Source organism: Xiphophorus couchianus, chromosome 11 (assembly GCF_001444195.1).
Source record: "Xiphophorus couchianus chromosome 11, X_couchianus-1.0, whole genome shotgun sequence".
In the NCBI taxonomy this organism is placed as follows: Eukaryota; Metazoa; Chordata; class Actinopteri; order Cyprinodontiformes; family Poeciliidae; genus Xiphophorus; species Xiphophorus couchianus.
In genome coordinates, this window is record NC_040238.1 from 29,904,489 (window position 1) to 29,965,436 (window position 60,948).

Here is a 60,948-nt window from a genome sequence, read left to right on the forward strand (position 1 = left end):
TTAATTTTGTAGGTGAAAATTCTGTGAAACATAAAAACTTTTTTGTTGTTATTATCCCTGCTGGTTTAAATGTAGGCCTGACTTTGGATTTTATCTTATTCTTCAATAATCAATACGTAGCGCATCCAAAGGCTCATTTCATCAAAGCTGGACCATCTAAGTCAAATTCCTTTTAATGAAACTTGACATGAGAAAATTAATTCATGCTTGACTGCACAACTACTGTACATAGGATTAGTATAATGTTCTACAAAATAAAACTATTGATAAACTGATTAATAAAATAAACTTAAACCCTTTCCAATTGTTTCCTCTTAAATAATTGATTCCATCTGTTGGAGCATATGATAGAAATTCAAACTATTTATTATTAATAATTCCTGATTGTGTATGTATTTAGATAGATAGATAGATAGATAGATAGATAGATAGATAGATAGATAGATAGATAGATAGATAGATAGATAGATAGATAACATTGCTATTTAAAAAGAATTTTCAATGTTTTTCTTTAACAAACACATAAAACTTATTGACCTCAAATTTTCTGCTCCTGATGACATCTGCCCCTAACGACCATGGCTGTAGACTGTTACCATGGTGCTGTTGCTAGAGTAACAATCTAAAGCCACGGTCACCATGGAGACAGCCGGGTTGAGGTGGAGCTGGAGTTGGCATGGTAACTGGAAACTGCAACGTCTCATTGGTTTTAGTGTGAACGTTACGCACTTGCAGGGTGCAGGACTCCCCCAATGCAAGCCCACACAGGTTTCCTCTCTTAGCAGGAGGGAAAAAACAGACACAGCGGGAGAGAAGGAAAGAGAGAGAGAGAGAAAAAGAGAGACGGAGCGAGATCACTGACTCACACGTTGACACTCTGCTATCAGGTCGGCCATTTTAAAAGCACTGCGCACTGTCACTGGGCTGTTTTCCACATCTACACTCCCCTCGCAGAGGTGTCTGATGAATCGCCAGGCTTCAGTAGCCATGACTGTAGACTGTTACTGTACTGTGACACTGTATAAGCAGTAAGCAGTCTAAAGCCAAGGTGCTGATGCGCTGGCAGGATGAGGAAAAGAAGGGAGCAAAGTCCTCTTCCATGTGGAAATCTGCAGCAACAAGCAGAGAGAGAGAGAAAAAGAAAGATTTACTATCGGTAAAATAAAACTACTTACCAAGAAAGGAGACAGTTGAAATCTAATCAGACAGGGAGGGAAGTAGCGGATAAAAAAAATAAAAATATAATACTTTTTTTTGGAATCTTCTGTTTGCTTAAGGTTTAAGCACCAGTTGAAACATTATTATTTAAATGCAGTAAGTTAATTTAGAATTTAGCAAGTTCATTTTTAAGTTATGAAATAGTTTACAGAGATTGCTACAAAGTTATTCACTTAATGCAAGAGGGCAGATTTCCTGTTCAGATGAATGCATCTGAATGTAACTCTATCTATATGACTGAGCTGATATGATGTGTATTTTTGTAGATTAATATTTCTATATAAAATTATATCAATTTAAAACTGTGTTGTAAAATTCCTTGAGTTTACATTTGTTGTGAATTGGCAGTATTTAACTAGTACTGAATTCAGTTCTATTACATTTTGATATTCCTAAATGTTTTCTGTCACAGCTTTAGATGTTTGAGAATATATTTAATTATGTAAGTCAAGAGACCAAATTGCAATTTCAGTTTGCAATAAATATCTGTCTTGCTTCCTCTTTTTTCTGAAAAACTTTTTAAAATGTTCAAGTTTCCTTTTTTCAGACTAACTTTTGGCAAGGCTGCCCTGAGGCATCACCCACCCCCAGTTTTCCTGTCCCTGACCCAGTTAGTGCTTAAATGTGTCCATGTGATGGAGATATTCTGAGAAACAGAGAAGCATTCAATAATGACTGAACTAGGTTTGACCATCATGGTCTTATGAAGACCAATCGGCCCCCACTGCTACAGCTATGCTGTCTTATGAAGACCATGATGGTCCTGCCAAACCTGTTAACAGTTTTTAGCTAGCTGGGTAGAAAACCTTTGAATTAAAATTATAATTTAAGGGTTTTTATAACACATTGAAAAGGCCAGAAAAGAATGAAAACTATAAAATGTTGTTTAGGTATTGCTCACATCTTTCTAAACATGGAAATAATGGAGACAAATTGAGGAAAACGTATTTATCTAGACTACATTCCCTTTTTTATCCATCCTTCCCAATTTGCTTCCCCCCTTTCTCACATCATTCTTTTTTATTTTTCTTTCCTCCCTTCCTTTTGTGTCATCCTTTCATTCTGTCTTCTATAATATATCTCCATTTTTCTTTTTCACCTTTTTATCCACTTTCTTTCTTCCAGACTTCCATCATTACCTTCTTCCTCCAGTTTTTTGCAGGCTGTGTGTTCATGTTTAACTTAACTTGAATAATCTCCATAATTACATTGAAAACTACATTCAATTTTAGAAAAGTATAATTTTTCTCCCCATCCATTCTGCTTCAAAAATAATTTTGAAAACCATCAGCAGTCACATGGTTAAGCTAAACTCAAACTCACTCATCAGGCCTAATGTTTTATCCATTTCCTGCAAATTATCTACAGACTCTTCAAAGGTTCACAGTTGTTTTCGTTTCAGCACCAAAGCCTGGACAGCGACAAAGCCGAGCGTCACATCGGTGCTGTCCAAGGTGCTGAATTAGCCGCCCCAGCAACTGAAAGGGGGTAAATTTTAGTCCTGTTTGCCCTCACTGCTGCAGCTATGCTGTGACCTTTAACCTGAGATTACAATTAGTCTGAAGGCACTTTCACCTCATCGCATATGTAACCTCACATCTGTCACAACCACGTCTAATTCCCTAATAGACGGTGCTGAAGTAACGACTGCCGTCACGTGGTCGAAAGCCCCCGAGGGGTTCGCGCGTCGCGTGTGACGACACCTCACCGGCGCACCAATCGGCTCTCGCTTCATTCTGCCGCGTCTTATCAGAGCGCGTGGGCAGTGACTAGGTCTAGCTCGGTTTCCATGGCGCTGGGGAGAAACCGCGAGGAGATGCGCGTGCTTACATGAGGAAGGGCGCGAATGCTGGACTCCGAGTGCGTTGTTGGGCATCACCGGTCGTAAATCTACACGTCACCGGTTCGGTTCGGTTCGCTCTAGAAATGGCATGATAAATGTTAAAAACGCTGTTTATTCCTCAATATTGAACAACACGTGCCCTATTTCTTTTGTTATAATTTAATTTAAAAATGTTACGAAGCAGTTTTATGATTTTTCTTTCTCAACACTTTACTACCGCCACGACCAAAGTCAGAGCTACTGTATGCATTAACAAAGACTTGTGAATGAACAAGGGGGTTTCATTGACTCGTACCACCCACTCCCACCCTCGTGCTGTAAATGCACTGCCAGCCGCGCGCACATCTCCCAGAAGATCACACTGCGGTGCGCGCGTGCGTGCGTGAGCGGGCGGGCGAGCGAGCACAATGCCTTTAAAAGGGTTATAGTAGGTGACTGCGTATCATCTGCAAAGTGCGCAAGAATGACGCAGGAATGACTTCACCAGTTGACGACGTCACAAAATTAGATCTCAGAGAAAGAAAAAAAAAGATGAAGGAAACGCCGACCGGAAGTGCACAAGGGGGGGTTGGGGGAGAGAGTTGAGGAGAAAAGGGGATGAGAGAGAGAGAGAGAGAGCAGTTTAGCGCGCCACCGGAAGAAAGGGATGGAAATAATGTCATCACTATCACCGGAAACCTCCCGGTGCCTCAAGAGATTTTAAAGGAGTCGCTCATCCGCCCAACCCACCAACCCACCCCACTCACTTTCTGAGCACATCTCTGTACACTACACTGTGACATTTCCACATCTTTCCATCCTGATAAAGCTAAAGTAGTAATTAGACACATCAATTAACCAGCGTCCATATATATATATATATATATATATATATATATATATATATACATACATATATATATGTATATATGTATACCCAACTATATATATATATATATATATATATATATATAGTTGGGTGGTTTAAAGAAATAAAAGAGACAGCAGACATTTTTTGCCCCTAGTTTCCATTTCCATCAGAGATAATCTACTTCAGGTGTGGGAGAGAAAATGACTCACACTGCACCAACTTCCAACCAGCGGCTCTCCACGAGAAAACTAGTTTAAGCATCTTTTACTTTAAAAAAAGGAAAATCCTTAAACGCTTCATTTTTAGATGTATTAATTACACTAAGTTTTACGTACATTTTCCTCCCGAGTAAATAGGACTTGAACTTACCTCAGTTAAAGTTTCCTGACTGGCCGCGCTTTGCATAGAAACATCTCTCCCTCTCCGGTCTCTTCATCCCCGCCAAACTGCCGTCCGTCTTCTCCAAAGTCGCTCTCCCAATACAGACCGGGCTCTCCCATCAAACCGTAGGCTTTTTATAGAGATCCCGTAGTATCTAGTAGAGGAGGGGGGTGGGGGCGTAGGAGGGAGGAGGAGCGGAGGGAGGTGGAAGAGGAGGGAGGGAGGCTCATTCAAAGATTCACCTACACATGTACGTGCGTATCCCACGTCACTGAAACGGAGTGCAGCTATTTATAAAGCGGAGGAAAAGTATAGCTCGAATCACTGTGCAGGACTTAAAAAAGGATATTTAAAATAGTATGTTTTGTTGCGTTCTAGAGGGTGAAATTTTACACAATAAAGTTTTGTTGTTGTATTTTAAGGAAGGAGTATGAAATCCATCCCTGTCTGAAGGCAGGTCAGGGATAACGTCAGACCCAATCAGCTGATCAGAATAAGATCCCAGAAGCACTTGCAGCTTGTGAGTGTGTAGGTTTTGCAAAAGCTTGTAAAATATACATTTGCAATCTTGCGTTTCGGGGTCAAAACATCAGATTTAGGGGAAAACGATCATCCCTCTTCTCAATTATCATTTGAGAGACGATGAGTGTGAAAGATGTCAGCTGACACCTGTAGTCGGATTAAAACGTGGCCAGCAGTTTGAGCGATTAGTGGATCGTGATGTTCAGACGAGGTGATGCATCACTGCAGCTGCCTGCATTAAAACGGCAGAAATATTGAATGCAGCGCACGTTTTTCCCTCTCTTTTTTTGCACCGTATTGTGATTTTAAAGCTAAAACGCTACCAAATAGATCAAAGAACGATCGCATCTTAGTACGGAACCAAAAAAAAAGAGGTTTAAAAGGAGTCGTGCGTAACTGCGCCCCAGAACAAGGTTGTATTCAAGTCACATATTTGGGGGGAGATTTTTAGGGAGATCCTCGTGCGTAAAAGAAGTGTGTCAGACTTACGTAGGCGGGCGGATCTAGAGGCTCCTATAATTTACACGCACTTTGGATACAAATCTCAGGAGGACATAAAAGAAATGTTTCGTGGAGTTGAGAGAAAGAAAGAGAAAAAAGGAATCACGTCACGCAAGTAGTTGAGAGAAAAGTTAAGAGCCACACACGCCTCCAACCTGGAGCAGGTGTAGGTGATAACCTGTCCCCGTCCGGCGCCACTCACCTCCACCTCCGCCGCCGCCACCGCCACCGCACGCCTCCTTTAAAATAAAAGATTTATTAGCTTAAATTGGTTAGGAATTTTAAATTAAGAGGTTCTGAAGTGATCTTTTAGTTGTAAACTTCAGTTCAGGACAAAATTATGCAATTTTAAAATAATCAATTTGTCTACAGAAAACTTTGTATTCGCTAAGCGCTGCCTTATAAAGTTTTGATAAATCTTTAACTGCTCATCAGGCGCAACCAAGGACAGGCCTGGAAATGTGCAAGTTGTGCACACACTACGAAAACCTTTCATAACTTTGAAATTACATAAAAGTATTCATGCTGCTTGAACTTAAACACATTTTGTCGCATTGCAGCCAAATATGTCAATGTATTTTTACTGGGATTTTCTGTTATAGCCCATACAATGTATCCTTTATAAATGGAATATGGACAGGTTTGTCAGCGAGAGCTTCACTCAGAAAGCATCCAACAGGCTCATTACGCTGGAGGAGCTGCAGAGAGCCACAGCTCAGGTGGAAGATTATGCTGGCAGTACAGCTCCTAGTTGCGCAATTATGTGTTTAAGAATGAAGGTCAATAGGAAACCCATTGTTTCTACTACAATATTCATTAAAGGTTTACAACAAAGACTGTAGGAGATAAGCACATCCCAAAGAAGGTGTTGTGACGTAATGTAATCTAATTTATGCTTTGAAGCAAAATAAAAATGTCTACTGAACAAAAAAATATATATTACTGCACATCACCCTGAATCCACCATCATCATAATGACACATGATGGTACCAGGATCATGCTGAGGGATGTTATCTTTAAGAAAGTCACAGCCAAAGTCTAAACCTGAATCCTACTGAGAACTGGTGGCAAGATTCGAAAAATTGTGATATTTGTCCAATTTTTCTTCATGTTGTGCAAAGTCAGTAGGAAGTATTAAACCTTAAAACATAATTTTAATGACTGATTTGAGAAGGAGACCATCATATTCAATTTAGGTAATCTTTGGCTCATTAGTTAACTGTTAGCTGAAAAACATAAATGTGGAATACCAGCACCGTGACTTTGATGAATATTCAGTCTATTGTCCACACAGTTAGTGTTGTATCTTTTACAAGATATGAAAATCACCAAAGATTCAAATACTACTTATTTGAGCCCAAACCTTCATCCAGCTAGAGACATTTATGTTTCTAAAGGCAAATAATTCACAGCTTCCTATGTAAGTGATTAACATGTAATCTTCTGTGTTTTCCAATGCTTTGAAATAAAGGTCATGTTTCCTGCATGAAGACGTTATCCTGCTCTTGAGCTACAAGAAGATCAGTTTACCTGATTTTCTGTCCGAGTCATTCTTGTGTCAGATGTTTCTTTTCCTAGCCGCTTCTGTTATATTCAATATGAGAATCATCTATCTCCCCCTTTTTCGGTTTCACAAATATAGTAAAAGTGTTAACAATCACAAAAAGAAGACTTTAAAGAACATGTAATAAGTGTAATACATTTCAGTTCAGATCAAATTAGTTCACTTACTGTGGTTTTCATGCTTGACTCATTCCAATGAACCTACAAGGCAAAAGAAATCATAAAGCTTTGTGTGTCTTGTTCATATCCCAGTTTCTTCATTTTTGTGTTGAGTAGCCAATTTATGTCCCGTCACGGCTGCATGCATCTCTGCTGACTGGTCTCACCTGGTCCTTGTCTTCATAATCACCTGCCAAGCAGTTATGAGCCTTTCAGTTTTATTATCTCCCTGTCAGATTTGTCCATTGACCACCACTGCCTGTTTACCTGTTGTCCTGTGCTCTACCTTTTCGCCAGGTTGTTTTGCTGTTTGTTGTTCTCATCAAATGCTTTCTGCCGCCTCTTGAAGTTGCTCCTCATTTTTCTTCAATTAAATTTCCCCCTTTAACACGACACTCCATCTCTCCTGCCTACGTGGTCCAACTCCACCGCAACACACAATAAACACTAATTATTAGAAGAAAAGTAATTGGTACTCGATCTTTTTACCCGTTTGATAAATATCATCCAAATGTTTTGTCCTTCTGCATCAGTCCCTTATTATTTTCTTGTTCATTTTAACTTGCTTCAACATTAATTGCAGAAGAAGTGATAAAGGTCTTGCATCAAAATTGTAGAAGCTGAATTTACATTATGAATTTGGTGATGCCTGAAGACAATAACACAGTTTCTTGGGTTATTCATATGCAGACCATAGACGGTAGTCAGTAGGTGAATGATTGGAACACCTTTCCTATTTCTGACCCACAGTGTCATCTTATCCGAGTTTTATTTCAGCTTAATGATTCAGAATCTTGCTTTGAATGATATCTCTAGTTTCTCATTGTTGATCCATCAGTTCATTTTCTGAGACCAAGCAATCAGTCCACAGGCGGTCCAGCTTTTAACTTTCTTTCTGTCATGAGGCCTGATTCATAAACTGGGATGCATGTGATTTTCTGTTCAGATCTCCTAAGCGTTTGTCATGCCCAGCCGTTGGCTCTGTCTCTGTGTCCTCATCTGTATTCCAAACAGAAAATGCAGTCAAATAAGTGAGGAGGGAAAAAAAATCCCTCCCATACGCTCTTCTCTCCTCACAGCCGCCTACCTTACCTTCCCACCTCCCCTTCTCCCGTTCTGACTCATGCTGAAATCCCAGCGAGCATCTTCTCTGTAAACCCCCAACCCATCCCACCCCTCCTTCTCCGTTCTCATTTGTGTTTTCTCTCCCTTTGATTGCCGAGTTGGCTCGAACGCAATGAGCAAGCCAGGAGAGAATGAGCAAATGAAAAAGAGAAACGGGCGGAGGGACGGGGAGAGGAGAGGAGAGGAAAGGAGAAGAGGAGGAGAAGGAAGAGTTTGTGCTGCCAAACATGCCCGTAATGAGGAATGTGTCAAAGGAGAGCTGGAGAAGAGCAGAAAGAGAGAGAGTGTGTGTGTGTGTGGGTGTGTGTGTGTGTGGGTGTGTAGGGAAGGGGGGGTGGGGGGCATGGGTGTGTGTGTGTGTGTGGCAGAAAGTCAGGGCCCCATGAGAAGAAGTTCTGTTTTTGGGGTTAGGTTTAGGACTAAGGTGTGACCTGATTTCAGGTTAGGTTTAAGGTGAGACATGTACTAATACTAGTTAGATTTAGAGAAGCTACCAGGGTTAGGTTATAGAAATTAATGAAAAATGAGTAGAAGTCAATGCAAAGTCCTTGAGAAAATAGAAAGATTATGTCTGTGTGTGAGAGAGAGAAAGAGCAGGAGAGAGAGAGCAAGAGAGGGAGATTTGGAAGGAGTGGGTGTTTCTTAGTGAAACCCCTCTCACCCTCATATCCTTCACTCTGCTGCGTCTGTGCTTTTCTTGCCTACATTTTCACACACAGCGGCATCTCCACTTCCACCCACTTACACACATTCACCTGAGCAGACATACTTATTACAAAACCAGACTTACAAACTTTCAGAGCCTTAGTGTGACAAAAGCAGAGGAAGAGCTGTGTGAGGACACATTTTAATTGGGATGCAAAGTTGTAAAATTAAAATAATCGGAAGTAAAAATAGAAGTTTTATAGAGTAAAGGGAGCTGAATACATCCAGATCCACACTTTTCAGTGTGTCTGTTTCCAGCAGTCATTTGGCAAGAGGTACACTCTGAACAGGTCGCAAATCCATTATAATACATTTTTTAAATCATGTATCTTTTTTTGATCCACTTCACACACACATAAATATATTGAAGACTAATAAAATAAAAAAACTTCATTCCTGCATCATCTGACCTTTCTAGAATTTATTATGAAATAGTTTAGTGTTTGAAACAGAATATTTTAATGGTTTCTTCTTTTAAAAAAAAAAAAAAAAAAAACACGTCTTTCTTCAAATACTACAAAGGATTTGTTTAATTTGACGAAAATCTCTTTGGCTACGTACAAATTAACAACCCTGATTTTTTTGGGTTGCAATTCCAAAAGTTTCAAATGCTTTATTCTCTCCCTATTTTCGTGGAATTTAAAAAAAATAAAAACATATTTTAGACATAAAATCCTGTCTATTGATCTGATCTAAGTTATTTTGTTCATTATAATTTGATAAAGATGGGATGATTAAAACAATTTTTTTTCCTGCCTGGAGTCACATGACAGGATCAATCTCATGATCTGATAACACATAGAGAGACTTGAAGTGATCAGTCTATAAAATCCTGTACCAACACTTCTGTTATATCTGTATTTGTATCTGTTGTAACTGCAATGGTGACTCAGTCAAAACTTCACAACATTATGCCAAGACATATGGTGAATGTAATTAACATGCAATGCCAGTTCTGTGTGTAGAAGCGTGGGAGACAGTTGGTGAATGTACATGTGTGTTTGGGGTTGTCACTCAGATTTAGTGTGTCTGCTTGCTTGTTTTCAGCAGGAGGTTCATTGAGATTGTTTTGTTCAGATTTCTATGAGGCATAGACCAATTTGTAGAACTGCATAAACCAGACTGCTCTGTTGTTTGCTGTTTATTTATTTTTGCTTAAATGTTATTTTATTTGTTCATTGTGCAACTGGCGGAAGGATGTGATATAAATAGTTTTGGTCCTGTATTTCAATATTGTGCCTTGTAGAATCATTTATATTCTTCAGGAAGCCATTGTGGAAGGAAAAACTAAAAGATGTTTCTTGTTCAGTTTTTCACAAGTAATTTGGCAGATGGTGCTCTGATGAAATGAAACCAAACTTCTAATGTTCCTAATCTAAAACATGGTGGTGGCAGCATAGTGGTTTGGGAAAGACTGTCTTGAGCTGGCTTGGGAAGAAAAGTGAGGTAATTTACTGGGCAACAGCAGAAAACCAGTTTCAAACTAGGTGAAGAACAATGGGTGCTGTTCAGAAAAGCCCAAAACTATTCAAACTAAAACTACACCACGTTCCAAATTATTATGCAAGTGATATTTTCTCAGATTTTCTTAAATGGTCAATGCAAATGATGGTCAGTATAATTTTCAAGTCATGAACAGTTTAAATCAAATTTTACTGAACAAAACTCCCCATGAGTTTGAGGTCAGAGGTCAGAGGAGGATGGTGACCACACCATGAGTTTCTCCCCTTTTATGCCCATAGCAGCCAATGACACAGTGGTATTTCTTGCAGCATTCATTGTCATGCATGAAGATGATTTTGCTACTGAAGGTACGACTCTTCTTTTTGAACCATGAAAGAAAGTGATCAGTCAGAAAGTCCATATACTTTGCTGAGGTCATTTTCACACCTTCAGGGACTCTGAAGGGGCCAACCAGCTCTCTCTCTCCCCATGATTTCGGCCCACAGCATGACTCCACCACCTCCTTACTGACGTCACAGCCGTGTTGGGATGTGGTGACCATCCACCACCAATCCACTACTGCGTCCATCTGGATCATCCAGGGTTGCACACCAGTCATCAGTGAACAAGTCTGTTTGAAAATTAATCTTCATGTCCGGCTGGGCCCACTGGGACCATTTCTGCTTGTGAGCTCTGGTTAGGGGCCCAATAGTAGCTTCATGCACCGCAAGCCTCTGGAGGATCCTCCACCTTGAGGTTCCAGAGGCACCAGCAGCTTCAAATAACTGTTTGCTGCTTTGTAAGGGCATTTTAACAACTGCTCGATGAATTTGTCTAACAGAAACCTTCCTCATTATGTCTTTATCTGTACAAACCCATTTTTGTTCTGAATCAGCCACAAATCTCTTCACAGTACAATAACGCTTCAGTTTCGTTAAATATCTAATGTTTTCATACCTTGTCATACGGCACTACATTATCTGATAATTTTCGTCAGCAGAGATCCTTTCTCTTTCCCATATTGCTTGAAACCTGTGGCCTGCTTAACAATGTGGAACATCCTTCTTAAGTAGATTTCCTTTAATTGAGCTCACCAGACAAACTAATCAACCCAGCTCTCTGAAATTAATTATAGTCATTCAAAGAGCCCTGACACACAATACCATCTATAAATCTAATAGCACAACAAAAAATTTAATCTTTATGACAATTTAATCCAATTTGCATAATAATTTGTAACACGGTGTATTCAATCCCCTGGCAGATTTAAATGTAAAATTATTTTTCATTCAATCAAGAAGTTTCAGCTATAAGAACAGCAAAAGAGGATACAAGTACACACCACATTTTTTTCATCTCATAGAAGCCCAATAAAATACTGCAAAGTTTTTGGTTGTGACGAAATATAAAGAAGTACTTTTTTATATGCTGCTCCATGTTTTTGTGCCTCTAAGTTACTGTTTCCCAATAGCAACACCATAACACAGGATGATGCGCTGCTACAAAAAAGCCTGTTCTAAATAACTAGCAGAAATTTACAGCAAACCTACAAAAAAAACCTGACCTACAATTTGTTTAATGTACGTCATTAATACAGTGTGAAGTTTAGGAGTAGAAAGAATAAGGTAGTGTCTGGTAAAATTAGACTGATAACATTATTGAAACTTTGGATAAGAGAAATCATTGGACTCAGCCTCTGAAACTTAAACTTCCCCAATCTCTGTTACATTCTGCCTCGGATCTTTGTTTAAAATTCTCTGTTTTCTGTTCCGCCGCACTATTGACTCATCACTCCATGTGGTCCATGTCATATTGTCTCAAGATTCATTCCTCCACTGTTGCTCCCTCTCCATCTTTTTCTGTGAATTATACATACTCCAACCGTCTTGTGCCAGAGTTTATGCGTCACACCAGCCTCTGGCCCCTGCCTGTCTTCCTCTTTGGTTTTTCTTTCTGTTCTGTCTTTCACAAAACATGAGATGCTGAATCGATAGCAGTCCTCTCACCTCCCTGCCATTTCTTTACACTTTTAATTGTAACTCGGTAGCAGCATTTTCATTCAGCTCCAGCCTTTACTCCCACTGGTTGTATCCCCCCATCTGTCCTTCTCCTTCCTCCTCTGCTCCAATCATCTCTGAAAAGTCATCTCCTCCCACCTGCCGGTGTCCCACATGGGGGGAGACAAGGAGAGAGAGGGACAGAAAAGAGTGAAGTGAGATGGGGGCAGGAGAAATGGAGACATGATTGGACTGGAGATCCCCCCCACCCTCCAAAATGTCTGAGATTCACCTGCACAAACTCCCTTCTTCTTCTTCCCCCGCTTTTCTCATCTGTATTCATGGTCTTCCCTCCTCCTACTCCTCCTCATCCTTCTCCTCTCGCATCATGTCTTCTCACCTCTCTCCCCCCACCAGCTCCCTGCCTCCTCTTCTCTGTCCTTCCGTCGCTTTTCATCCTGCATTGCTCCACCTGCACTGTGGTGCAGCGCTGACAATTCCTACCCTCCACACACACACCCTCATACACACACATGCACAGAGGGAGACACACGCCCACCACTTCCGGCACCCCTCTCTTTTATCCCCCTCCTTTTCAAATCTCTCCACTGCAGACACGAAACATTCTACAACCCCTGGCGTGCCAGGCTTCATCAGGACCCACTGCTTGCAGTATCGGAGCAGTTATGCATTCACACACAATGTGACTTCTTGTTCTATGCAGAAATAATTCATTTATAGTGTGCGGTAAAACCAAAAATGGTAAGGAAGTGTGGTAATAATATCAGTAATTAAACATTGTAAGAATCCTGAGCATATTATTTTAATCATAATTTCTGTTAGTTATCCTTTGTGTGGCTTAAATCAGAGTGACTTACAGTACCTGAATATTAATACTGAGCCAAAGTACATCCTGTGCACTTAAAATAAACCTTTTAAAGAAATAGCTCAGAGGTTTTGAAGTGAGGTTATAAGCAGTTATCTCACCTGCAGTGGGTAACTGTATTGGCATCTTCATTTACCATAAATCCAGATTAGTTTCTGGATTTATGACTGAAACTATAGGCCGGTCTGAGAAGAGGTTGAAACTGAAATGTACCTCTGCCATACTTCATTACCTCCATCTCAAAAACATTGAAGAAGGTCACACAAGTGCTATTTCTTTGAACCGCTCAATATTGTTACATGTCAATTTGGTGGGTGAATTAGTATTTCCATGGAAAAGCAGGAATAAGAGGCAATATGGCACTAAAAATGCTCCTTATTCCTGGCAGTATTTCTGGAGGATTGATTGTGGGTCCAACTTCCAGGAAGATTTTGCAATAAAGCCAATATTTCTTTTCCTATTAGTGTTTTAATTTTCACCCACACACTATATGTCCTTTGAGATGTTTTTGCTAGGGTCATATATTTATTCTGTTAATATAATATTTTAGGAATGGGGTCATATTGAAACCAGAACATGTAAAATATTCCTGTTATATAAAGTACCTAATAGAAAAGATTTCAATTTATAATGATTACAGATGATGGCTGAAAGGTTCATTGGCTTCTTTGGACATAAATGAATTTAAAAGTGGTAGCAGTCTGAATGTTTATGACATTGCTTTTTTATAAACTAGTATCATCATTTTTGAAAATAAAAGTTTTTGACAAATTTTCTCTGGTCCTAGTTTCTTTCTTGGATTGGTCATCTTCCTCTAGGTCCAACTAATTTAGATTTATATTAAATTAACAGAACAACAGAGTTATATATTCTGCAGGTTTTAATATAACCATAAAATCTTGAAATATCCCTTGAATAAAAGTTTGCATGTGATAACTGAATCAGTTGTTGTATAGGGCAATTATGTTTTTAACTAAGAGGGACTATTATAGCATCAGGATAATTTGGTTACCACACAAAATAAGTGAGCCAAATACTGTAAATTTATCGTGATGGAGTAACATTTAAGAAGAATGAAACATTCGGTGTGGTAGACTAAAGTAAGGACGGGATGGGAGAGTCTGACTCCTTTAATGTGGTGTTGCTAGGGAAATAAAGCTGGAGAAATAAAGAGAGCATCAGTCACAGAGTTGATTCCTGAATAAACTCTACTTTCTGGGTAGAACATTAAAATATACTCTCTCAAACAGATGCAGAGCTTCTGTGTTGCAGGTATGTTTAAATCGAAGTGATGGGAATAAAACAAGACAGAGAAAGTGTGGTAGGAAACCCTGAGAGTAGAGGGGAGAAAGTTTGTTGCTGGGCTGATCTTCAGGGTACAGGAAAAGAACAGATTGGGAAAATATCACACCATGTAATCAATCCTGACATCTAGTGGACAGTGTGTGGAATACAGTACAAAGTGAAGACTTTGTACTGTATTCCACAAGTATATTAACACTTTCAGTCAGTGTGTTTATGTAATGTGGAGCCATAGACCCCTTCCCCCAGGCTTCACATATGTAGGTCAAAGCCTACGTAATAATTATGTAATTCTATTTTTTTTTATTTACGCTTATATTTCCTGAAATATTAATCATGAGTTAAAAAACAATAAATAAGTAACAAAATAACTGAACCAGAGGTCTCACCATAGTATAGATTCAAACTAATGTTGCTCAGTATTGAAGTGGTGGTTCTGAAACTATTGCTGAGATAAAAATGAAGGTTTAAGATCTTATTTTTCTTACTGAGGAACATGCGTTACAGACGGTTCTTTTTAGTCTTTTATTGTTGGAATTATTGTCTTTCTATATCTGTGATTGTATAAGTTTCGGGGTACTGCCTGCAGCTAAAAATGTGTGGTGAATCAATTGATTTAAGAAAAAGTTATTCTGTCATTGTGGTTGGGTATGTTATTTATGTCATTTGTTACATTTGTTACATTTTACTGTTTATTTTACTGTTTACTTTATAATACTACAAGTCTTATTCTACCGTTAGTTTTATGTGTTTCATTTCATTTTCAATGTAATGGTCGACTTCTAAAAGACTAACCAGGGAACACGCCTGCATTAGCCTTTGGCTAGAGGCCCTGTAGACAGGACAATGTCTTCTTTCTTTTAAATTGTTTAATGTCCTACTTAAATCAATTTGAAATAAAATAAACATCTACTGACTTGTATTATGTATGGTTGCTATGAGTTGTTTTATGACTTGTGTCTTGCTTCTTTTCACATTTCTTTTAAACCCCTGCTCCTGTTTTTGGTCATTTATGTTATTAGATTCATTTAAATACGATCTTTATGGTTCGACTGGCCCTCCAGGGTACATGGGAATTTTTATTTATTTATTTATTTATTTGCGTTCCCTCGCAAATGGTTTTTCGTTCTCTCGCAATAATGTACTCATCAGTTCATGCGGCATAACTGAATACTGTAAGCGCAAAAGAGAGAATATCGAGGGAACTCAAAAGAAAAAAAAAATCCCATGTCCCCTGGAGGGCTCCGTAGACTGGAAGCGCACTTTAATACCCATCTGTTTAGAATACAAAATTCCCTCCGCTTGAACATTTGACCCGTTCGGGCCACCATACTTGTTATGTTTGTTTAGTAGCGAAGATGGCGAACGAGCTGGATAGAGTACGAATCTCAGCTGCGGAACTTCGCGCAGAAACTACAAATTCATTGCAAATGACTGATCGTTTGAACGGTAAGAGACAGTGAGCCTCTTTCTAGGAGTGCCAGCGCTGGTTAAAGGCTCAGTAAACTCTAGTAAAACAGTAGGTAACTGTCTTAAGTTAGCAGGAAGTGGCCCGCGGTGCTGCTAAGTTTGTATGTAGCTAATGTTATTAGCTGCAGAGCACTGGGCTTATCTGTGCGTTACTTTTTTTGGAAGCTGCGCTTCAAACCAGGCCGAATCTTTCGTTGCTAAATATATGTTTGAATATGGTTTCTATTCTTTCTGTCTTTTAAAAATTCGTATATTTAAATATTTGAGGTTTGTGTGCTTGCATAAATCATGTGTTATTTAAACGGAAAGTTTGTAAAGTAAACGTTCATTAACGGTATGCTACTAGGGAACGTTACCTAATAATTGTAGCTACTTTGTCACCGAAGATAACAAATGTTTGTTATTTGAAAACTCTTTACTAAGGTGGCCGGTGGTGTTGTCAGTTATCAGTCATTTTTTTTACGTTTTTATGTAACAGTTTGTAGTGTTAATTGTCAAATCTGTACATTTTCATATGTTTACTGTTACTTCATTGGTTATTACCAAAGACATAACAGTTGTTTCATTTTTAAAATACAGGTCTTGCTTGTTATTTGTACTTATAGATATAGATTTACTTCTCATTTGCTTACTAAGCACAAATACTTTATTTAGGATTATGTTGCCAAACTCTGGTAAACATTACATTCTACTTCATTCTGATTCTCTGACTGCTTGCCCCATATGTATGTCAGAAGAAATCACAGATCGCTCCTAAATAAAGCAATCACAGCTGGGGGAAAGTAGAAATGGGCCAATAATTATTTTCTTGTGGGTCTTACAGTATCACGGTGTCAATCAATGTATATTAATGATGGCATATATATATTTGTATTGTTTTGACTCTGTGTCAATTTAGAGAAAATCCACAATAAATTCAAAGTTTCTGACACACTTCTTGTGTGAAAATAACTAATAGGCATTGGATTTTAAAGTGTTTTGAAATAGTTTACACATACAATGTCAGTGCTGCATTCTTCAGGGCAAGTAGATAACATAAAACATTGCAATAAATACATAAAGTAATACTAGTAATTATGTATTAAGTAATATACATTTAATTAATGTGTTTAATTTAACTGATGCTGTTAACTGATGCTGGTCTTTAATTTTCACATTCAGCATTTTTTTTGTCTTGATGACTGATGTTTACCTTATCTTCCTACCTTCTGCAGAGGAGCAACAGGAACGCAAAAAACACAAGCAGCATAAGCGGCGTGAAGCGAAACGTCCTGATCTGCAGCGTTACCAACCAGCGGCTGGACACGGACGCTGTCATCAGGACAGCGAGGAAGGAGAACCTGGTCAGAGGGATTCTCTAGACGCCAAAGCGCAACAGAGTGATCAGTCATCGATGAGTGGGAAAAGAGTCTCTGAAGACGTTTTAGATAAAAAAGGGTGCACAGATCTCTCAGGTACCAAAAACAAGGATGAGGACAGAATGAGAGGCGACGGCAGTAACAGCCTGAACTATAAACAAGGCACCCAGTCTCTGGGTAAAATCGATGCAAACAGTGAAAATGGCAAAGAACAACAAGATTCTTTAGGAGCTCCTAAACCTGCAAAGAAAGTCCGCAAGCCTGATAGAGAGTTCTATCAACCAGGGAGCCGCAGAAACGTGCAGGGAAAGGACTACGGTGTTGGAAGAGAGCTGGATAAACTTTCCCCCAACAAACAAGGGCTAACCCCGGAGCCAGAGTCTCAGTTGATTGGAGGTGAAGGGAACAGTAAAAAATCAATACCCAAGCATAGAGGGAAAGATAAGGTAACATTTTCTGACTCTATTGAAGAAACTACAGAGCAAGGAAGACAAACTGTGGACCAAACAGAGGAGAAAATTATGAGCAAAGTAGAAAGACTCAACATAAAAGAGAAGGGGGAGGTAGGGAGCCCAAGTAATAATGTTGGAGATGTAGCTTGCACAAGAAGAGAAAAAGAAAGTAGTGCTCAAGGTGGAGAAATCAAATGCCAGGAAGAAAAGACAGATAGAAAGGAGAAAGGTAACCGTCGGAGAAGAGGAGGAGAGAAGGAGAAAAAAGAAGAAAATGAGACACATCTGGAATCCAAACGAGAAGAGGAAGCTAACCAAAGTAGAAAGCACAATCAGCGGAAACTTGAGAAGGAAAAAGACAAGAGAGCTCCTAATACTGACAGGAGAAAATCTGAAAAACCAGGAGAGCCACACCACAGCAAACAAAATGATAATCCCAGAGAAAATCATAAAATAAAGGACAACAACAGCAACTTTAAAGACACTGAAAAAGCTGCTAAAACAGGGAGCCACCGAGACAGGGTTGTAGAAGAGCGTGATAGACACAGATCTAATTTAAATGCCACTACACCAAACTCCAAGCGATATTCCAAATCAAACATTCGACACTCCCGAAACAGAACTTACAGCAGCAGTTCAGCAAGCAGCGTAACCAGCCAAGATGGCCCGAGACGACACATGGGCATGGAGGGTGTCAAGTGGCCACGCCTTCCTGGGCAAAACAACGAGTTGGGAGATAAATGTGAGGGGCCAAGGAGACACTCTTCAACAGAATCACTGGATAGGAGTGAGGTGTGTGACAGAGAGGAAGCAGATAGGAGGAGAAGGAGGAGAAAAAGTGTGGGGAAGGAAGAAATTAGTGCAGTAAAACGAGGGGAGGAGTGGAAGACGTCAAACAAAAGTGGAGGGCGAGGAATCCTTCGGGTTTCTTTAGATAATCAGTCACCTGTCGCAAAGGACAGCCCAGTCCCTCGTGGGAGGGGCCGGGGTATCTTGGTGCTGCCAGCCCGCACAGACATCTCCAACTCACCCGAGGTGGGGCAGAGGCTTTTTTCTACCGGAACCCGGGGAGGAGCAGCTGGCAGGACTAGAGGAGGCCGAGGAGGAGGGGTGAGACGCCTCTGGGACCCCAACAACCCTGACCAGAAACCTGCTCTCACCAACACCCAGACGTCCAAACACGCAGCACTTAAACAGCCGCTGTATCTTCAGAGTGGGACGGGATATGGGCAGCTTCACTTTCTGGACACGGATGACGAGCTTTCCGGCAGCCCTCCGGTGGCGCAAGGGGATCACTTCCAGTCCCAGCAGGCCGCTGCTATGGCATACTATAAGTTCCAAAACTCTGACAACCCTTACTGCTACCCCATAGCCACCAACAGCCCGAACTCCACCACTGGCCAGCGCTATCCTCACCTGTATAACATGGGTCCTTACCAAATGGCTCACCCTAACGGTATGTACCCGAGTCCGAGTACAAGTCCATTCAGCGGGAGTTACAGGGGAGTAGGGTATAGCCAGCCACGCGTAGCAGGCGGGTTGACGTTTGAAGAGGATCTGGGCAGAATGCTGAAGGCTGCAGATGCTCATGAACTTCAGCTCAGTAACTTGATCTCCAGGGACAGAGTGAGTGCAGATGGCTTGGATCGCATGTCCCAGCTCAGGTGAGAGTTTTGGGGGCTGCGGAGGATGTGTATTTAATGATTTAGGCTTGTATTGGTTGTTTAGCTCGTCTGGACTTACTAAGATAATAATAAAATTGGAAATCTATGTTGTTGTTTCTTGAAGAGTCGACCTTTTGGGGCTGTACGAGCGGATCATTCTGACAGACATCGAGTTCTCCGACTCTCAGAATGTGGATCAGGCTCTGTGGAAGAACGTGTTCTACCAGGTGATCGAACGCTTCCGGCAGCTGCTCAAAGACCCCAGCTGTGACAACACACATGACATCAGGAACATGCTGCTCACGCTTCTAGATGAGGTAAGAAACTTTGGAAAGGGGCAAGTCAAGAACCAACTTTGCAGTCTCACTCATCATTGGGGTGTAAAGTGTTACATTGCTATTAATTTTAATGATTGTGATTTACAGCTAATCAAAACCAAAAATTTAATTTCTCAGAACAATTTTAAAATACATAATTTATTGACATTAACCTTGGTGGGCAATGAGCCCTCAGTTGTTGAAAACCACTACATTAGGTGTTGGTGATAAGCTCGCTTAAAACATTTACAGCACACATGTAGTGTGTTCATGCTTTGTGAGACCATCTAATCATGAAAAACATGTGTTTTATTTTGAGGTTAATAAGGCTACGTTCACACAGCAGGCAGGGAATCGTCTAAAACATGCTGGTCGTCTGGAGTTTAACAAGACATGGACCTAAGTATTCATTGTCAGAACTGTTCTCAGGATGTAGAACTTGAATTTAAATGAGCAGACTAAACATACTGGTTGAATTAGATGTTTAGTTGCCATGACTACTGTTTTTGAAGGAAGATAAAACATATTTTTACACTTTACTCTTAAATAGCTTCTTGAAAAATTGTATCCATCCAAATGTCCAGCTGTCAACAACAGTAAAAGTTGTTTAGGAAGAAAATCTGTTGAAATCAGAACCATATATGAATGAATCCTATATCAAAAATATCCCCATTTTAATTTTCTTTATTTCACAGGGAGCACTTTTCTTTGACGCGCTGCTTCAGAAGCTGCAAGCGGTGTACCAGTTCACATTAGAAGACTACATGGATGGTATGGCTATCAGGACCCGTCCATTACGCAAAACGGTATGTAATTCCTGCTTTGTGTATGAAACTTGTTGTTAATTATTCTGCTGTCTCTGCCTATACCAAGACAATAAACTTAAAGGAAGCAACTTACTTACAATCAGACTGTTTTCTAAATGTATTTGTTTGGTTTTAAACTTACTTTTTCTCTATATTTTTTAATTTGTAGGTAAAGTATGCACTCATCAGTGCTCAGCGATGCATGATTTGTCAGGGCGATATTGCACGGTACCGGGAACAGGCCACTAACTCTGCCAACTATGGCAAGGCTCGCAGGTAGGCAGTTATTTCAGGAGAGTTTCTACAAATCCTTAAAAAAACACTCAATTCATGTTCAAAATTTTTTTGTTTTATAAGTAAATTTTTATTTAGTTAATTTAAAAAATGGTCTGAAGTTTATTTCTGACATAAAAAGTAAGTCATTAAGAATATCTTAAATTCACTTTTACTCAACTGGCAGAAATTGTTATGCTATCCTTAAGCTTAATTTTGTTTTACAAATCCTTATAAAGATTTAATAAATCAGAAATAGATCAATAAATATGTATTTTCATAGAGGCATTCATTTTTACTGTTAAACTCATATAACCTTTTAGTCCAAGAAAAAGATTTTGAACCGTCCTTTTTAGGATATTGTGATGTGCAATATCCTAATTGCAAATCACAGCACCTGTTTAAAGTTATAATGTTCTGCAAATGTTGTTGCTCTAATGTTTTCATATTTTTTGTCCTCTTAGCTGGTACCTGAAAGCCCAGCAGATTGCGCCTAAAAATGGACGCCCCTACAACCAGCTGGCTTTGTTGGCAGTTTATACAGTAAGTGATGTCAAGATTGTTAAATTAAATATTTAATCAGCTGGTAATTTTTTATTTCATTTATTTTTATTGCACCAGATTACAGCTTTTTCCCTGCTAATTACAGAAAAGATTGATTAAAAAAACAAAAATATTACACAACACACGAACCACTAAAGTTTAACTTTATTTATAGGTGTTACTCTGAAATTTTGATATTGTTCTATTTGACCTTAAATTTTCTTAAGTTGTACTGAACTCAGTCGTTACTATAGAGGCCTGCCAAGAATCTTATGATTTAACTTGCATGTGCTGAAGCAGAGACGTATCTAAACGCTGCAGGACACCAGCTCTGAAGGACTGAATATGAGATTCCTGTTAGGGTAATCCAGACACTTTCAAGGTTTTAAAATTGAGCTGATCAAAATTTGTCCAGAGATCAAAAAAGTGAAATAATACTTTGTCATGATGTAGGATCCAGCAGCTGTTGCGTTAGGTTATGAACAAACTGAGAATGACATCTGACAAGGTAGACGTCTTGTCCCTAAAAGTCCAGAATTCAAATATATTTTTTATGTTAATGATGACAGAAAGGGTTGCATTGCTTTTTGTCCAGCTGTTGGTGTGTGATGGTTTACAGTCGCACTATGTGGATATAATCCGTCAGTAATTTCTTTGATTACATCTACCCTTTAGTAAATAAAAAGAGTTAAAAGTAAAAATTGTTGGTCTTTTGAGAGTTGAGTATAGTTAATTATCTACTCACTTTATAATTTTAAAATCTCTCTCACCTGCAGAAGCGGAAGTTGGATGCTGTGTGTTATTATATGCGCAGTTTGGCAGCCTCCAATCCCATCCTGACAGCAAAGGAAAGCCTAATGAGCCTCTTTGAGGAAGCCAAGCGGAAGGTAAGGCAATCTGAAAAACCTTTCACAGCTCAACTCGGAAACGCTTTCAAACAAAGCTGTTTCCTAGAACGTTAAGTGTTGTCCCTTGTCAAAATACTCGGCGTGTCTGAGAAAGTCGTCGACCGTTTTGAAGAGATAAAGTCTACACTTTGCGGTTTAAATCCACAGTTGAACCAGAGAAAGTTCATGATGTATTCTAACAGGCTGAACAGTTTGAGCGAAGGAGGAGGCAGGAACAGGAAGGAGGGTCCCAGGGTCCAGCAGTGAAAGGAAGAAGGAAATGGGACGATGGCGCACGTGTGGAAATTTGGATCCGGCTCAGTGGCCAGACCACAACCCCGTCCTCACAGAGAGGGGGCAGTGAGTCCAGCAGAGACTCAGAGCAGGATGGAGAGCTGGGCAGTCTTACTGCTACTGAGGTAAAAGCCCTCTAACTGCAATACATGGTTTGTAGTTATAAAATATTTCCTGATTGAGGTTTTCCTCTAAAATCATTTTCTGTTTTCATCTTCATACTTCTCTCAAATTTTTATTATTATAAGTCCTTACACTTCTTGTTTTTTCTTGGAGCATTTTTGTTGTTTACTTTTGACCTTCTTTTTTCTCCAGCTGAATAAAAGATTCATTTTGAGTTTCCTGCATGCACATGGAAAGCTCTTCACTAAAGTGGGGTGAGTGGTGGCTCATATTTTCCAGCTTCTTCCTGAATTTAATGTGTAGAATTTAAAATAAGTTAAATTATTATTTGAGAATTGTATTTTCATTTTGATTTAGTGTCAGATAAGTTTGACGGATGTGTGTTTCTCTGTGTTGCGGCTGCACAGTATGGAGTCCTTCCCCGGAGTGGCGAGCCGTGTTCTGCAGGAGTTTAAGACTCTTCTTCAGCACGGACCTTCACTGCTCGGGTTTACAAACCTGCTCCAAATCATCACCATCAACATGTTTGCCATATACAACGCCCACAGCAGAGGTAACAAACAAATATAGATGATTATGGTTAAAATGACATCTTAAATGGATAGTCATGCTGTCACAAACCATTCAGTCTGAATATTTGGTTTATTTATTTATCAGTAAGTGTATATGAGCTTTAGTATTTGAGAATACTAAAGCTCTCCTAATGAAATTTAAAGTAGGAAGGCACTAAAAGATCTTAACCTGGCTGCTTTCATTTCCTCTTTTTTATATAATTGGGCATCTTATTTATAGTGTTTAATTCAAGTTAAAAATACATCTGCATGTCCTGATTGCACACAAATAATTAATGAAGTACCTTTTCTCTGCCAGGTGAAGAAGGAGATGTCCGGTCTGTTTTATTAGAACAAAGCACAGCTTTAGGCCTGGACATGTTTGCTTTGCTGGTGCAGCGATGCACTGAGCTTCTCAAGGAAACTCCTGCAGGTAAACTCTTGGTCTATTACACTTTAACTCCATTTTTCTCACTTATTTGTTGTGCATGTCTCTGACTATAAATGGGTAAAATTAACTATTTAATCACAGTATTTTGTGGTATTTATTATGATGACTAATATAAAATGCATGAAAAATGAAACGGTTTTACTAAACCAACTGCCCTAAGTTGTGCAAGTCTGCTGCTTCTGCCCATACACAATGAAAACATTTATTTATGCTCTGATAGAAGTGATTCTAGGAAAAAACATTCAAATAGAAAAGAAAATGTCGATTATGCTGTCAATTTTTGCAGCAGTTGGAGTTTGCAGTGTTTATTGCAGGATTGTTATGCTGTATACCCCTCCCACCTGGTGCCTTGTAAATGTTGCACAACGTACCCGGTGCAACATATGGATATATGATTATTTATATAACCAAATATATTTTGGTATCCCCAAAATGTCGCATCCGTATCCGCTGCCAAGTATGAGGCGTTTGTCACTCCAACGCCTGAATAAGACACCACCGTCTCCTCTGATGACTGAACTATGAATATGTCATGTAACTATTTATATCCTTCACTGCCATGATTTTTAGTGACTTATCGCGTGAACAAGCATATTCATGCGTGATTTTAGTTTAATGGAAATGCTGCAATTGCAAAAATAATTTTTTTCAACATCAGCAGAATATCAACAAAGATTTGCGCACATTCGTAGAGAAACCGCAGCTAGTGATTGATAAAATCATCAGCGTGTTTGATATCATTTATGTTTGGTTGTGTATTACTCAGTAATTTGATGTAAAAAAAAATAAGCTTAGTGTCGGTCTCTTTCAGAAGCAGTACCCATGACAGATGGAGAAGAGGAGGGGAAAACTGAAGAGCGGAAGGGAATGGTCAGAGTTTCTGCTTTCCCGCTGGACCTGAGAGAACTGCTGCCCAGCATCAAAGTGTGGTCAGACTGGATGTTAGGACATCCAGACGAGTGGAACCCACCCCCATGCAGTCTAGAGTGAGTAAAATTTTCATTTTCTCTTCCATTTAAAGAATGGAAATAATTTGTGAACCTGACATTTAGATTCTAGTCTTGAAACTACATGTTAACTTATGTATACTCCTTTCAGACTCAATAGCAATGTCATTACTCTATCAGAATGAATTTCAGAGCTTTTGTATCAAATGTTTGCTGAAAGATTTTGGTAAAAACGATTGTATAAAACCACAAACTTTGCCGTGTTTTATTGCGATTTTATGTGATCTCACTGATTCTTGTTATAATCTGATGATCAAGGTGCAGTCCCGACGTTTGGCAGTGCCTTGCTGACTTGTGCAATGCACTGGCACGTGTGGACCATGAGGAGATGCTGCTGTACAAAGTGGATACTGATGAAGGCGAGGGAGACGAGGAACTGACTGTGCTTCAGTTGAAGGAGGACAAACTGCTTGCTGGCTTTGTACCTCTGCTGGCAGCGCCACAGGAGCCATGTTACACGGACAAACACACCGACATGGTGAGTGGGTTGTTATACCAGCACACTGCGGACTACATGCTTTTATTTTCAACATTTGGCACATGGCCCCAAGCATCCACATTGTGCCTTGAGGCACATATTAACCTTCATCCTCTTTTCTCAGGCTATAGCAGCAGATTGTAAAAGAGTGACGGTTCTGAAGTACTTCCTGGAGGCTCTGTGTGGACAAGAAGAGCCTCTGTTAGCCTTCAAGGGAGGCAAATATGTGTCTGTGGCAACTTGTTCCTCACCTAACCACTCAGAAGATACAAGGAGCAGGCAGGATTCGTTAACAGAGAAAGAGGTGACTATGTATATATATCTATTGAAGGAACAAACGAAATCTCACAACAAAAAGCTGATGTTATTCTCATCTTTGTCTGGTTGTCAGTCTGATGACGTCATACTTGAGGCCGAGTCATCTCTTTCTGGGTCAGAAGAAGAGGAGGATTTTGAGGAGGCAGGAGAAAGTGAAAATGACATCAAGGAGCTAAAGGCACGACGGCACGCCCTCGCTAACAAGCTGGCGCAGCAGCAGAAGCGCAGAGACAAAATCCAGGTTTGAGGGAATCAAGCAGGTTTGAACTGTAGTGTTCAACTGATCACAGACAGAATTCAGCTTTATGCCTTTTCTCTGTGCGTGTGTGTGTTTCAGGCGGTACTGCAAACTGGTGGTCAGTTGGAATTGGAAGTCAGACCTTTGTTTTTGGTGCCGGACACCAATTGCTTCATTGATCACTTGGACAGACTGAAGAATCTCCTTCAGTGTGGAACGTACATAATAGTTGTGCCTCTCATCGGTAAGAGAAACACACAAGCAAGCAGATAATAATTCAACAGATTAACTTGAAAGTATAAAATAACAAATATTGCAAACATTAACTTTTTTTATTATTATTTACAGACTTTATGATTTGTGCTCTCTCTCCCAGTGATTACAGAGTTGGATGGTTTGGCTAAAGGCCAGGAGCCTTTTGGCGGCGCAGTGGGGACAGGAGGGCGGAGCAGTGGCAGTCGAGGCAACTACAACGTCAGCGTGGCCCACATGCGAGCCGTGCAGGAACAGGCCCGCTCTGCAGTGGCTTTCTTAGAAAAAGGCTTTGAAGCCAGGGAGCCATGCCTCAGAGCCCTGACCAGCCGAGGAAATCAGCTGGAGTCCATTGCCTTCCGTAGTGAGGACACCTCCGGACAACAGGTGAGAGCCAGCTGTATGCAGACATATTCACATGTTTGATAACTATGCAGGTTTTTTCAAATCAAGTGCAACCAACTGAGCTGTGTGTAATTTAATCTGTATAAATACAGCTGTTCTGTGACGACATCAGAGGTTTGTTAGAGAAAGTTGTGAACAAACAGCAGGGTGACACTAGAGCTAAGCCAGAGCTATAGTTGTGTCAGAATGGCTCAGTCAAAGTCCTGACAGTAATCCAACTGAAAATCTGTGGCAAGATTTGAAAATCAATGTTCGCAGGCACACTCTAAGCATCTTATTGAGATGATGCCAGTTGTTTTGCAAAGAAAAATGTGCAAAGTTGATAGAAATGTACCTCAAAAGACTAATAGATGTAGTTCTGAGATGGTTTTATTCTGAAAATTATGCACTACTCCCTGTTGTTCCGTCACATAGAATACATTCAAATATATGATTGTAATATGAGGGAATATGATCAGGTTTTGAGGGATACAAATACTTTCCAAGGCTTTGTATGAAACTGATACTAACAGGTGTTTGTTTTGGTTGGTAATAACTAGATCGTCACATTGAACAGTAAATTAAATTAAAACAAACTCAATTGGTTTTGTAGTTTTTCTTGTTTCTCTCTTTTCCTGCCAAACACTAGATGACAAAAGTCTTCAGTCTGGTGCTGCCCCTTCTTTTGAGGGACAATTTTATTTGCAGAGACTTTATAATTCATTTTATTTTTTATTCTGTTTATTTATTATGGATAATTAAGATGTATTCCAGTTCCAGTGTTAAATGTTCATTAGAATTTAAAGTTTATTGATTTTTAAGAAAGTGTTCTTGCAATATGTTACTTGAAAATGGTCTCAAAACAACAACATTATCATTTATTGCCATAGCATCTGGAACAATTTATCGTCCAGCAAAATTTGTTGTGTTGACAGGTCTTTTAATAACGCAGATTTTTATTTGCTGTATGTTTTTTTTTTTCAGGGTAACAATGATGATGTGATTTTGTCCTGCTGTCTCCACTACTGCAAAGACAAAGCAAAAGATTTCATGCCTCCTCAGAGAAGTATGGACCACTGACTCTCTTGAAAACATATTTCATGAGTGAAACTAGCCTTCTGACATAACTTTGTGCATTTTCTTTCTTATAAACAGATGGAACAGTGAGGCTCCAGAGAGAGGTGGTCCTCCTTACGGATGATCGCAACCTGCGCGTCAAAGCTTTGACCCGCAACGTCCCCGTGAGGGACATCCCGTCTTTCCTCAGCTGGGCTAAAGTGGGCTGAACCGGGATTGAGACGAAACCATAGGAACCTAGCTGATGAAGCCTGCTTGTCACTCAGGAGAGAAGACACATTCAAAGCAGAGGAAGAAGAGGAGGAGATAAGTGAGGAAAGGAAACGATAATGAGAACGCAAAGAACCACTTCTTCAGGAATACAAGCAAATAAAGAGCAGAGTGGTGTTGATGAGCTGATTCCCCCTTGTGAGGAAGTGTTTGCGTGTATGTATGTATGTGTTAGGATCACAGACTTTCCCCTATTAAGAGACAGAGAAAGAGAGACTTAAAAGTCTCTGATAGGTTGTAAGAGAAAGGCAAAAGCGGTAAAACGCAGTGATTTGGTCTGTGGGATGCTTTAGCCTCTGTAAGCAGGATTCAGGAATAAAACCAGAGAGGGGAACTGTCTATAATCACTTGTTTGATTAAAAACAGCAGTAATGAATATTATACATACCACCTCCCTCTAAAGGCAGTGGCTTGAACTGATGAGCTTCTACAGCAGAGTTGAGGGGCGTAGCCAGACCTACAGCAGGAAGTACCGGGGGAGAATAAAGGGCTGATTCTTGTTTGGACTTCATTGCGAGTCCAAAATACAAATGCAGCACCTAGAAAGAATCAAATGGAGACGGTGTGTGTTCCCTACCTACCAGGAAACACTAGATTCTTCTTTGGCAGCTTTCTCCAGCTTGATGCTAATGTGAAACCTTTGTGCTATAAGAAGAACAACACAAGGCGGTAACAAAAACAACAACAAAAATCTTTTGTTTGTTTCACTTTTTTTTTGTCTCATGTATATAATATTTCCAACTTTTTGGAACTTGATGAAAAGCATCTGCCAAGTTTTTTGTTTTGTTTTGTTTTTGTTTTTTATGTAGAGATTTGCAAAAAAAAACATTTTGAGCAATGCAATTGGTGGATTTAGTTGTTGGGAGTTTGATTCCCAGAAAGGCGTGATAAAGTAACTTTAGCTTCACTATGAGGCCATTTCTTAATCAGATATAATGAAAGGAGGGATTGTTTTTTTTTTATCAATGAGTAGCATTGTCGAATATTTCCATATTATTCTTTTATATTCCTCTTTAGCAAACTGTTCATTTAAGGATGCATTTCTTTTAATCAGCATTGCCTGATTAGAATTAAGGCTTAATTGAGTTATTTTATGTATTATCTTTCCTTTTGTTAAAGGTTAAATACACATAAGTCACAGTAAATTTGTAGAAATACACCAATCTGACAGAAAAATGAAAAAAAAAAAAACATTTTTTCTTGATTGGTCAGCTACTAAATAATAAAGTTTGTTTTTCCTTTTCATTAAATGCTTCAAAATTTTTATCTACTATTTTCAGTACAGTGGTTTTTTTGGGGGGGTTGTTGTTTTCTTTTTTCTTGGACTCTTGGTTTTATGAAAATCAGAGGTAATGGAGACATGCTTTTAATGCTTTTTCTCTGCTCTGGTTTTTAAAACCCACAGTTAATCATGTTTTAGATACGTGTCTGCCTCACCACCCCTGATTTAAATCATTGCATTATTTCCTGCATCTTATCGTGTGCTGTGTAGCCTGTTAATTGCTTATTTATTTAAATTACTTGTGCAGCAGAAGGGAAACACCTAAAAATGCAAGATCGTATGCCTTTAGGACTACCGTTGAAAAGCCCTGCAGCTTAAGTTGGGATAATCTTGGGATTCCTTCACTCTCTTTTTTTCAGCTCCTGTAGAAAAAAAAAAGACACTGGCATATTTTCTTTATGCTGCTTATGACAAAATAAAATTATTGGCAAATCAAAGAAATTCAAAACGCAGGTTACTGACCTGAAAAGTTAATCATATTTAGGGTTTTGCTGGTTTATTATTGCTTTTTGAGACCTCCTTGTTTAATTCTAAGTTACCTTAGTCTGTGTGTGTTTTCATTTTAGTGACATCAGTGCATGAGTCCTCCTTAGTTGTCTTCACCATGTCAAATTCTCACTCCCCTTTTAAAGATTAGTAGCATGTAATTTAAACTTTGTTGTACTGGAACTGAATTTGTGGGACTTCCATCATTGACTCGTGTGTTTTTTACTTCTGTGAACCTTTGGGAAAGCTGTTTTCATCGGTGTCTGTTGTGTTTGTGGTTCCGTGGCAGGTTTTCGTGTGGTGCAAATATATATAAAGCAACTAAATTGAACTTCATCAATAAAACTGATTAAAATCGAGTCTTTTTGAGTCGATGTTCACATGATCATTTTAGAAAGGTATTATGACAAAAGTAAAAGCATCAGTTCTTTATTGTTCAGTGTTTCAGAGAAATGTGGTAAGGAGGTTGTAAGCTTAATAATGCACTCTGCACAATAAATCTTTGTAAAATATTGAAACATTCATTAATTTCTATAGTTGGGAATTTAACCAAACTCCTACAGATTCATTACACAAAGATCCAGTTTAAGATGTATCTTCACTTCTCTTAAATAAATCTCTTTACACAATCTTCCCAAGATTGTGGTTATGCCTTTTGCTTATGCAAGTGTTTCCTTCCACACAACTTCCACTTTGACACAGCACTCCATCATTGTTAGGCTTCTGTAGCAACTACATATTTTTAATTCAAATCAAAAACCCTATATTAGTCTCCACAGCTCTTTATATTCGTCCTCGGTGACTTCATGCTGGGTATCAACAGTCTTTTCTGTAATTCTGAAAGCTATAAAATGCCTTTATGTTTAAAAAACATAAATGTTGGACTTCTGTGATCTTATAATTTCCCTGAGAAATGGGATTTAGGTTTCCTTTTTTGAGCTGTAAACAAAAATCTTTAAAATGAACAGAAACTCGTGTCTTTACACAATCATATTCCATAATGTGGCTGAGGCTCGTTTGTCAGATTAAAAGCACCTGCCTTTCAGCAGCTATTAAAAAATACTTTTTACTAAGTGCATACTTTTGTATTACATTTTTTTTACTGGTCTGATTTTATATTCTTGCAGTAAATGTGCTTTAAACATCTGTATTTAACAGCAATAAGGCTTGAAAACATTGATGCAATTAATGGGTTTCACTTAGAAAATTTAGTTACCAAAATAAACTTTTCAACAATATTCCAATTTATTAACTATTCCTAGATATGAGTTTCACTTTTTAAATTAAATTGTAAACTGAATTATTTTTTTTATTATTCAAAAGCAAGTACGCAGACTAGTCAAGTGTCTGGTCCTCATATTGTACTTACAGGATCAACAAAAATTTAGTGCTAAATTTGAAATAGTAAGCAGCTGCTTAGAAGAAAATATGAGTTGAATATTTAAGCAACTATTCATTAATAAAGACCATTTAAGAATTAAAAAATACAAGATGATTTTCAAGGAATACTGGTTTGTTATGGTAATATACATTTAGGCACTATAATCAATTATGAATATCTAATTGTTTGTGTAGTAAGAAGTTAGTGTAGTTAATATATTTTTTCTGCGACAGACTGGCGACCTGTCCGGGGTGTACCCCGCCTCTCGCCCGGAATGTAGCTGGAGATAGGCACCAGCAACCCTCCCGACCCCATTAGGGACGAGGGTGAACGGAAAATGGATGGATGGATGAATATATTTTTTCTGTTTGCTAGTTTGATTGTTTTTATAATCTTTACAAAAATGTTTACCCATTGCTTTTTCTATCCAAGACTTTCTAGACTATTATGTAAATATTTTTGACATCATATTTATAAAAAAAAAAAAATCTACTGGCAGTTTCAGTTTTAGAATTATAATACAGCAAGGCATTAAATTATTTATTTATTTTACACCAAATAATTCAATATCAGTCTTTGTACATGTAAACATCTATATAATATAACATGTTTCACAAATCAGGGCTGTATAAAGTGATCCATTCCTCTTTATCGATGCTAAAAGGCACTAAACGTCACATCCACAGAGGTTTCAGGGATTGGTGCCTCTGCAGCTGAACCATTAGCATCCTTTTGCATCAGTAGACTTCCTCGCCTGGATACAGACCACACAGGCAGGCCCTGATTCCCATCATCATGACAACAGGGATGCCAGACAACCAATCGAATCCCCGCTAAGCCTCTTCTGGAAGCTGATTGGTCCGCCTGCCTGCAGCCTGTTGTGGAATGTCCATCTTTAACCTCTCCGCTCCCGTTGCTGTCACCGCTTATCTTTTCTTAGCGTAGATTACAGCTATATATATATATATATATATTTCCCTACTGTGGAATGTAGCTTAGCGAACATAAAGTTGTTAATTAATGTTTTTTTTATGAATCAGTAATGAGTCTGAAAAATATTAAATTATGCCACAAGGATCAACATTCTGTCATTATTGGACAGAATGAGTCCGTATCATTAAAAACGTCATTCTAGATATCCAAAAACGTAAAATAAATAAATAAATTCACTATATTTCAGCTGACAGAGGTTAAGCTGCTGTTTACATTTTGCAGCATCACACAAGCTATCTTAGCACACATCATCATAATACGGATATTATTGTCAATTCCTGAATGAAGTAGTCATATTTTAATCACATGAGGCTATAGTTTATACGTTATTGTTTTTTTTTTTTTACCTTTGATGCTTGGATACAGAAATATGATCTGAAGAATATATGCTATAATATCGGTGTTGACGATTGGCTATTTATAGACGCCAGATTAAGACTGAAACGGTTAGTCAGGTTAGGGTCTCAGTGAGGGGCTGGAAGTGCATAAAACCAAACACACAGGCAAGTCACTCGTTTATCCTCTGCAGTAATAAGTGCCCCTGGACCCAATATCGTGTTGACAAGTCATTATGTGAATGGCTCTCCCTCCGCACGCCTCTGCTGGATGTCACAGCATCCATCGCCTGAACTGGGAGACCAGGGAGAGCGCTGCAGTCAGTCCCCGCATAAAGTGCAACACGATCCGCTCACGACCAGGTTAAATTCTTTGCTTCGACTCTGTTTTTTAAGAATCAGTCGCTTTCATTTTCAGTGGAAGGGAGGAGATTCTCTCTTCGCCGCCATTTTTAGAGAAACTTTGCTGGCTGCTGCCTGACGTTAGCAGCTAGCGGGTTTGGCCAGCCAGCCAGCTCCCAGTGACAGTTAACGCTTGGCTGTCGTTAGCCAGCTCGCAGCTTAGATAGCCTTGCTTTGCTTAAACTTGTTGTTATTCCTGCCGCCCGTGCCCGCCAGCACAGGCGAAAAGACACGAATATCGTTAATGTGGAGAAATAGGGAAGACTTGAAGCCAGCTAGTCTGTTCTGTGTTTGGGTAGGGCAGTTATGCGGTTTGGTTAGCGAATTAGCATTGCTATCTTTACAACTAGCAAAATTCCCACTTTGATTTCTCTGAACTGCATTGGCTGTCTGTGATTTTTAGCCACCCCAGGCTGCTGCGGGCAGGGTGACTGAATTGTTCACCTAATAACTCAACTCATGTGGATTTCCCCATTTACTTGGTGAGTCTAATTTTTTTTTTCCTATTAACGGTTGATGATTTTAGTTTTTACAACAGTTGTTTTTTTTTTTCTTCGGAGGCTTGTTTTCAACGCCTATTAGCATCCGGGCTAGCCAGTCAGATTTACTGCTATTCGCCTGCTAATAGAAAGTTACTGTCACAACTTATATCTTGTTTCTCTTCGACATATTTCATATTTCTCAATTTCGGCTTGTGTGGTGATCAGTTGATTGTATAACAAATCTTTGTTTCTGATGCCAACGTGAATCGCAGTTAACCTAAACATGCAGAGACACGGGCTAAAGAGCTAATTGGAGATGTAAATAATGGATGCAGCTCGCTTTATCAAATAAGTGTTAGCTGGATGCGGTTAGCTTGCTAATCCGCTTTATGCAGCGGTCGTTGCAAGCCGTGCCACTCCCTCGGTTTTGTTTTTGTCCAGTGTAGCCTTACGCTAACGTCAAGTCCAGTTCGGCTCTGGATGTGTTTTGTTTGGTTTGGGAAGTTTTCTTATCCACCAGAGGTACCATGAGTCATGGACTGCTGTGTGCGATTAATTGGTGACATCGGTCCTGGCTCCCATGTATATGTCGCACATAAGTTTGGTGTTATGGCTCAGGGCAGTGGAGGATAACCAATCAGTGCCCTAATGTCGCGTTAGAGCGACTGGCAGCGGATCCATCGGCAGCTGATGGCTGTTTTTTATGCGCTGACGTGAGTCGCATTCCTCAGCTTTGTGTTGATATTGCGTAACACGGGCTAGCACTCAGTAGGCTGCCCTTCTGCTGGCTTTATCTGGGACTTTATGTCGCTGAAGTTATGTATGACACGGTGGATCACCTGCATTAGGAGCATTGTTAATATAAATCGTGCATGGCAATACGTTGGGATTTGTAAACAGAGGATGGAGGCAGCTTAAATGTTATGTCAGTGGCTGGATAACCTCATGTACCTGAACACCCACACCGTGTTCTGTGCGCTGGATGGATATAAACCCAGTGAAGCCAGCACTGCAGTATGAGCAGCTCACCTGTAAACGGGTTTAATGCAGTCTTTATGCTAAAGTTCTTTTTTTTTTTTTTTTGGGTGATTTGTGCTCCTGTCATTTTTTTTCTTTCCATCACTGCATGATTGCTTCAAGTACAAGTGCTTTCAAAGGCTCTAACTAAAGCCCCTTTTAACGTTTTAATGTTTTACTTGCCAGTTTTGTATCAGAGGGCGCTGAATATGGACAAACAGCATGATGGATTTAAGTGTCTCCCAGGAAAAATGGATTAGACTCTGGAATAAAGCCTACCCTGCTTTTATTTAGCCATTGATAGTCTGCCTCTGCAGAGCAAATTGCTCCACAGGATGAGCCTCATAGTTTCCATAATATATGTGATTTTTGCACAGCATTTATAAGGCACATTAATCTTAACCCTACTGTGTTTTCCATGGTTTTTCATTTCAGTTGTTGTGCCTGATGACTGCTTCATTGTCTTCTGGTTTTAATGGTGTTGTTTACAGTGTAAAAGCAATGTTTTTTATTTTTAATTCAGTTTTTGTGATAAAAGTAAGCATAAGGAGCATTCTTATAAATTACATTATTCAGTGTAATTAAAAATACAGTTATAAAACCACAAAACCTTCTGGCGTAATCAATATTTTTTGGCTTGAAGGCCTTTTACTAAAATGTCAGTAGTTATTGGAGTCATCAGAATTATTAGTTTTCTCTCAGTCTATGGAGCATAGAGTAGTAGAGTGATAATACTGTTTAAAAAACAAAACTGTTGTTAAACTACAAGCAGCATATTTGTTAAGCATCTAGCTGCAGGCCAGCAACCACTTTGAGCATGTTATTTATTGCTCTATGAATAGTACAACAGTAAAAATGTTTTTAGTCCAACTAGTCAGCAGTCAGTCTGGATTTTTAAGGCTTTGTTTTATACTCAAAACACTGATTAATGAATTCCAGATAGCATTATTATAACAGTAACAATCAATGTGGAATAAGTAAGAATAATTGCAGCTTTTTTACAGGTAGATCATTTATGCAATTATTGTTTTGTACTTTTTGTGGAAACTGTGAAACCTTCATGTTAGTCGAGGCTTCAATAACCTTGAGATACTCTGAAAACCTCTTAGGTGTTCATGTCCACATGTCTATTGGTTTAGACCATATTTGTACTTTTTTTTCTTTGAATGACATAAATGTGACACTAGGATCAAGGACAAAAAGTATCAATCAGATTCTTGTATTCTTTTTATGCAGTTCAGGAAATATGCAGTGTAGAAAGTGAAATAATTATTTATAATTTGCTGTTTGATTTGCTTGCTACATACTTATTCACTTTACAGTGGGCATGGAAGATTGTAAAATTAGAAACTTTGAGTACAAAAAAAACATGGTCTCAATACATTAGCAGCAACAAGTGGGGAAGGGGCAATACTCTTTTAATGTATGTTCATTTATGGCTGGAGAATAAGTCAATAACATTAAAGACAGGTGATCAAAATCAATAAATAACACAGCTGACAGAATTTTCAATAATTTCACTGAAATCCAATCCAGAACTGCACAGCATTCTGGGGGATATAGGCAGAGGAAAGACTTCAGCTGCTCAATCACTCATGGCTAGTTAAGCTATGTTGGTACCATCAACTCACTCTTCGGTTGCCTAGCAACAACCTGCTGAGTAATTTGCACAGCAGCAGTTTCAGGTTTGCCACTGTGCCGCATAACTGCTTAAAAATAAAAAGCAACAGCAACAGAGTAGATTGAGAACTGTGGATAAAAGAAAAAAGGTCAAGCCACCAGTTAGGCAGGATTTCAGATATTTAAAACAAAAAACTAATCACTAATTATCTATCAACTGATATGATTCATTACAATATTGGAAAACTGTAGCAACTCGGGGACCTTTTAAATAAAATAACTTGAATCCATAGGATTCCAGTGAAATGAACATATTTGGAGTTTCAAGTCTTGATGAAGGTGTTGCATTTTTTAACTCGGCTTTCTGCAGTCCAGACACAGTTTAGCACATTGGTGATTTTACAGTGGTGCCATTTATTTTAGTTGCAGGAAGGTGGAATGGAGCCCGGTGGTTGAAATGTAGTGGCTTAAATCCTCTTAGCATTTGTCACTTCTTTCCTCTCCCATCACAGTCGTGACTGTAGCTGCAGAAACTGGGATGTGTCACTTTTTTGAATTTGGGGCGGGGGTGCTGGAGAGTTTTGACTTCCTCCCTTCAGTCAAGTCAACAATCTGTAATCAGTCTGAGAAGCAAGAGCGTGGACGCCCCACCCTCCATCTTGGGATAGGGATGTAGTGTGTGTGGGTAAGCTGTTTGGATAACAGCTCTCACGTAGATCCTGAAATTAAGATTTTCTCTGAACAAACAGCTGTAACGTTGCTGTGTTGCTTTTATTGAGCGCCTGCCTGATGATCAGTGAGTAATCCTACACCAACACTCAGTTTATTGATTGATGCCAGTACTGCTTGTGACTGGTGTTTCTTTTTTCTTTTTTACAAATGAACAGTTAAACATATCGTTTATTAATTTTACTAAACTCTTAAATGGGTTGGAAACACGTAAATAATGTAGCTTCGGTTTATAAATTAATATATTTTGCAATGAGAAGCTAGGAAATATTTCATGTGCATCAAGGCCAGTTTCATGAAGCTGATCAGTTTAGAAGACGAACAACCTAAGGGCATTTCTGTTTTGAATTATTTAGTATTGCAGCATTAAGCATCTCTCAGTGAGCATCTGTAGGAAAGGGTGTGTAGATAATATAGTTTATATGAATGAATGAAATAAAACATAATCAATATACAGCTGTTAGTCTTTAAAAACATTATCACGCTTTCTGAAGCATTCTGCTTGGTAACTTTTCATTAAAAACCAACTCCACAGTCTTAATATGTCAACATGCACAAAATAGTTTGTCAAAGATGTGAAAAAGGCCTAAAATAAATCCATCTTTTGTTTGAAAAACAGAAAACCAAAGCCTTGCATGTGAGCACATTTTTAAATAATTATTTCTTCAAAAAATTTATTTTTGCTCTTCACCAGGTGTTGACCTCCCAGCTGCCAACTTTTAGGCATTTTAATCTTTTGTAACAATTCACAATGAGGGAGACATCTTTGATGACTTGTTCTCGTTAGATCTGTGGTTCTTAATTTTTTCTTTATAACAAGAACCCCTTCAGTAGCTGCTATCGTATCCAAGAGGTGCTTTTCTACATCCTTTGTTTCATGCCAAGCCCACATCGATTTTGCCAAAAATCTGTCTTGGTCTCATTTGACCAAAGTACACGGCATCCTGTTGAAAGTCCCAGTGGAGTTGAACAAACTTGTTCACTCTTGTGTTGATGGGGCAGAAGAGGGTTTTCCTGAAATCTCTTCCAAACAACCGGTTGGCTTTTACTAGCTGACTTATTGACCCTAACATGTCATTTTTTACTGCAGTTCTCTAATAATGAGCTCTGGATGGGTGTTTTTTTTTTAATCTCTCCTACAGACTTGCTTGTTGTGTGTGGTGACAAGATAAAAATGGTTCCTTGTGCAACCTATTGGGCTGTTGCTAACAGAAAACAAGCCTCTGTGTCGCATTATATTTATATAGAAGGAAAAGAAGAAGTTGTAGATTTCTAAGTAGTGGTTCCTAGAAGCTCTGATCAGGTTAAAATAATCAATAAAAATACTTTTTTAAAGAGACTATTCTACTATTTTTACCAATGATTTTGTTTCCAATTTTAGAATGAATAAAACATATTTTAAGGCTTTTTATCTTGTCTGGATCTGCAACAGTAGTGCTCTTATAATTAACATTGTGTAGTTGTGTCCAAAAACTTTTTTATAATTACATCTAAAAATTAGATGTTACTCTAATTTCTAGAGTAGCATCTAAAAATTAGATGTACATCTTTGAGTAAATTCTTTAGACTAGTATTTTCTAATATTTTCAAAAGCCCATCAAATTTCAGAGTTGTTTATCCTTCGGCGATAATGTGAAGTTCTAATGAGATTCACTCTAGAAATCATTAAAAGCATTTATTTATTATCCACCTCTTCATGTCTTACTGACTCGTTCTCTGCGCTGCACCTTTCTCCTCTTCATCTTTTGCCTCTTCATTAGCCTCTTTGTTTATTTAACAGGACATAGAAAAGCAATTCACACAACTCATCAAATAATCATTTTCCTCTAGCTGTAAGAGGGGAAAAAATTCTGTGATTTTTATTTTGAACACACTGTTCCTCTGAGTAATTACACATGCATACACACACACACTGCAGTTGGGCACATCTCTTCCAGATTTAGTCTTGTGACTTTGTGCTCGGTGTTCTGTTTCATTGAGTGTGTGACAAACAGAGAAATGGCTGATTGTGCTTTAGCTTTTTTTTCTTTTTACTCTGTATGAGTATAATCTCAAAGTATCATACTGTTTTTGCTTCATGCTGGCTCATAAACTAAAATCCAGTGACCTTAGGACATAAAAGCAAGAGATGAGGATGTTTATCTGAAAGGACAATTTTTTTGTGTTGTACTTAGCGTTGTCCAGTTTTTGCAAGATTTAATTGTTTTATCTTTAAAATACATAACCTCAGTGAAAATCTCACCCTATAATTAAAGAAACTAAATAAATAAAGTGTGTCTGCAACCATCACCTGTAATGTTCTTGAATTGTGGTGGTTGGCCATTTAAAATCATCCAGAGGGCTGTGAATGGTCCACAGGCCACACTTTTAACCCCTCTGGTGTATAGAGTGTGTTGGCATGTAAAAGGTACCCACATTTTCTCAGAATATGAATAATATCCTACAGAGTTCATGTTATAACTGGAGGAAAGTTGATGAATTGCATTTAGAGAAGAGCTTGCATTCCTATTCATCTTGCTTCTCATTACTGTGGGCCGCCTCCTTGTTGTGGACACTAAATCAATCCTGCAATATTTGCATTGCCCCAGTCACGCCGGTAGCTTACAGATCTGCAGTAATTCCTGAAGCAGTCTAAACAGATGCGTTAGTGATGACTCTGTAGTTAGTTCATCATGCTATTGTCAGCAGCTGGAAGAATAACCAGCTATTTCAAATATTCACAGAGCTGCTGACATTTCTGAGGATACTGTTTGTTGTTTACTTTGATTATCTGAAGAGCTGATGCAGAATATTTCAGGACTTCCTTCAGCCATGCTGTCTCACGACTTGTTAATTATTGCATTGGAAGTATTTATGTGAAGCTGATTAGGAAAAACATCATCATAAAGATGTTAGAATGTCATTGTCAAACTGAGTCATCAGCCCAGTTTTTTGGCGTAAACAGTTTGAGCTTCAGCAGTTTGAGTTTAAGATGAAGAGATGTTCTGTCTGACTATTCTCACTGTGGATCACACCTTTTTGTTTTTTTTATCATCTCCGTTCAAATGCTGGCTTACTGACTCATCCTGCATATCTCCCTCTTTCTGTGCAAAATGAATGTTTTTTTGTTGTTTTCTTATTTCTCTTTGCCTTTTCTCACACCTCAATCCTCCTTTATCTTCTGTCTGTCCAGGTGCCCATGCGCTGACCTCCTCAGGCTCCCACATAGCTGCAAATGAATCTTCAGCTGCTTTGGTATAGCTCTGCGCCCAGATAGTCCCATCCCCTCTGTGCGGGCGATACGGGACTACGTAGACCAGGATGCCTTCCTCTGTGAGGGCGGGGAGCCTGAAGGATCCGGACGTGGCCGAACTGTTCTTCAAGGAAGATCCAGAGAAGCTTTTCTCTGACCTCCGAGAGATTGGTCATGGCAGCTTTGGGGCTGTCTATTTCGTAAGGCAACAATTATTTACACCCCCTGTACTTTGTGTACAATTGACTTTATCTTAGCAGTAAAAGGTTCTATTGAATAGGTATTTTACCTGCCAAATTAAGCCAACAGGGGATTCAAACACAGCCTATAGCGTGTTTTCCATACATTACTGTTTTAGATTTTAGCAGATAAGTGTCGCAGGAGAAGCTATGTCCTGTTCAGTAAAGCTTGACTGATCTAATCACATCCGTCCATGAAGGAGTTTAATTACATCAAGTTTCTGTGACTTTCCTGATGTTTCACAGCTGACTGCAGTTTCTAAATGATCCTTACTCTGTTGGCGCAAACAAAGACCTTGTTGTTGAGATTAATGTACAGAAAGTTAAAGGGCAAACACATGTTTCGTTTGAACTGCGAATCAACAGATGTGCTTTTTGTTTCCCAGGCACGGGATGTGCGAACAAATGAGGTGGTGGCAATTAAAAAGATGTCCTACAGCGGCAAACAGTCTAACGAGGTAAGACACATTTCTTTTCTTTTCTTTTTTTTGTTACACAATCTATTTTCATAAATAAAACAAGGCTATTGGGCAGTCTGGAAAGATATAAAAATTTCCAGTTGTGAATAAATATATTAAGATGACACAAGAATGAAGAAAAATATTTTGATTTCCAGACATTAAATGAAAATGTAGAAAATCTCAGTTTGTTTCACCAATTGAAGTTCGGATTAAGTGCAGTGCTGAGGTTTGAGATGTCGCTTTGTATCTCCCAAAGTTGACACCCATTTCTGCTGTATGTATCATATTGTTTTTGCTTCATGCTCCTGCAGCCATCTCTGAGCAGACAGCTGATAAAAGCGTTGAACCTGTTTTGTCTCCCGCAGAAATGGCAGGACATCATAAAGGAGGTGAAGTTTCTCCAGAGGATCCGACACCCTAACAGCATAGAATACAAAGGATGCTACCTTCGTGAGCACACAGCATGGGTAAGTTATTTATTTCCATGAACTGAATTTGATTAAATGTCACCTTTTTGTATAATCAATCATTTATTGGTGTATGTGTGGAGGAATTGTTATGATCGATGCTTGTTTTTAGCTGGTGATGGAGTATTGCCTTGGCTCAGCCTCTGACCTGCTTGAAGGTGAGCTAAAGTACAAAAAAATATTTCTGGCTGCTTGTTTACCCTGATTAGAAAGTCAGAATCATTACCTTTTAATATTTTTCATTCTGCTACAGTCCATAAAAAACCTTTACAAGAAGTTGAGATTGCTGCCATTACACATGGTGCTCTGCAGGGGCTGGCGTACCTTCACTCCCACAACATGATCCACAGGTGAGGGATTTCACATGATGCAGGTTTATTTGTGTTCACAGTACGTCACTGAATGGTCTCCGTCGCTCTGCTTTTATGTTTCAGGGATGTGAAAGCGGGTAACATCCTGCTGACTGAGCCTGGCCAAGTCAAGCTGGCAGACTTTGGCTCCGCCTCCATCGCCTCACCTGCCAACTCCTTTGTGGGAACGCCATATTGGTAAGTAAAAATAAGTTACATGCACCTAAACTGCCTGCTAAGTTTGAACATAAATAAAAAAAGATTCTCTCCGCCCCCTATAAAAAATAAAAATAGTCTTTGCAGTTTATTTTGATCTCCACAGTAGATTTGACTGTAAAAAGAGTTTACCTGTGTTTGCATATTCATGCTAAAGGCTACCAACTCCTGTAGTCAAATCTGACTCTCCAGTTTCTCCTCACAGCAGCTTAAACTCCAAATTTAAATATTAACACGTCAGTGGGAAATATGATGGAAAAGAACATCTTAACTTTGCCACAAAAAAGCTGTTTTGTTTTTTGTGTGCGTGTTTCTTTAAATTCTGTCACATAAAGATAAAACAAAGGATGTCAAACAACAAAGTGTGATGGAAGCATCTCATAGATTTATTGTGAACTCTGATTTGTTCTTTTCCCCAGGATGGCCCCGGAGGTGATTCTAGCTATGGACGAGGGCCAGTATGACGGGAAAGTGGACGTCTGGTCCTTAGGCATTACCTGTATAGAATTAGGTATGTCACAACACTTCTTTAGTGTAGACCAGCAGTTCTCAAAGTGTGGGACGTGTCCCTGAGGAGCTTTATCTGATATTTTCACCCCGTAACTTAGGTATGTTGTCTGACCATTTCTTTTTCAGCGGAGAGGAAGCCGCCATTGTTTAATATGAATGCAATGAGTGCCTTATACCACATAGCGCAGAATGAGAGCCCCACACTGCAGTCCAGTGAATGGTGAGCACTGTTTTTTATTTTTATCTTCATGTATGTAAAATGATCTATAATGAAAACACAAAGGAACAATGTATGTGTTGAACTTATTAGATCAAAGCATCTTTGCACTCAAGAGTACTTGTGTTTGCGTTTTATTGTCGTCACTCAGGGAAACGTTGTATTTTTAGTGTTGATACTTTGATTTGATAGATTCTGTTTAGTTTTGATCTTCTGTCTTTTCACCTTTATTCCAGGACGGATTACTTTAGAAACTTTATTGATTCTTGCCTTCAGAAAAATCCTCAAGACAGGCCACATTCTGACGACATGTTGGGTGTAAGTACACACACAACCAGTACGATTTTACACTGTTGATAAATCTTTTTTTTCCCTGTTGGAAGTTTTGCTCTCTCTCATTCTCTTCCAGCTTTAATGCACTGCACATGTGTCACAGAAACTACAGTTTTCTTTTAAAAAGCTTCTTGTGTCTTTCTTCGAGTTGATTTTAAACACCACACTGAGACCTGAAATGACTGACTTTGAGTCTTCTTCACTCATTCATTCATCAGAAAAAGATCTTTGATTTTTTTTTGTGATCTTTTGGTCATTGGTCAGAGCTAAACTGAAAATCTGCAAGTGATTTATTGATTCTTCTTGAATTTTTATCTGCTTTCATCATTAGAAACAATTTGTGCCTTAAGATTTTGGTGTTTAAATTGGTTTTATCTTTGTTCTATTATTCCTCACTGTCATTTGTCCTACTTGGAGTTACTGTGACTCGTGTATTTATTCCAGTTTATTTCTCCTTCCTTGTCATTCTGCCCTCCAGCACGCGTTTCTCCAGCGTGAGCGTCCAGACTCTGTGTTGATGGATCTCATTCAGAGAACCAAGGATGCAGTTCGGGAGCTGGACAACCTGCAGTACCGCAAGATGAAGAAGATCCTCCTTCAGGAGGCTCACAATGGGCCCACCACTGAAGCCCAGGATGGAGATGAGGTCCGTTGGAGGATTTTGTTTCTGAAGCTCTGTATTTGCTCCTTCATTTAGAGCAAATAATTAAGCATATGCTGGTTTCTGTGCATGTCTGTCCCTCTTCGTACTTTCTGTGCCTCTTGGTCTTTCTTTTGTCTCTTCTCGCTCTCTCTCCCTTGCTTTCTATCCGTGTGCTCTGTCCGCTCTGCTACAGGACCTGGAGCTCGGCGGAGGTCGCACAGGAACGGTGAACAGCGTCGGCAGCAATCAGTCCATCCCCAGCATGTCCATCAGCGCCAGCTCCCAGAGCAGCTCTGTCAACAGCCTGAACGAAGCAGCACAGGACAGCCGCAGTGAGCTGGACCTGATGGACGGAGACCACACGGTCATGTCCAACAGCTCCGTGATACATGTCAAACCGGTGGGTAGAGGGACACTAAACTTTGTTAAATCATCTTATAACCTCAATATACATATTGGAAATTCTGATCGCCAATGAACACAGGATATATTTAACAAGTAAAAACTGTTAAACAGTATGTTTACCTCTTTGGACCTAAGGTTCATATTCTCAAAAACTGAAAGTAGGTCCTAGGGACGTCATTTTAGGATAAATAGCTGAATTTCTGAAATGTTAAGATTTTTCATAGAATAGAAAAGCATCTTAGGCCTTAAGAGAGCTCTTAATATGTCAACATGTCAGGAGTAGTGAGGAAAACCTTTACTGAACCAAAGAATGTCTTAAGCAACAAATATGGCAGGAAGTAAATATTCTCTATAAAATGAAAAGGGCTGTGCAGACAGCAAGTGCTGTACGTTGATGCTGAATGGCAATTGATTCAATTTGTCATAGTTTTATCATTATGACACACTCTTCTTAATCCAGTCTAGATTGTACATTTAGTTGATTTCTATCAACTGATTACTGGAGGCATATTGGTGCTTTTATGTCTTATTTTTCGTCCAGTATCATCCAACCAAACCTTATTGATTTAAGACTCAAGAAGTAAAAGTTATATTTAATTTCTATTGTTAAAACCATGTAGTTTAGATGATGAGATACAAGTTTTCTTTTTTGGCGACATTTGGTCCACACTCCTTACTTATTGGTGGCCATAATGCTCCATTACATTGTTTGCCAACCACAATTAAAAAACAAGTAGAAGAAGAATAAAAAACAATCTCCGTTTCTAGAGGACGGCATCACACCAACGGGGTCTAACACCTTTCTCACCAAGGTATTATTTCTGTCATCTCCTTGCTCAGAGTGGCTCTCGGCTGACTGAATTGCTGCTAAGCTATGACTTATTGGCAGGAATTTTTAGGCTAAGATGGGAGCGCTCTGTGATCCTTTGAGAGTACAAGCCCAAATTTGTAGAGTACAAGAAAAGTAGTCGCTCTCTTGGCAGATTCTCCCACCTCAGATGTACGTAGATATTTGAAGGTGATCGGCTCTGACAGTGAACTACACTGTTTCCATTTTCCAATGCCAGATTGAGCTGCACCTTATCAACCCATCTGCTGTGTTCCTGGGTCCTTATCGTATTTCTTCCTTTTTTACAATTATGCAATATTTTATGTTTGACTATCACAGAACTGCTTGATAGGAAATCTTGCGATGGTGATAATTTTGGTAAATATTGGAGTGACGATATGAGTTGCCACATTGCCTCCAGCGCTGCCTGGACCTTTAGTGTTTTAGACACTTCCATCTGTGTTTGGTGTTGGTAGCAACGGCAATGACACTCCATCGAACAGGCCTAATATAATACTGACTTTGTTTATATTGTGCTAGCCAATAAATGTTGGATTTCTAAATGCAAACTGATGAGATGACTACATATCTGTAACATGTTGAGCAGCCTTTGCCTCTTAGTTAAAATCCAGATTAAATTCTTTGAATTTTATTGTCAAGGCTTGACAATGTGGAAAAAAATTAAGTTTTAATATTTGCAGTATGTAAACTGCTTTCAGTGGAGAGAGTTTATTTTGTTCTTACTAGGGCTGCATCTTCTTTTAATTATATTTCTTTAGTGTTCCTTTTTTTTTTTTTATCAAATATTGACTTCACTTTTTCACTTTAAGGAACTTTAAAGAACCTAAAATAATTTCCAAACAAAATGGAAATGTTGCTTTAAGTGGCTGTTTTTTTTCTGCCATTTTTTGTTTCCATGAATAATTTGGGCACAGAGACCGATGTGAAATGTTTGTCACTTTGTTTCTCAGTCTTCAGTTTAGCCTACATTATCTGTCCTGTTGTGAAAAGCTAATGGCTCTGTAATGTCCGCCCACTCGTGGCCTGTTCTTTCAAACAAGGTGATGTTAGAAAATCAGAGCTGTGCATTGTCGTCGTTTCAGTCCAGGCTTTTTGTGGCTCTACAGCAGTAAATTGTTACACAATATGTCTCAAAATGCAGCAGTTTCCATGCGGTGCCTTTATCGTCTAGAAGTTTTTCTCTTTTTGTCTTGTTTGAACTAAAAGTGTCAACATTTTGGTGGATTTGATATAATAAATCAAAACAAAAAAGCATAGAATTGGATCAGAATAGATTAAAAAAAAAATTACAAATAAAACCCGGAAGGTGTGACGTGCTCCTTTTTTAATCCTCTAGAGAAAATAATAAACTCTCGTGAAGCTAATTGCCTTCAAAGTCAGCTAATTAGTAAATAGGATCCACCTGTGTGTAAGTAAATCTATAAATCCAGCTGTTGCGTGAAGGCCTCCAACGTTGGATGAAAATGAGAACAATTTGAATCAGTGACGTTTGGAACGTCACTCAGCACTGTGCAGTTTGTTCACAGAACCAACTGCAGTGTAGCTAAGCTAACAGCGTAGCTAAGCTAACAGGCTTGGAAAGGAACATGTTAAAGGTAATTCAGTCATTTGATTGAGGTGTGTTGGACCAGAGATCTAAAAGTAGCAGGACTGATGATTTGTTTTGCCCCATTTTACCCTCGATTCCCAGTTAGGGAAACTTCTGCATCAGTTTACAGTAATGAGGGCAAGTTGGCACAAAAATCTGTTGACATGAGAGAGGCTGAATGAAGCCTATTCGCCAAGTTAGTGGGGGAATTGATCAGACCCCACCTCAGTCATACAAACGTTTTTTTTTTTACCCCTCCAGGGGGTCTTTTGTGGGCTCTAGTGTCCCTTATATGATAGTAGGCTGACAGGAAACAGGGAAGGAGAGGGGGGAAGACATGCGGCAAATGTCGTCGGGTCCGGGAGTCGAACCCGTGACGGCCACGTCGAGGACTCAAAGCCTCCAAATACGGGTCGCGCTAACCGCTACGCCACCACGGCACGCCCGTCATACAAACATGTTTGAAACCAAATAGTGATGAAAGAAAGCAAAACCTAAAATAACAGAAAACCCCTTAAATATTTAGGACTATAATGTAGTAAATAATGGAAGATGTTTATTAAAATAAGCCAAGCAATCCAAGTTTTGAATAAAGAAGTAAATATATTCTTAAATTAAAAATTGTCAGCAAAATAAATGTGTTTAGTTTAGGCTTAATTTAGAGAATTGACATTTCTGAATTTTTTTCAAGTTATAATTAAGTTAATTATCACAAATTCACAAATACACTTTATTTATGCAGTTCAGTCCAAACAATATACCAACAACCTAACTTGGAAAAAAGATTCCTCCCAAACATTCAATACGAGGCAACACTATCCAAATAAAACTTTCTTTTGAGACATTTGTGGGTTAAACCTAAAGTGTTTTTAATTGCTTTGTTTATTTTATGGGGAGAGTAACAGAAATACAGTTTGATTTCTCAGAACATTCTTTAGTAGAACCACTTACTGCTTTGTTTGTTTAGCCTGTGAAAGCTGAAGAAATATGAATACTTTAGTGGGCCACTGCATGGCTCAGATTATGTAATTAGTTAAATTTATTGAGCACATCCATCTATTCATCATCGTCTGCACCAGCTTATCCTTGAAGGGTTGTGGTCACAATGAAAACCTTCTGAGTGTGACTTTTAGGAGCCAGCAGAGGGCGCACTAACCCTAAATTAGGTAGTTTTGGAAATTTGGCATGTCAAAACGAAATGCTACAGTAATCTAAATGTGTTTTATATATTGTGTAATACTCTTATTCATAGTTTCTAAGCAAAAGGATGATTTTTATTTTTGCCCTTTATCCAGGAGGAAGAGGAGAGTCTTTCTGGGGAGCAGGCAGCCAGCAGTCAGCCCACTGAGCCACAGCCGGCACCGGCTCAGGCCCCGAGGAAGCACTACCGCAACAGAGAGCACTTTGCCACCATACGCACAGCGTCACTTGTAAGACCACCCTCTCTCTTCTTCTCCTCTCTCTCTGAATTCTCCTGCTGTTCTCATCATGGACGACGTCTTGCAGGTGACGCGTGAGATGCAGGAACACGAGCAGGACTCAGAGCTACGGGAGCAGATGTCGGGTTACAAACGGATGAGAAGGCAGCATCAGAAGCACCTGATGGCCCTGGAGAACAAGCTGAAAGGAGAGATGGATGAGCACCGGCTGAGGCTGGACAAGGAGCTTGAGAGTCTGAGGAACAATTTCACTCAGGAGATGGAGAAGCTGCTGAAGAAACACCAGGCTGCACTGGAGAAAGATGTACGTAACCAAGCTGAAGCTAATTATTATGTTACAAGCCGTTATTTATGTTATATTTATTTATTTTTTATGTGATTTAGCTGAAGACCTTTGCCAACGATGAGAAGAAGTTCCAGCAGCACATCCAGGTTCAGCAGAAGAAGGAGCTGAGCAGCTTTTTGGAGTCACAGAAGCGAGAATATAAACTACGCAAGGAGCAGCTAAAAGAGGTAACCCTTCAAATGCTTTTTTTTACTTCTGATTATTATTGATCAGTTGGAATAATATGTCAATGTAAATGTTTATCCGGATGAACTAAATGATATCTGTATGACAGGAACTTAGCGAGAACCAGTCAACTCCCAAAAAGGAGAAGCAGGAGTGGCTGTCTAAACAGAAAGAAAACATTCAGCACTTTCAGGTGAGTACTGCAAAGGCACCTTGGAGATTATGTGCTTTTTAAAAAATAACGTAAAGGATAAGCTCTGCAAGGTTTGTGGGAGTTGAGTTCCTGTTTGTGTTTCATGACGTGTTTGTCCGATTATTGCAGGCGGAAGAAGAGGCCAACCTTCTGAGGAGACAGAGGCAGTACCTGGAGCTGGAGTGTCGGCGGTTCAAACGTAGGATCCTCATTGCCAGACACAATGTGGAGCAGGATTTGGCAAGAGAGGTACATAAAGGCATTTAAATATAAACGCCGCTTTTAGCTTATTTCTTTGTTTGAACGACCTATCACAACTCTTACTAGGAGCTGAACAAGCGGCAAACACAGAAGGACTTGGAACATGCGATGTTGCTCAGGCACCATGAGTCCATGCAGGAGCTGGAGTTCAGGCATCTGGCGACCATCCAGAGGGCGCGCGCCGACCTGATCCGGACCCAGCACCAGACGGAGCTCACCAACCAGCTAGAGTACAACAAGAGGAGGGAGAGGGAGCTGAGGCGCAAGCATGTCATGGAGGTCCGGCAGCAGCCCAAGAGCCTCAAGGTACAAGGATCAGGGCAGAGCTTCTTTTCTGAACAAACAATCAACCTAAAAACCAACTACTCTTCTTCCATCTTTAGTCCAAGGAGCTTCAGATCAAGAAGCAGTTCCAGGATACGTGTAAGACGCAGACCCGGCAATACAAGGCCCTCAGGAACCACCTCCTGGAGACCACGCCCAAATCTGAGCACAAGGCCGTCCTGAAGAGGCTGAAGGAGGAGCAGACCAGGAAGCTGGCCATCCTGGCCGAGCAGTACGACCACTCCATCAACGAGATGCTCTCCACCCAGGCGGTGAGCGTCTGCTTATAGCTTAACTGATCAAATCCTGAAACGGGAAAAAATTCTTGATTAATCGGATTAATCTATTATTGAAAGAATCGTCAACTAATTTAGAAATCGCTTAATCGTTAACTAGAGGATACAGACTCAAAAAAATTGCCATTTGTTGAAAGAACACCACAGTCAGAGCAGTAATTAAACCAAAATTGTACAAAAATATATACACTTTGCATTTAAGGTAATAAAAAAAAAGCTTTCTGTGAATATGTTCTATCCAGATCTTCTCCAGTGGCGTTGTGTGAGCTTCACCTTTTACAATAAAAAAAATATAATACCTACACTGTAGTATTATTGATTCAAGCAGAAAAAGCTGAGCTTAGAGATATTGTTAGTAGTATTTTTTTTGTTGCATATGCATTCTCTGCAACAAATGATCAAGCATTCACTAAATAAATGTTGTTCCATTTTAGGCAATAAAATTTTGTTTTTTTATTCAATTCAAATTACTTATATAGCGCCAATTCAAAACAAATGTAATCTCAAGAAGAAGAAGAATTACTTTATTCATCCCAGCAGGGAAATTATTTAAATTATTTCATTATTTAAAAAATTATTTCAATTCAATTATACATATATGCATTCAAGTTATTTATTTTATCCACTAAATCATCAGAATAATCAATAACTTAAGTAATGGACAGTTGCGACCCTGATTTTTATGTATTTGTTGCTTGTTTACTATCAGGCGGATTAATGTGTCAGCAAATGGTTTACTTCTTCTCTCTCTGTGATGCGGCCGCCCCCAGCTGCGGCTGGACGAGGCTCAGGAGGGCGAGTGTCAAGTTCTGAGGATGCAGCTGCAACAGGAGCTGGAGCTTCTCAATGCCTACCAGAGCAAGATCAAGATGCAAACAGACGCGCAGCACGACAAGGAGAGGCGGGACCTGGAGCAGCGGGTGTCGCTGCGGAGGGCGCTGCTGGAGCAGAAAGTAAGCAAAGTTCTGCGTTTGTTGGGAAATTAATGAAGGTGCACGTTTGTGAACACTGCAAAAACACAAAATTTTACCAAGCATTTCTTGTGCAAACACTGTGGCACATTTGAAATAAGCAAAACTAGCTTACAAGTAGTTTTTCATCAAAAAATAGCGGAGGGTTTAAAGTCAAAATTATTGACTTGTTTTAAGTCAATAATTCCTTAATAATGATGAAAAAGTACATGTTAGAAGTACTAATAATATGGAAAAATTTCTTGTTCCACTGGTAGATTATTTCACTCATAGCTAATACTTTTTCATCAATATTAAGGAATTATTGACTCAAAACAAACTTCTGTTTGCTGGAAAGTTACTTATAAGCTAGTTTTGTTTTATTTAAGTGTACTAAGATATATGCAGTACAAACTAGACCAAAGATACTTGTTAGGTTTTAATGTTTTTTGTTCTGTTTTGTTAACCATATTTTTTTTGTCCCCCTCAGATTGAAGAGGAAATGCTTTCCCTCCAGAACGAGCGCTTGGAGCGAATCCGCTCACTGCTGGAGCGCCAGGCTCGGGAGATCGAGGCCTTCGACTCGGAGTCGCTGCGGCTGGGCTTCAGCAACATGGTGCTCACCAACCTGGCCCCAGACTCCCAAGGAGGCTGGGGGGGCGGAGGTGGTGGAGGAGGCCAAGGAGGTCAGGGGGGAAGCCAGTGGCCCGGAGGTGGTGGAGGAGGCAGCCATCACAGTCACCACCAGGGGGGCTCCAGTTCGCAGCAGCCCTGGGGCCACCCCATGCTTGCAGGTGGCCCGCCGCCCTGGAGCCTCCACCATCCCGGAGGAGGGAGTCAGAGAAGTAGTCAGGGAGGCGCAGGAGGGGTGAGGAACAGCCCGCAGGCTATGAGGAGGACGTCATCGGGGGGGAGGAGTGAACAGGGCATGAGCAGGAGCGCCAGCATCACCTCTCAGATCTCCAACGGTTCCCACCTGTCATACACCTAAAAACACAAGAAACACAGTCACTGTAACTAAAACACACACACAAAAACACGCACACTCACAAAGTGCATAGCACAGATAGGTCATATCCCACAATGCACCTGACCATGCAGACTGGTGAGACTGGCCAGTCTTTGGAAACCCATCAGAGCTGAAACCAAGCTGCAGCTTCTGAATGCCATTCCCAGTGTGCCACTGCAGCCAATCAGCTCCATTCAGCTCAGTCTGCGTTGCCATTCAGCCGCCATTTTCACCATAGAGTTTCACCAGAGAGGTCAGTTTGCAGCAGGTTCTATTATTTGTAAGGGACTAGTTGATTGAGGCAGAAGTTTGCACAATAAATCTTCTCGTGAGGAAAAAGTTGCTGCTTTAACTGGAGTTACATAAATCCTTGTGAGATCCGGTCAAAACACTCAAAAAGACTGAAGTTATTGACGTGCTCTTAGATAAATGTTTGGAAGGCAGAAGAGTCGACAGAGTAGAGAAAATTTAAAGGAGGGAAAAAATGAAAGTCGTGTGTTGGTATCAACTGGGGAATTTTCTATGCAGACAAGTCTGTGGAAGTTTGGATTTACTTTAAGCATTTTCCAGATTTAAAGAAGTAAAAAAGCTTTGAAAAATGTTTGATTTTACAGATTTTATTCCATGTTCTGTTTTCTGCAAGATAATTAAGAATTGAAGTTCATAAAAAACACTTACGTTGATTTTGATTACATTTACAACTTGAATTGTTAATCAATTTGATTTTCATGGCCTTATGAAATAATCAAAATCAATTAAAAGTTATTTCCTTAAACTTCTGTTTTTCTAAAAGCAACTAGATAAAAAAAAAACTCTAAAAGAAATATAGGGGATTACAAAGAGCCAGAGATTTATAGGTTAAAATAACACGCATTAAAAAATAAAAACAAAAATCTAAATGTGCTTTTTTTGGCTACTAAGTATTTTTGGAACAATATTTTAATCCGAATCTATGTTTTTTTTTAAACTAGGTTTGGACAAGATTACATATTTTGCAGAATATGTTTAAATGTTCAGAAAACCTTTGAAATTGGAGTCTGGAAAAGTTTCAGTTTTAAATAAGAAAGCCATGGCAACAGCCTGAGTGAATGCTTCGAGGTAGGAGTTATTTGTAGAGACTTGAGGCCGGTTTCCAATGTTTCATCTTTGTCGACCTTTGACCTGCTTATACGGATCTCAGTCCATTGTCTTTGAGAACGACATTTAAAAACTGTATTTAAAGTATTTTGGTTTTTTTACCCAGAGCTCCTTATTTGTTTATATTCTCATGTTGTACTGTGAGAGAGCAGTTGTTGTAAAACGGGGTTTTACTCATTTGAAGTTACTAATTTAAAGACAAGTTGGTGTGTCGCACTACAGAGACTGTAGTCATCACCTAAACTCAGAGATTTCCAAAAGGTCGACAACATTTCAAAGCAGCATCTTCCGGGACTTACTGAGGTTGTAAGGCCTAAAATGCAGAAAAAGTTTCATGTTTCCCTTTCACACTTCCTGTTATCTGTTGAAGTTGAGTCTAGTCAGACTCAACTTCTGTCTGAGTCTGGTCAGTTTGCAAAACTTAAAAAGTTGGGTAAAAAAAACAACCAAAAGAGCAAAAATACAAAATAATGTTGTCTCTAATGAGTCTGATAATTAGTCTCTGTTTTGCTTCTAACAGTTTTGGTTTACTTCAGAACTCCTCACTAATACCAAAAATGCACCTTTTCAGTGTGTTTTTGTTACGACTTCCATACCACATGATGTTGTTAGCATGAACGTGTAGCCTTTAGTTGTCCTGCAGTCAATGATTGAATAAGGTTGGATTTCTGATGTTTGACCAGTCAAGTTTAACTCGTTTGTCTATGAATTTCTAGTTATTTAAGGAGTTTGGGTCAGACTCCTAGCATACCAATTGTAGGAGTAGTTCAGGTCACAACTGCCCATGCCAGCTCTGGATTGTATTTGTTGTTGAGTGCCAGAGAGTTTCAGCCAGTTTAAGCCACACAGCCAAGTAGTAGCAGCGATGATTGGTTCAGCTCCTGGGTTTCCACGGACCTCCACCCACCCAGTCTCGCTCTGGCGGACGCTGTAGTTAGCCCACCGTCCCTCATGACGGGGATGGCGTTTCAGCAGTAGGTAACCACAACTTGAATAAAAGCCGGTGATCGCTCTTCACCTGTTAGCAGTAACTCCACAATTTCCTGAACGATGCAGTAAAAGCCTGTCGGCCTGTTTGGCGGGGTGCAGTCATAGCGAGTCGCACTTTGGCCATGGCCAACTCAAAATGTTACATCTGATTTCACACAAACACACATAGATGCATGTACAGAGAAAGTGTAAAGGTTGTAATCCTTGATGGGAAAACGGCACACATTCATTGATAAAGGAGATGTAAATGCTGATTTAAAGTTTTTAAAAAAGGCCTCAGAGATAAAACAAACGACCATCTTGCCTGTCGGTTGGTGACTGCTGAATGTTTTTGCGGATCCATGAGGGGTGATGCTGGGATCTCCGCTGCTGTGCCCCTGCAGAGCCCCTCCCCCGGTGTGACACCCCGCTCTCTCACCCTCCGATCTGACCACCGATCTCCCTGCGTCCTTCCACCTTCGCCTCCTTCCCTCCTGTGTCTCTCGAGGGCCCTAAACCCGGGGGCCGCTCGCTGATCTGCAGGGAAAATTCGTCCCTCAGAGGAAGAAACGACGGACCAGGATATGTGCTGGTGTTTATATAAATCTATAAAAGAGAGAATTTTAGAAAAGATCCAAGTCTTATTGTGAAACTACAGATGGAATGTACAGTCAACATGTGAATATTGTACAGCCTGAAAATCTAGATGACAAATCGAAGCGAGATGAACCTGCGGTGAGGGCACAATGCTGTGGCATTAGAGTTGCTGTAGTTTTAAAAAAAAAAAAAGGTGTTTGCTGAGTTTTCACCTGCCCCATTTGCAGCTGTTACACTTTTTTTTTTTTGGCTGTGAACGAAAACACAGCTTTAGGTCAAATTGCCTTGTTGAAGCGGCAACAATTTGTTCAAAAGTGTATGAGGAGGATTTTTTGCACATAATTAAAATATTTTTCTCCTTTAGCTCAGACTGTACACTGACAGCGTTAGACTCTAAAACCATTTAAATGCCACAAAACTTAATGCACTCTACACCCTGAGGTAGTTTCCAAAGTCATGCACAAGGCTCTGAAGTCCATTTAGTTTTTGGAAACTTTAGGTCATGTGGGATCCTCTGACATTACTCAGGCTTAAATCTTTGAGACTTGCATTTACACTTCCATCTAGAAATAAGCAACAAAAATTAGGCCCCCCATTTTGTCAAAACATGCTAGTTTCTCAGTTTAGAAACTAAATGAGTGCTTTTCTTTATTCCCCTTCTCTTCATCTCTTTTGTGTTTTATTTTCCTTAAACTGTCTGCAGAGAGCCAAACAACCTGCAGAGGTTTAGATGTATTTACTATAAATTTTTTTTTTGTTTGTTTGTTGTTTTTTTTGCAAGGCAGTGGGTGCAGAGTCTAGCTTTAGACGTTGGTCACTCCGAACTGGATCAGTTGCACTGATTGCACAAGTAGCTGACCAGTTTTTTGAGTCTACTGTGACACCCCGACCCCCTTCCTCCTCCCGAAGCGGGGGCGGGGGGCAGCTGCTGTTGGCGGAGAGTCGGTGGAAGGCCGGGTCACTTCTCTGTACAGTCTGTACATCAGTATTCCTTTTATTCTTCCTGTCATATTTGGTGAATCGTGCTGTTTTATTCTCCCTTGTCCACAGATCTGTATTAAAGTGTATAATTTGTGCAAAAAAAAAAATTACAAATAAAAAAAGCTGAATGTTGCATAGCAGAAGAGAATAGATATTCATTCAGATGAAAAATAAGTGATTTAAAATGTATAAAAGTAATTCAGATGCAAAGTTTAGGGGATAAATGTAATATTTTGTTTGTAATTACTATTTTTTGTTGGAAGAGGGCTACTGGATAAAGAATCATCTGTAATAAAGTAATTTTAATATTTCTCTGTTGCATAGTGTGTATGTTGGCATCATTTTACAAAAACTTCAGTTTAAATGTCAGAATTTGTATATTATGACATGCTTATATTTATTTTTCTCACTATAGTTTTTAATATATTGGCATAAAAATTATATTTCTTGATCCTGATTGAAACTCGAGCAAGAGGACAAAATTTGGTGTCAAACATTTTAGCACTTTCTTTCACTGCCAGTGACTTTACATGTTTTTCACCTGGGTATGTACAATTGTATTTCATGAAAATTTTCAGTCTCATAAACTAATAATAAATGTAAAGTTGTATTTAAACATTAATCCATGGGGGGTAATTAATACTGACTTCACTGCAAAAACAAAATTTCCCCATGTTTTTATGCTCTAGTTTCTAGTGCAAATATGTTAGTACATTTGAAATAAGATAAAACTAACATACAAGTATATTTTCTGAAGGTAGCAAAGTTTGTTTTGAGTCAATAATTCCTTAATATTGATAAAAAAGAAGTATTTTCCTTGAAAAGTATTTCACATACAATAAGACATGTTATCTGCTAGTGTAACTAATGCCTTTAGTTACTTTTAAGCTACTTTTGTTTTATTTAAACTGTACTGAAATACTTGATGAGATTTGGTGCTTTTGCAGTGTGATACAAATAGAGTGAAGCCATATTGTGACATGTAGTTTGTCTTTCAGAAACACTTTGACAGACTAAATCCTGCCGGCATCACCACCGTGAAACTGCGAAGCGTTGAGATGCCGTTCTGAAACAAAAAATCTCCAGACCTGAGAAGCACCACTGAGCAGTTTGTCCCTTCAGGTTCTAAATATTGGTCTTCAACACAGGAGGTGGAGAAACTCAACAAACATGACCCTGGACTGACCTTTTTGGATAAGAATTTATTTTTCTAGTTTTGAAAACCTAACGTATAAAATATCTGAAAATGTCTTATCGAGTGAAAGACCTCTTCCAGGTGAAGCTCTCTCCGTCCACATCGTCCACACTGCTCTGCCCTGCTGGCTGGGCTCTGGATCTCTTCATCATGGCGCCTCTCCTCCGACGAGGCATCGCTGCAGCGTTCATCTTGCTCTTCTGTCCTTTGACGCTGTTTACTTCCTGTTGGCCTCTCCAGCTTTTCCAATCCCTTTCTGCCTCTTTCAGGAAGTCAGACGCCACTCTTAGGAACTCCAGCACTGCGATATGACTCCAGATACCTTCATCCTCATCCTCACTCTTTGTCCTCCTTTCACCCGTCTGCCGGTTGGCGTCCAGGGCGAAACCGCAGTGCCCTCCTCTGTCTGTTAGCGCCAGCAGGAAGTAAGGGTTGCTCTGGAAAAGGGAAACGGGGAGCGTGGAGGCTGGAGGGAGGAGAGGATCATCAGAGCTGCAGATGCAGAGCACTGGGACCGCCACCTCATCTGCATCTCTCAGAGGTTCATTCCTCCCCCAGTAGCTCTCCCAGTCCGCTGCTGGGTAAGCTCTTTCACCCAGAGCCCAGGCCGCTGCTGAGGGAGATGCAGGGTTTCTCTCTGTGGATGGAGAATTTTTCTCACTGGGAGAGCAGAAAAGAGCTTCTTCAAAATCTCTGAGGCTGGAGGATCGGAGGGCACGATCCACATCCAGGATTCCTCGGAGCGAACTGACATATCTATTGAGAGCATGGAAGAAAAGCAAAGATTTTAGCAAATATAGCAAAACTAAAATCTGGAGTTTGTGCAGAGTTGGGTGACGTTTTGGAAAAAACTGTAATTTTAGGATTATTTTGCTATGCTGTGCTTTCTACTGTTACTGGTAATTTTATTGTGATGTATTGCTACTCTTACTTCAGTCAACTTTCTGGATATTGTTGTGAGTTCACTGAATGAAGAACAACCTTGTTTTAACCAAAAACAGACACACACCTGTAGGTTTTTTAAAAAAAAAAAAAGTTCTATAATTTTTATATTGAAAGGAACTGATTTGTAACGATGCTCCTTTTGCCTGATTTTGCTGCAAATTGTTTTAATATAGATTTTTAAAATACAATTTTAAAGATTTAAATATTAAATTACTGATGTTTTGATCAGTTACTCAGTACTTGAGTAGACTTTTTACCAAACACTTGTTTACTCTTACTTGAGAACAATTTTTGGCTACACTAGCCGCCTCTGGATTTGTGTATAAAATTCTCACCTGCTCAGCTGCATTTTTCTGTGAAATAGCACCCCCCAGCGGTAAATAGGCGGCATGGCGCTTTCAAACCACAGTTGCCCCAGCAACACAGGTGAGATGGCTGCAGCTGCTGTTAGGCAGGTGCTTGAACCTCGCTCGCCCAAATAGGACAGCAGGACGGCGGAGCCCGATCCTTCACTCACCGCAACCAACACGGAGGACGGGTGCCGACTGCGGACATACACAACCGCCTGAAAACACACGGAATTGCTACCGTAAGCTGTAAAAATATGATGGAAAAATATGTCTGAACTCATGACAAAATATATGAAAGTGGACTCTGCACATTTAAAAACTCAACCACAAAGGTAACTTTTGTAATAAAACCAAAAAAAAAAAAAAGTTAAACCTGAACAAGCAGTAAATTAACCTCTAATTTACTGGTAATTATACCACACTGAACATTGATTCATTAGAATGCAGACTGATTAAATCTTTATTGTTTTCTCTAACTTATCCTGTTTGGCTGCAGAGAAACAGTTTATTTTCATTATGAGCATCGTTGTTTCCAACACACCTGATTCAGATAATTGACTCATTATCAGGCCTCTGCAGAACTTGTTGGCATGTAGAGGAGGCATTTCATTTGTGTTTGTTGGAGCTATTTATTCTTTATTTCTTTATCCATTTAAATTTAGTTAGTTTATTCTTAAATTTCTAGTTTTTGTATTATTTACAGAGTTTATTTGCAGGTTAATAATTGTTGATTCTATTTATCTTTTGTTTTATTATTTGTTCTTATTTATTTGTTTTCTAAGACAGGAAGTAAGGTGGATCAATCCACTTTCTATCAGTGTTAGGGGCCTGGTAAAGGACCAGCAGGCATTTGGGTTTGGGGCCTATGGTTTTTACCAGAGCAACAAAAGTAGACAGGAGAACAAAGGAAAGTTTGAACGTTGTAAATTTTTGCTGAAAAGGAAAATAAAAGCAACCAAGATAATCAACAAGTTTGGACATTAAACTTCTTTTGCCTGCGTAAAGAATCTTGACCCCAGTGCCTTATAGTGGCTGATGGAACTTTTATTGGATGTTTGGTTTGACAAACAATCACCACTACAGTGTTGGAACAAGTTGTTTTCATCTAACTGTTTTCAAAGACTGCAGTTGGAGACAACTGAACTAGATATTGACTTTGTAACAGAGAAGATATTAGTGCGTCTAATAATGTAGTAAATGAAGAAGTAGATTTCTCAAACATTTTGCCCTCCCCATGCATTATAAAAAATTTAAAAATAAGAGAGAAATATGATTCAGATGTAAACAGAAACTGCAAGTAGACTGAATTGATGTAGGCTGAATCAGCTGATCCTCTTTTAAAGCAGTTTCCCAAACTTTTCCATGCCACCAGAAGAGGATTAACCTCTGACCTCTTTTCTAAACCCATAGATACAAAATATGTAAGAAACATACATTTTTATAATGTTTTTATTCACTATTTAATAATTATTACATTCAATTAGCACAAATGCTGCCTCATATCTTCTGATTTTTGTTGGCCTTCAGTTCTGTGGCGAAAGATTTTATCAGATAATACAATTTCTCATTACAATTCCCTCTTTTGATAAATGATGTGATATATTAATCACATCAAATTTTATTTTACTACCACAGTTCTTATGTTTTTTTTTTGTTTTTTTTTCAGATGTGTCCTCCATAGCTTTAGGTTGCTTTGGTCTTGTCAGAAACTTTTCAACTTCCTGTTTGCTAGTTTTGAGGAGCTAAGTAGCTTTATGAATTTAACAGGCAGCCAATCAGAAAATAAATTAATTCAACTCATGTTTTATTTTAAAAATGATTGAAAAACAAAATGATGAAAAATGTAAGATGGAAATATTTATGAGACAGAAATTTGTTTTCTGTTATGCATTTTTTTTTTCTCATCTTCCCTTTAACTTGCTGAAGCCCCCAGTACAGCGCCCCCTGGCGGCCCCACTTTGAAAAACCAGCGGTTTAAAGCGTACCTGCTCCAGATCCGCCGGGTCTCCAAACTCACAGATTCTTGCTGTGGTGAGGGGCGACCGGGCTGTGCCCCGATGGTGAAACACGACCACAGAGAAGCCCTGCCGCGCGGCCTGCTGGCAGAGCCGCTGCAGGTGGGGGGTCGTCCCTCCCCAGGACTGAGGGATGAGGAGGAGAACAGGGGGTGTCGAGGTGAAACACCCGATGGCCTTCCTCCCTGACTGCTGCTCCTTCTTCACCTCCCACCTCCTTTTCGCTGTCACCCAGTCCAGCGCCACGACTCCCCCATCCTTCAGCAGGAGGTGCTCTCTGGTGAACTGGATGCTGTCTGCATGTTCTCCATACATTTGGCTGGAGACCGTCTGCAGGTGGGGGTCTCCCCAGGGCCAGTCGGCCAGTTTTGCCTTTGTGAGCGAGCCGCAGTGCTGCAGCAGATACCTGGCCAGTGCTGAGGGTTTACAGATGAGCCTGGGTCCAAATGAGGTCTGACCTGATAACGTCTCTGGTGGCTTCAGCTCCAGGATCAGACAGATTGTGACCCACAGCTTCCAGCCTGCAGCCCTGACAGCCGCATTTATCCAACTGCATAACCCCGGCCAGCGGAGACCCAAACTCAGCAGGAAAAACAAGGAGCAAGGGAGCAAACATAATAAACAATCCAACATGTATGACTCCATAGGTGAATAAAAAACAAGAGTTGTCACTGGGATATTTCACAGATGACTGATGCTCAGCTTTTCTGTCTTTCTTCAGCTTTGGAAAAGGAAACTAAAAAGAAGTAAAGCAATGAAAAATGTTCCCAATGACTGAAAAATAGAGAACTAGAGGAAATGCTCCTCCTCCGCTCCCCTTTCACCTCTCTTCATAAATCATTTACTACAAGGTCAGTCAGAAAAGGCAAACAGACAACATCAACAGGTCTCATTAATGTGAGAATCATATTTATTTGTATTCTTCACCCAGTTTGTTGGCAAATGTTTGATCACTTTATCATTCCCCCTTAGATGTTATTCACTTTAATGGCTTGGAACAGCAAAAATTAGCAAAAATAAGTCTTATAAAGCATATTTTTACAAAATTCTGTCAATTTCCTAAAAAAATAAAGGTGGAATCACATCTCTGACTCTTTGTGTCAATATGACTGGTACATTGCAGCTTTTCTCTGTGCTTCCTTAAAAAGCTGCTGAAGCTGAGTCAGGTTGCTGAATAAAATTAAAGTATTTAGTTCTAGAATAAAGTAGAAATAAAATCTTTGGCCAAGAGGAAGAGCATCTTATCTCACCTCTGTAAATGTTGGCTCCTTTGGTGAGGTTTTGTAGCTTGGAAATCTAGAAATATTTTGGCATAAAGTCGTAGGGAAATTCTCTGCATAAATAAAAAGAAATCATAATAAACAGATTTTCTAACTACATAAGACAGATTCCTGACCCCCTTTCCAAAAGAAAACATGTTGGGTTATTTTGTCTTTCCTTTAGCTTATCTAAAATGTTTTTAAAAGTAACACTTTATTTGATGAGGTGTGCATAAGGCTGACATGACACTGTCATAAACATGACATATCACCTGTTGTGAACGTGAAGGAGTCTTTATGAATGTCTACGACTGTTGTCATGAAATGTCATTTGGTAAATGACACATTTAATGCAAAGTTGCTCTAAAAGTTGCGTTGAAAGTCCATTAAAAGTGCCAACTTTGCATTAAATTGTCATTATTTACAAAATCCTGCAAGGTTGGCACTTTTAATGGAATTTAAATGCAACTTTTAAAGTGATTTTGCATTAAATGTGTCATTATTTACCAAATGACACTTCATGAGGACAGTCATAGACATTCACAAAGACTCCTTCATGTTCACAGCAGG

General features: G+C 39.4%; 3 protein-coding genes and 1 long non-coding RNA gene across 6 annotated transcripts in view; 2 read left to right on the top strand and 2 right to left on the bottom strand.

Annotated features, from left to right (window-relative positions):
* LOC114153494 (uncharacterized) overlaps window positions 1-4,383 on the bottom strand; it is a 5,849-nt gene extending 1,466 nt beyond the window's left edge. Inside the window, exons 1-2 of the long non-coding RNA XR_003597333.1 lie at window positions 4,281-4,383; window positions 1-1,109 (exon numbers count right to left, since the gene is read on the bottom strand). The exon at window positions 1-1,109 is cut by the window's left edge and continues 1,466 nt beyond it. This is a non-coding gene — a long non-coding RNA (uncharacterized LOC114153494). The remainder of the gene's footprint in view (window positions 1,110-4,280) is intronic.
* An 11,421-nt stretch (window positions 4,384-15,804) lies between these two features.
* smg6 (SMG6 nonsense mediated mRNA decay factor) lies at window positions 15,805-29,836 on the top strand. The gene is made up of 19 exons (XM_028031511.1): window positions 15,805-15,945; window positions 17,181-19,440; window positions 19,565-19,757; window positions 20,453-20,563; window positions 20,733-20,839; window positions 21,301-21,379; window positions 22,156-22,266; window positions 22,470-22,685; window positions 22,876-22,937; window positions 23,091-23,236; window positions 23,554-23,667; window positions 24,497-24,671; window positions 24,951-25,170; window positions 25,295-25,474; window positions 25,562-25,729; window positions 25,826-25,970; window positions 26,103-26,365; window positions 27,347-27,428; window positions 27,518-29,836. The coding sequence occupies exons 1-19, from the start codon at window positions 15,855-15,857 to the stop codon at window positions 27,646-27,648; spliced, it is 4,854 nt and encodes a 1,617-aa protein (XP_027887312.1). The 5' UTR covers window positions 15,805-15,854; the 3' UTR covers window positions 27,649-29,836.
* Window positions 29,837-32,397: 2,561 nt separating this feature from the next.
* Window positions 32,398-51,794, top strand: taok1b (TAO kinase 1b). Of its 3 annotated transcripts, XM_028030905.1 has the most exons (22): window positions 32,398-32,549; window positions 32,992-33,070; window positions 39,609-39,868; window positions 40,294-40,365; window positions 40,734-40,835; window positions 40,948-40,993; window positions 41,089-41,185; window positions 41,270-41,383; window positions 41,821-41,912; window positions 42,038-42,131; window positions 42,365-42,446; window positions 42,940-43,107; window positions 43,298-43,504; window positions 47,243-47,377; window positions 47,454-47,690; window positions 47,771-47,899; window positions 48,007-48,090; window positions 48,220-48,339; window positions 48,418-48,657; window positions 48,735-48,947; window positions 49,742-49,924; window positions 50,412-51,794. In XM_028030905.1, the coding sequence occupies exons 3-22, from the start codon at window positions 39,737-39,739 to the stop codon at window positions 50,910-50,912; spliced, it is 3,048 nt and encodes a 1,015-aa protein (XP_027886706.1). In that variant the 5' UTR covers window positions 32,398-32,549; window positions 32,992-33,070; window positions 39,609-39,736; the 3' UTR covers window positions 50,913-51,794. The 3 variants fall into 3 exon arrangements, with proteins under 3 accessions (XP_027886706.1, XP_027886707.1, XP_027886705.1); XM_028030906.1 differs by lacking the exon at window positions 32,992-33,070; XM_028030904.1 differs by lacking the exon at window positions 32,398-32,549 and having other exon boundaries at window positions 32,582-33,070.
* A 945-nt stretch (window positions 51,795-52,739) lies between these two features.
* LOC114152836 (protein ABHD15) lies at window positions 52,740-60,109 on the bottom strand. The gene is made up of 3 exons (XM_028030907.1): window positions 59,090-60,109; window positions 57,090-57,319; window positions 52,740-56,565 (listed from the first exon to the last, which is right to left on the bottom strand). Exons 1-3 carry the CDS (start codon window positions 59,762-59,764, stop codon window positions 55,866-55,868), a joined length of 1,605 nt encoding a protein of 534 aa, XP_027886708.1. The 5' UTR covers window positions 59,765-60,109; the 3' UTR covers window positions 52,740-55,865.
* Between the last annotated feature and the right edge of the window lie 839 nt (window positions 60,110-60,948).

What these genes read in the sequence shown, in the direction of transcription:
- smg6 (XM_028031511.1), top strand. Translation starts at nt 15,855, where the DNA reads ATGGCGAACGAGCTGGATAGAGTACGAATCTCAGCTGCGGAACTTCGC. An exon ending in AATGACTGATCGTTTGAACG is followed by an intron (nt 15,946 to 17,180) that starts GTAAGAGACAGT and finishes TACCTTCTGCAG; the next exon opens with AGGAGCAACAGGAACGCAAA. An exon ending in CGGACAAACACACCGACATG is followed by an intron (nt 25,171 to 25,294) that starts GTGAGTGGGTTG and finishes CTCTTTTCTCAG; the next exon opens with GCTATAGCAGCAGATTGTAA.
- taok1b (XM_028030905.1), top strand. Translation starts at nt 39,737, where the DNA reads ATGCCTTCCTCTGTGAGGGCGGGGAGCCTGAAGGATCCGGACGTGGCC. An exon ending in GCGGCAAACAGTCTAACGAG is followed by an intron (nt 40,366 to 40,733) that starts GTAAGACACATT and finishes TGTCTCCCGCAG; the next exon opens with AAATGGCAGGACATCATAAA. An exon ending in TTCGTGAGCACACAGCATGG is followed by an intron (nt 40,836 to 40,947) that starts GTAAGTTATTTA and finishes GCTTGTTTTTAG; the next exon opens with CTGGTGATGGAGTATTGCCT.
- LOC114152836 (XM_028030907.1), bottom strand. Translation starts at nt 59,764, where the DNA reads ATGGAGTCATACATGTTGGATTGTTTATTATGTTTGCTCCCTTGCTCC. An exon ending in ACCCGGCGGATCTGGAGCAG is followed by an intron (nt 57,320 to 59,089) that starts GTACGCTTTAAA and finishes GTGTGTTTTCAG; the next exon opens with GCGGTTGTGTATGTCCGCAG. An exon ending in AGAAAAATGCAGCTGAGCAG is followed by an intron (nt 56,566 to 57,089) that starts GTGAGAATTTTA and finishes TGCTCTCAATAG; the next exon opens with ATATGTCAGTTCGCTCCGAG.